The sequence below is a fragment of the Hemibagrus wyckioides genome, linkage group LG16 (assembly GCF_019097595.1).
Source record: "Hemibagrus wyckioides isolate EC202008001 linkage group LG16, SWU_Hwy_1.0, whole genome shotgun sequence".
In the NCBI taxonomy this organism is placed as follows: domain Eukaryota; kingdom Metazoa; phylum Chordata; class Actinopteri; order Siluriformes; family Bagridae; genus Hemibagrus; species Hemibagrus wyckioides.
The window spans coordinates 13689509-13761597 of NC_080725.1; the positions used below are offsets into that span (position 1 = coordinate 13689509).

The window sequence follows — 72089 nt, forward strand, 5'->3', positions numbered from 1 at the left end:
TGTCGGTACGAGATACTTTTACACAAACACCATTTGCAAATCTTATGATCCCTGCAGCCCTTTGGACGAGAGCCACATAATGAATTTTAATGACCCACTTAAAGTTCTAACACGTGTGCTGAAAGATTGATGCACCTGCGGCACTGATATCCGTGTGGTCCGAGTGTAACAGGGCGCCGTTGAATAGGAGGAAGAAGAAGAGGAGGAGAGGTTGAAGTGTCTCGTTCTTCATCCCATTTAACATTTCCATGAAGCAGAGACCTGAGCGCTTTATTACATCGACACCACCGTCACCCAGTTGCTTGCTCAAGGTTAATTAGTGCAAAGCTTCTTCTTCTAAGTGGAAATAATCCACGCTGTTCGCTTGTTGAGGTGGATTTATCTCTTACAGTCAGCACACTAATCCCCGTGGTTGTTATTAAGCTCGGGAGGTTCGTCTAATGTTTTATTTCATGATCAAACCTAATCAGATTGAAATGAAGAAAATGAAGACAGGCGTAGATTCCAAACGTTTTTTGAGACTTCATTTGCTAGTTTGAAGCTCATCATGCTAGTTTGTAAGTTAGCATCTTTACTATGATACTAATATGTGAGTTAAACTCTATAGCAATGCTAGTTTGTGAATTAGCTTCTTTAAAGTGATGCTAGTTTTATAAGTTCAGCTCTTTAATATAATACTAGTTTGTAGATTAGCCTCTTTGCTCTAATGCTAGTTTGTAAGTTTACATCTTTATTACAAAGCTAGTATGTAGATAAACCTCTACTATCATGCGAGTTTAAGAGTTTAAGATTTTCCTCTTAATGCTAGTTTGTAGATCCTCTTTACTATAATGACAGTTTTTTTTTTATTCACCTCTTTAATAAGATGCCAGTTTGTGAGGTAACATCTTTAGAATAATGGGAATTTGTGTACTAACCTCTTTACCATCAAGCGAGCTTGAAGATGAACTTTGTTTTGCGAATGTGGATAATGTGTGCGTTAACATCTTTATTATAATGCTAGTTTGTAGATGAACCTCTTTACTATCATGCCAGCTTGTGGATTTACCACGTAATGTTAGTTTGTGGATTAAAGTCCTTACTGTCATGCTAGCTTGTAAGTTAATCTTTTTTCTATGATGCTAGTTTGTACATTAACATCTTTACTGCTGTGGTGTAAGAAGAATAACAGTAGTTTCATTTCATCCCATCAAAATAATTGTGGATTATTTTCCTGGAAATGCAGCACACACACTGTTTTATTTCTTCTTAATTAAATCCATTCTTCTGCCACTGAAAGTCCTTTAGCATGAACCTTTACATTATATATCATGTCTCGACATTTTTTTTTTTTTGGAAAAAAAGCACAAATATTTTGTGCGTGTGTGTGTGTGCGTGCGTGCGTGTGTGTGTGTGTTTCTTTACTGTATGGTTTTTATGCTGTATACAAAAAAAAAAAAAACAGAAAATCTGCTCAGCACTTCAGAGCTCAGTAACTGCACACACCCTTCAGTCCAATCAGCTCCAATCAATTCTTTTGTCTTGAACGTAATCTCTTCCACATGCTCTCAGACCTAGGAGAAACCAGAGTCTGATTACACTGTTTATACACTGCTGATTGGATGTACAACACAAATGGAGCTTTAATTCTCTTTCACGTCTCGACACAATCAGTTTGCAAATGATAAAAATGTCCTTTTTATTCATTTATAGTTGCACTTGACACTAGAGACTCCTTCTGTACACACATTTTATCAGCGTCGAGCATGTCGCTATAGAAACAATTGCGTGCAATGCTTAAACTTATGTATAAACCTGCGATTTGAAGCTGTATGACAGTCAGAGCTGCCGTTAGAGAAGATGAAGCTTTTGACCAATCAGAAACGAGAGAAGAGCTTGCACTGTTGTCATAGCAACATGAACATGAAATGTAATTTATATGACGTCTATAAAGGTTTGGGGAAGTGGAAAGGTGTCTTCAGGAGATTGTTTATGGTGTTGGATGGATGGATGGATGGATGGATGATCATCACGTATTTTTTCCTGAATCCACCTCTCTATCTGTCGACACTTGATAATATTAATGGATTGATTTATCTAGAATGATTTACATTCCATCATTTGGTGATGTGTAAATCATCAGAATGTTTACTATCCAGTTATCTCCCAATCTTCTGGAACTTTCTCCTTCTTGTCCTTCTCTCTGTGTTTCCTGCAGGAGCTCTTGAAGCTCAGTGTGCTCTAAACCAAATGACTGATTGAAATCTTTAACGTCAGCTCCCGTGTCGAGAGCTTTTCAAGCTTTCCAGCACACTTTGACTGATTGGCTTCAGGAAGCCGTTCTAATTTAATGCACCTCCATTCATTCCAACTTTTCTTTTTTGTTCACCAAGAGCAATCTCACTAATTGAAACAGCAGCTCGAGAAAACAAACTTTAAACAGGTGATGCGTTTGGATTGGAATTCCATGGAGCGAATAAACCACCTTCGTGTTGTGTCTCCTAGACAGCCATCGTCTTGTTCTTGGTCGCTGACGATGATGCATCGCCGTGTTAGAAGCATCACTCATCTGAGCTTCATGTGCAAACTCATTTCTCTTCCACGGGCCCTTGTCAAACAAATTATCTGCTGCTGCACGTCTCTCTGACAGCCAAGCCTCAAACGTGGCCTTTGTGGACAAAGCAAACAGTCGATGTCTCTGATTTCGGCGCAGATTTTCCCGTCAGCCTTTTCAGTTCTTTTTTTTTCTGATTCATTTGTTTTGTGAGTCAGAAACCTACTGGGGCCCTGTCATCCTCCAGCGCTCTTTTAGGACTTCCTTTTCTCAGACTGCTTCCTGATTGGCTTTTCAGAAAGCATTAGAGGAATGTTCTAGAAACTAAAGGGAGAAGATGAAGTATAGTTTATGCTTAGGAATCCTAACATGAAAAAAAAATTAGATGGAGGCCAGAGAAGAGAATGGAGCTGAATGTAATAGCAGGACAAATTATTTTTAAAAGAAAAAGAAATATATCGGATTCAACTTCAGTTTGTCTTTTATCCCACCAGGATCCAGGAGCAAGGCGAAGCGAGTCAGACAATTTATCGGTAAATCTTCGCTCCAGGACGATTATTAATTGAGCCGATTGATTGATGAACACTTGCCGGAGAGTTGTAGGTCCCGCTCGGCAGCTTTGAGCTGAGCAGCGGCAGATTTACGATGACATGGCCCTCACATCTTTCATTCCTCACACAGCTCGCTGTAAACAAGGATGGCGGCCGTGTGTGTGTTCAAACCGGGATGAAGTGGGCTTTGGTTTAAGCCTTTCATTCCTTTGCAATCCCACCAACAGTTATATCGGTCTAAGGCTTTAAAATCAATCTATTTACATAGATCTAAAACCTCAAGCTTAGTTCCTAATTCGTTTCGGGCGTATAGTTTGCATGTTGTTTAATCTTTAAAGCCTCTGAATGATACGATATCAATATGGCATAAAAACCTGTCCGAGCTGGAGCCATGCAGCCGCTCGAGTCAGCCGCGAGCATCTCACTTTGCTGTCTGACCCAAATTGGGATGCTATACTTAAATGGCTGTTTTCTGAAGGCACGCTGAATTAATCACATCACGCAGAGAGAACGCTGTCCCGTATAACTGCTGCCCAGAATAGGCAACTAATTGGAGTGCAAGTTAGGGAAATTGCACTTGAAGCACTTCCTTAGATCTGGAAAGAGTGTGAACCCCGGAGCAAAGATTCTTTCTCCACACAGCAGAATAGATAATGCATGATTATACCATCCCGGTGCCTCACTGTTTTGTTTTTGTTTGTTTGTTTTTGTTTTTTTTTAACAAAACCACAACCTAGTTTTTTTAAACTGTTATGATGTATTCCTATTGAATTTCTGCTACTTGTCATATCCGGCTTATTCTAATTATATGCCACATCCTCCCTTCATGCATTTCTTCTGGAGACCTTCATGAATAATTGGAAGAGGGGAAGAAATAAAAAACAGGGCAGCGTAAGCTTTTGAAGTTTCTCGTGCTGCAACCCCGAAATGAATCACACTGGGCAAAAAGGGAGAATAATATAATGAGTTAGTGCTCACATCACTGCGGCTTTACATCGCATAAACATAACGAGGATAAATGTGTTGCTAGTTAAAACAGAAAAAGTATTTTGGATCTCTATTACGGAGTTTTCTTATTTGTTTGAGGAAAGCGGTCGATTTTCAGGAAATGGAAATGTGTAGTTATTTATTCATTCGTTCATCTGCAGTAAGCTTTTTATCCTGGTTACAGTATGCACTACATTATACACTTCCACTACGATTGAATATTTATATCTATATATTTTTAAAAACATGTTGATGGAGGCTTATGAGTGGAAACCTTCACATAGAATTCCTTCAAGTTCTCTGGTTTCTTTTCACATAGAAAACATGGCAGTAGATGGACTGCTTAAGACAGTGTAAACTGGCCCAAGGTGTAAATGAGTGTGTGTGTGTGTGTGTGTGTGTGTGTGTGAACTGCCAACCCACCCACCGTGTAACCCACCCACTTGGATTCTTGATTCACAAGACCATTTAGGGGAGGGGCTCTTACACCATCAGATCCTTCCAAACCTTGTTTGCTCAATTCCATTTATCACTTTTCTACATATAAACACACAGTTTACAGGCACTACACGTCATCATCATCATCAGTTTGATGTTTTTCATTCTTTTCTTTTGCTATCAATAAAGAGTACCTGCATACAAAGAACCTTTCTCAGAAAAGGTTATTTTTAGCCAGTCAGCAAGGCATGAAACGTGCAGGGTTTTTTTCCTTTTACGATCAGTCCAGGCACTCACACTCTCCAGATGCATTAGCTGACCTGATGACATTATGTGACCTATTTACAGTCCTGCAGTCCTATAAAAGTCTGGTTTTATGTATCAGTAAATCTTTCCATCTTTCCTGCTGATCATAATCGTTTCCCGGCTGTCATGAAACTTGAAACAGGAAGCAACACGGCAAGTTGATGCAATCGCATTACTACTCGGTTCGGTAAGAGGTAAAAAACTGAAGAATGACTGTTATTAAGTATTTCAAATATCATTTTTAAAATAGTTGTACAGTCTTCATTATTTGTTATGCTTTCTCCATTCCCACGTTCAGTTGTTTGGGTTTGGGTTTTGGTCCTGACTCCACCTCGTCTTGTCATTTGGCATTTCTGCTGCCTAGTGTGTTCACTTGCTTTGTATTAGCCCTTGATTAATCTGCATATTTTTACCCTTTGTTCCATGTGAGGTCTTTAAGATGCTCACAGCTTTAAATCAAAGCTGTAGTTTTCTATGTTCATTGCTTCTGGTTTTGACCAGTATCTAATCATCTTCTTTCATGATCATGGATTATCTCTGTCAGGTGTGTTTACCACAGCAATGAACTCTGGTTACAAATCTTAAATTGTCCATGAAAAATTTTCTATGCACTTAAATAGTAGAAAATAGCTCAAATAAGCAGGGAGTGTACAAACTTTTGGTGACTTTTGATGTATTTCACATAGAACTCATGTTACTGTTTGTATTTTAATGATTCAGTGTGTGATACTTGCTGGAAATATGTGTTCACCACGTTTCTTTTCTCTGATTACATTGTTTGCTTTAATAAAGACACTCTGTACTGAGATCATTTCAGTTCCCTTTCACTACAGTTCACTGTTTATTCTTCATTTTCTGTGCTGATATTTTCTGGTAGCATTGTTTATTCTCACAATCCTACATCCCCCGGTTCTGTGCTCGGGCTGCTTGGGGATTCCGGCCACGTACTAAGAGCATATAAATATTAGAAATTTTAATAGTCTGTTGAGAGCTGGACACAAGTGCATAAATTCATCAGGCGTGTTATTGGAGCAAATCCAGAAATCACAACCATTATCCACAGCAAGGGTCAATACACTGGGAGACAGTTTTAAATACAAATAATCCTGACAAAAAATATGATCTAAACCAGGAACCAATTAATGGGTCAAAACCAGGAATTAAGGAATAGGTCAACACCAGGAATCAAGGAATGGGTCAACAACAGGAACCAAGGAATGGGTGAAAAACAGGAATCTAGGAATGGGTGAACACCAGGAAACAAGGAATGGGTCAATCCAGGGATCAAGAAGCAGGTGATTACAATTTTAAAGAAATTTTAATATCATTGCCATAGGAACTGCAGTGTGATCAGGGAAAGAAAACCATAACAGAACCCCAATTAACTCTTTCACATCAAGCACAGACTATGTCTCCCAGGCCTCTGGTAAGTTACCAAGAGGACTGAAGGTTGGTATTCAGGGTGAGGTGCAGTGCTGGCCACTAGTGATGGTGTGAGAGGCTCGGCAGCTGATCAACCTTTCATTATGCTGACTCAGTGAATTTACCTGGAATGTTGTGAAAACCACACACTGATTGTGTTCTTTGTCTTAATGAAGACCATCTGGACTGAGGTCACCAAAGGTGAAAGGATGATCAGAAAACCTGGATGTCAAAAGGTCAGTGAAGCCAGCTTGATGGGCAAGGTTGGATAAAGCATAGAGCAACTTGTCAATAAAACCCTAAAAAGGTTCAGGAAGTCTGCAGAACAAACAAGAAGTACCCTATTGCCTAAAGGTGAGAGAGAAGTTCTTTGTGTTGGAAGAGGTGGAGTGATGGTGTTCTTGGTGCATTAAAGTGCAGAATGATGACATTCTTAGTGCAGGAGGAGGCAGAGCAACATCATCTGTGGTGCAGGACGAGGTGGAGGGATGGCATATTGAAAATGTAAGGTACACTTCAGGTTGGCACATTGTGTACAGTTCATCTGTCACCAACCATCTGTAGCTTGTTTGCTTACTGCAAAGTCATCACCATAAGTTTATTTTGGAATTCTTTTAAAAGCATGTAATAACTATAGTCAGTTGTGTGTTATCAGAATCTGCTGAGCACATGAAAAGAGTGTAATTTGATTAATCAGTACCAAAAGTCTCTTAATGCACATTACACTAAAGACTGGTTGAAAGGAGCAGATGGTTAAAAAAAATGTTGTTGTGCTTATGTCTTTCCAGCTAGCGAAAGGTGACACTGCTGAAATGAGCGTATTGTTTACAACATACATTATTTATTTTCTAATAAATAAGTGATAATGATTTAAAATGAGTAAAGCTGCAAATTTCTTGACGAATTTGTATGTTGCTATGCAACAACATCGTTACGCTTGATAGTCATCTGCATACTTTATGTATTAATGTGATTAACTGTCCACTAGGGGGCAGCGGAGAGGCAGAACCTTCGTAGCTGGCTCTGGAACCTCTTTTTTTTGGCTACTACTTTTCCTTTTGCATGTCAGCGATAAACATGGAACCAGTGGAGGAAGTTATTGTTATTGTTTGTCTTGCAAATACAGTGGAAATGCTGGTCATTGAAGGCCATTACATCGACATTGTCTTGTTAACGAACAGTCTGTCCATCATCCTACAGCGCCCCCAATGTTTATGATGGTATTGCACCATAGCTTTAATTGATAAAGAGATGCTCCAATCGGCCAATGTGGCAGCCATCTTGGATAGTCGCATGGATAGACTTAAGACTCAAAAATATGTATTATTCTTTTAGAAATCAAATAGAGATGTACAGTAGTAAACAGTAATAAATCTGGACACATATGCAGGTGCCTTACAGAGAGTGTATGCGGTTTCAGACTGTAGAGGTCCCCACTTCTCCTCACACACTCACACACCTCCACAGCTCTCGCACTGCGCGCGCTTGCGTGTGTATGTATGCGTATGCGTGTGTGTGTGTGTGTGTGGGTTTTAACAGGAGCGCACGCGAGGCAGGACGGAGCGGTACGTCCTCTTCGGGGAGCAGAGAGTGAGAGAGAGAGAGAAGCGCAGCGGAACTTTCACGCCTTTACATCGTTTTGGTTGTTTTTAACAGAGAGGATGCTCAGAAGACGCTGCGGCGTTTCCCGAAGTCGCGAGCTTGCACAAACTGAGCTCTGATACGGTTTTTAATGAACCGGGCTCATCCTGAGCGCGCGATCACATCAGGTCTTCTACGGGACTCTCGCGATGTCCGCTACCTTTGGGTCCCTGCTGCTTCTTCTGGGTAAGTTTCAGCTTTCTTTGCATGAGCAGCTCACAGCACGAATTAACTGATTTTATGTATTTTTTAAATCTGTTTATTAACCATTCACTTCCCTTGTTGCTTTTTTTAAATAAATACTTTACATACTTATTTATGCATTCGGTTTGCAGTGTTTTACATACTGTTTAATACTTATTTATCATGTAATGTAACCATTTCATAGATTTATTTAATCTCCTTCGTTTCCATATTACAACAAAAATGTATTTACTTAGTAATTAATTATTTATTTATTAATCATATAATTTGTATTCATCATGCTTTTTTATTTACTTACTTGATGTATGTATTTTAATATGAATGTTTTTTTTCCAATTTATTTATTTATTTATTTATTTATTTAGTTACTTACTTACTTAATTTTATTTTGTAACTGCAGTGTCTCAGATGTTTTCCACATTGCTGACTCCCTACAAAATCCTCTTTAAAAAAAAGAATCAATTTATTTCCCCCGCTGATTCAAATGCATACTTTCAAACTATTTCCATAATTGATTTGATTTACTTTATTACTTTTATTAGCGTGTTATTATGACTCATTTTGTAAGTGCTTGACTGTGTGTCTTTTTGCCCCAGTGAGTCTGTGTGTAGGTGTTATGATTTACTTTTGATTGGTTTTGAGCTGTTGTTTTATTAATCAGCAGTGTGAGTCACCATAAAAGTTGAAGATGGATGGTTTGTGTGGTTGCGTGATTTAGTGCTCTGCCTCATAGTGCAGACATGCCGACATCACGAGACTCCGTTGTTAAATCATGACCTGACTCAGGAGCCTGGCTTCATGCCGCCGGGAATTTCAGCGGGGGGGACACGACTGTCTGTTTTGGGCAGAACTGAAGAACTGCCTCAGCCGCCTTAACAAATCGGACTCACAGTCTCCTGTGACAGTGCTGAAAACCAACACTTCAGATTCTGCAGTAGCAGTTCTGCAGAGATCCTTCAGCTGTGGTCCTGTAGGTCTGTGATTGAGCAACATTTGGGAATTTCAGTGTTTACGCTCGTACGTCTGATCCGAGCTGTCAGTTTACTCTGTATACAGTCACACTCAGGTGCATAAAGAGTGTCCAGTGTTTCAGTGTATTCCAGCTAGCAATAACACTACCCCCACACTGCCCCAAACCACCTCACACTACCCTTCACACTGGCTCAAACCACCTTACACTGCCCCAGACCACATCATACCACCTCACACTGCCCCAAATCCACTTCAGATTGCCCCAAACCACCTCATACCACCTCACACTGCCCCAAACCACCTCACACCACATCACACTGCCCCAAACCACCTCATACCACTTCACACTTCCCTTTACACTGCCCCCACAACATCTCACACTGCCCGGAACCATATTGTTACACCTCACATTGCCCCAAACCACTTCACACTGCCCCAAACCACCTTATACCACACCTCCTCACACTGCCCCACGCCACATCACACTACCCCCACACCAAGTCAAACTGCCCACACACTGCCCCAAACCACTTCACACTGCCCAACATTGTCCCAAACTGCCCTACACTGCCCCACCCAACCCCCATACCACCTCACTCTGCCCTCATAGTGTCACAAACTGCCCCACACCACCCTACACTGCCCCCACACTTCCTACCCCATGTATTTTTAATTTACAACAACTCTCACTTTTAATGCATTGCTCATTTTTAATTAAATAGCCTACTTTCTCTCATTGTTTGATGAAAAAAATCTTTCCTGCTCAAACTGAACTTAGTTTCACGTCCTAGCAGGCAATCTGAGAAGATAAATCTTAAAATAAGGTTTAAAAAAGCGTGTAACATTGGAGATGAAGACGTTTTCTGTAAGAAGACATTTATTTAACAATTTAGGAAGGAGTCTCCCGCATCAGAGGTAAAGCTGTATTTTTTTTCAGAAAGGCTAGTGAGGGAAGAACTGTTTATAGCTGCTATAACGTAAGTGATGCTGTGCTGTAAGAAAAATAAATCACTTCAGGATGTGCTGTTATATGAAAATAATCACCTCGGGGTGGGGGGGGGTTAATGGGAACTCCTCTATGTCGTATCTCACAGCATGTCAGGCTCGTGGTTCTCTCAGTGTGTTCATCTTGCACACATATTGATTTATTTTGTTACTGCAGTCCTGCACATTAAACAGTGAATCAATTGAAAGAACAAGTTAAAGACAAGTTAGGGTCTATATTTAGAGCCGGATCTCCGGGGGCAGCTGATGTGTCTGTCAGATGCAGCGAGGACACAACTAGGGGTTAGGAAGTGACATGGTGCTGCACACTAGCCCTGTTTTCTCCTCTCTACACTCTTCTTTCTGTCTTCCTCATTCAAACATCAGCAGGAAACGCTCAGCTAGTTAAGTGTATATATATCGGCTTGGCTTGTTTGACCCTGTATGTTCGTGCCACGACCCCTCGAGGTGATTAGCATTAGCGGCAGGTTCCATGTGGAACTTGGAATGCCAAGCAGCTTGGCATTTGACCCTTCATTACTTAGTCATACAGTTTTTTTTTCTGAGCCAATTAGCTTAGTTTAGCTTCTTGGACTGGATTTATGCTAATCCTTACTTCTATGTAGCTAGCATGCTGCTCACGCTTAACCTGTGTCTAAACATAACCATTAACAAATGTGATTTTTTATGAAATTGCAATAATTTTATAAATAAGCTTCAGACCAGGATGTTATTTAGAGGCGTGGTTTATGTGCCTGTCACTTCCAGTGAAGGAGGCATGCACTTTGTACCTGTCAGTCCAAGGAAAGGAGGCGTGGTCTCTGTATATCAGTGCTAAAAAGGAGACAGAGTCACTCAGTCTGTTTGTCTCAGTGAAGGAGGCGTGGCCTTGGTGCTTGGCAGTCCCAGGAGAGGAAGCGTGGCAATAAAATTATATTATGTGTTATCAAAACAGCCATAAAACAATCATAGCATGTCATGCAGGTGGAACAGTGTGTAGGATAGTGACATGTAGTGTGTGTGTGTGTGTGTGTGCTAATGAAGTGCAATCTGTCATAAACCTCAGAGGATTTGTGTGGTTGTGTGTGGTGATGTTGTGTTTCAGAGTCTCTGGCATGAGGGAGTGTGTGTGTGTGTGTGTCTGGTGGGAGGATGTGGATGCCACTCTGATTTGGCCGAGAGCTGTGACACAGCTCTCGGTGAGCGACGTCCTCCTGCTGAGATGTGCTCTGCTAATTAAAGACAGCAGTACGTCCCTCTGGGGACTCTCTCACACACACACACACTTACACATGAACTATGCGAAGCTGGACTTAACACAGAAAGTTCAGAAATAGCCGTTAGCGACCGCTTTTATTAGAAAGCACACTCCACAGGAGGGACGTGCTACTAGAACTACTACGACTCCCAAGAGTGAAGTTCGGAGAACTTTCATAAAAGTAGCCCAGATACACACACACACAGAAACATCTTGTCTATGGGGAACATTCTGGAGAACACACTTGTGTAAAGCATCTTGGAAGCAGACTGCGGCTTTGCTCAGCGTGTGATGTTAGATTTTGTAAACTTTAATAAACATTGACACGCTTCAATGATGCAAACAAATCATTTGATTAAAGAGAAGAACGACTCTGAGATTCTAGGGGTCTGTCATCCTTCAGAGTAAATGAGAGACACTGAAGCCACACCTCCTTCAGTGTGACTGACAGACACTGAAGCCACACCTCCTTCAGTGTTACTGACAGACATGGGCGATTCTAGGATTTTCATTTAAGGGGGCTCAGCCCCCAATGAGGGTATAACAGTAAAAATAAAAATAAATAAAATAAAATAAAATAAAGGTTTGACTAACAGGGTAGGATGGTAAACATATTGCAGCATTCCACTGTATTGCATAGATGTGTATAACATTTGAGTACTGAACAAGCCAAATATGAGTCTTCCTGATCACAAACACACACACACACTTGTCCTCTGACCCTCGCTCTGCGACGCCGCAGTCTGCGGATTGAAGAGCACGCTGAAAGGGCCGCCGTTTTCATATGAAATTTAAAGGGGACTGAGGCGATCATAAATTTGTGTACAGTTTATTGAGAATTTTTAGGGTAGAAGATGTTCGCTAAAGCCCCCTAAAAATGGCCTAGCAACACCCATGCTGACAGACACAGTGGACACGCCTCCTTCAGTGTGACTGAAAGACACAGACGCCACGCCTTCTTCAGTGTGACTGAAAGACACAAAGGCCACATATATTTCATTAGGAACTGACAGGCAAAGCAACCACTCCTTCTTCACTGTGACTAACAGGCACAGACACACCTCTGGCACCAGGTACTAAAGAGCACAGAAGCCTAGCCCCCTTTTTGAGACTGACATACATTGGCCACACCTCCTTTATGTAGAGCGGCCCCACTTTTGATACCCTCTTTTGAGACAGACATTGGTCACGCTTCTTCTTCTGCCTGAATTATGAAGAGGTCACACCTTCTTCACCAGGTATTCAACAGGCATGGTAGACACGCCCCCTTTTACACAGAAGCCATGCCTCTAACCGACTAACTGAGAGATCATCACTCCTACTGCCAGGCATTGCGGCCCAATCCCCTTTTTGGGATTGACACAGTGCACAGTGCACAGCTCCTTTACTATGAGTTATTCACTGGTTTAACAGATATATATATATAATTGTGTTTTTTTAGCTGACCAAAGGGAAAAAGAAACACAAGTACAATATAGTTGATAGGCTCAATTTCATTAAAGAATTCTGTTTAACGACCCAGAAACAAACCGAAATAGTGGCACCATCTGTTCAAAGAGAGAGAGAGAGAGAGAGAGAGAGAGAGAGATTGGAGGGAGGAAAAGTGCTAACATTAACTCTCTGCAGTTTAGGCTCAGGTAAACATGAAACGTAATAAACAACAACAGCTTACACACTAATCAATCACTGTTTTGTGGCATAAAAGCTTTCAGCGATTTATCTCCCAGATAAATGAGCGTAATGCTAATCGTCTACGTGGACGATCATTCTTCATCTCATGGCCACACACTCTGCTCTTATCCGTTTCTCCACAAACACAGTGTTCGTGTTCAGGGTGGACGAAAAGTAGCACATGCTTTTAATAAAGCTGTGTTTTCTCTGTAAACGTTCTCCTCAGGTAGCCTGGAGCTAACGCTCTCGCTCTACTTCCCCTCCCCCAACCCTGACTCCTGCCGTGAAGCAGACCTGCCAAGTTAACTCGTAAATCGGAGGGAAAATATTTTCATAAACCTTTGCAAATAAAGCAATTCAATAGAACCTCAGTCATGTTGTTAGCTACAATTTACAATCATGCTAACAAAATATGATTCTTAAATTTAATTTCAGTATTTTACAGACTGAAAGGATTACCCATAATGCACTGTGAGCAACATGAATAAAACTGTAAAATAGCGCAAGAGACTATAGCAAGGTTTACTATATCTAACTTTAGCATGATCTCTACAAAAGCTAACTATCTGCTAAACAGTAACTGCTAAATTTTCACTGAATACTAAGAAAACTGGTCCTTGAAATCCAACACTGTAGCCATGACAACAAGCATAAATAGTGTTTTAATATTAACTTGTTGCTAATTGACTAGAATAAATGAATAAATGACTGGAGAAACAAATCGTGTGTTCAGTTTCTTTAATAGCAATATGTTAGCAAGAATGTTTTTGTGGTAGCAAGAGTTTTGCTAACATAATGCTAATGTTAACTTTATGAAAGGTCTAAACCAACTCAACATCTGTTCTTTTCTTGTTTAACGTTATACATAGCCTGCAAGTTAGCTAGTGAAATATTAACTAGCACCACACATTTATAACAGTGAAGCAGGTTTTCTTAACTTATTTACTTTATTTGCTATAACATTTTCATAAGCTATTATAAACATTGCTGTAATGTCTCTGTAGGCTAGATTTTAGCTTGCAACAATTATGCTAACGTAATGCTAACATTAAGTTATTATGAATCATATAATTTAGTATAACTTTTTTTTACTGTTTCACCTCCTGATGTTCGTCTCTTATTTTCTTCTTTCACCTCATACATCATGTAGCATGCTAGCTTGGCAAAATATCATCTTGACATGAACTAATCTGTGATAGTTCAAAGCTATGACCTCGAAACAACATCCTGTTATGTTTTCTTAACTTTTGCTCTAGAAATGTTACTCTTACTGTGTCAGAATTTAGCTTAGCACCTTGATGCGTGTAAAATGCTAGCTTGTGTGCTTACTTGGATTTATACCATGACCTCCAGAAATTATAAAACAACTTGTGTCAGGATTTCTCAGTGTTGGATTTTAGCAAAATGTAGCGATAGCTAATAAATAAAAGATAGCTTGGGTGATGGTGGACTGCTTCAATACCTCAGCGTTTTAGGTTAGCATGGTTTTTTCATGTTTCGTGAATGTTTTTCATTTTAATGATGGCTTTTTGGAAGAACCTTTCCTTTCGTTTCTACAGCTAGTCCACGTACACAGGTGGTTTGAATTATGTAAAAAAAAAAAAAAAGAAACCATTTGAGGAGAGTGAAGCAAATCAGCACTTCCTGTTTTCTCTTTTTCAGTCTGGCAGTAATTTAGGTGCTCATCTCGCACACAATTTCTGGGTTTTGTGGGCAGTGAGAGATGGTCAAGGACCAACTACACTGTTCAACTTACCCCTATTCCTTATATTCAAGTTGTCATACCAACAAATAATAGAAAAAGATATATATGTATTGTAAAGATAAAATCCTGTTACCTGAACAGATCCACATCTACAGAATAAATAAAACCTTCAAGTCACATGTTCAGCAGGAAATGATATCATCCAAATTTCCTGACAATCACGAGAAGTACTTTCTTTTTTTTTTCTTCTTCTTTTTTTTCTTTTTTAAGTAAATAAGTATGGTTTGGGGTACAATTGTCTTGTTAAATTGGAAATAAATTCTTAGATTAAAAACAAAATAGCCCTGAATGCTAGATGCTAAAAAAAACTAAAGCTCAAATGTAGCCTGTTTTGTATGTAATAAAAAAATTATTAAATGTAAAAAAAAATAAAAAATTAAGAAACATTTTGAGATGGGGAAAAGCACATGTTCTTAGATTCACTGTTAAAAAGTTATTTAATAAAAAATCAAATACACGTCTTTTTAAGAGGTGGAATTGTTAAACGATCATTGACTTACGCTGATAAAACACGCATTTGTTTTTTTTCTGGTTGTGATTTAAAGTTGTTTTTTTCCATTAGTTCCTTTTGTAATTTATTATTTAAAAAAAAATCCCTCAGCTCTTAGCATTCCGTAGCCGCCACACGCTACGTGCACATCCTCCACATAGCGCCTGCTTGGAATAGCATGCTTGGCTCTGAAAGCCTTTATTTGAGCAGACAGTCTGGTATTATGTCAAAGACGGCAGTTAATGCAGGTGCCGTCGTGTTTCCACCACCTCTGCACGCTGAAGCCGTCGAATCTCCGTGTTTATTCCAAGCTCCTTTACCTTCCCCTCTCATGCCGCTTGACAGCGTAACTGCAGTGCAGCGAATGGCAAAAGCCGGAGGTCTCTGCATGTTCCAGCGCTCCGGCTCGGCATGCGTCCACATGTGACATTTAGAAAACAATGTGCCATTTAGAGTACAGGACACCGTAGTGACATTTGTGTTGGGCTGAAGGAGACAGCTGAAATAAACGATTTTTATTTTCAGGCTGCAAGGCAAAAGCACAGGTTTATGTGCTTGTTCAAATACTTAATTGGCAAATGGGCAAATGGGGTAAAGTTAATCTGACTGCATTTCATTGGCTCTGTACATGTACTCTGCACAATGACAATAAAGTTGAATCTAATCTAATCTAATCTAATCTAATCTAATCTACTAGTAGCTACTCATTTGCTTGTACAGTGAATAATAATTATATTAACACTACTACTACTACTACTAATAATAATAATAATACGTTTGTTGGATAAATGTATGTATCTGTTCAGGATATTGAATATTTTTTTGGAAAGAGTCTCCAGTCTTCCGTTGTTGTTTTATTTTAACATAAAATAAATCATTATTTTTTTAATTAATTTCAAACAATAATGAGAAAAAATGATATGGAGAACCTTATTTATAACATGAACCTTCAAAATTCTGCAGATGTAACTCTAAACGGATAATAAGTATGACATCCTGTTTGTTTATACAAACTGGTTAATATAAGCATTTAATGTTCATGACATGCTGTTAATGGAAAATAATCAGCTGTGCTTTTTGGTGCTTCATTAAACCACTGTGTTTGTTATTTTCCCACATCACCATGTTCCACTAGATTACAGAGTCCAGTACATTATAAGTGTTATGCTTTTTTTCTACCTGAAGTGATCTGTAACTAAGTCAGAACTGGATTAAACCAGTTCCAGCTGGTTTAGCAACTTGTTCTCACAAAACTTAAAGAGTTCATATTGTGCGAGTGGCCATCAGAATCATCAGAACCACTAAGCGGACACGCCGCTAGGTCCAAGCGCAGGGCGTGTCTCTGTTCCATAAGCTGCTTGTTAACAAGCCAATTAAAATCCAGGAGGGGCAAATGGGGTAAAGTTAATCTGACTCAACTAAACAGCTGCTGATTCTCTCTCTCTCTCTCTCTCTCTCTCTCTCTCTCTCTCTCTCTCTTTCTCTCTCATACACACACACACACACAGAGCTTCTTTAACACTTAAGCCGCTTACTCGTTTTTTGTTTTTTTTATCAGCTTGGGTGTGATCTGAGAGAGGAATCGTATTAAGTGCTTTTTTTGCCGTAACACAGCTTGAGTGATCGCTTTCTGCCAGGACGATAATTGCCTGTGTTTGTGTTTTAGCCGCTTAATAACACGAGCAGCAGCTTTGTGGAGCGGCTTTGTAGGATCGCTGAGCCTCTCGCCGGCTAATGTGGATTTGGACGCAACACAAGAAGTCCTTCATCCTTCCGGCTCGCTGTTAGCATTAGCTGTTCTACTGTTCTATATTATAGAGCTTGTTCTAAAACAGAGACGAGGTCTGATCTTCCGGTTCTCCGCCTCTGTGTAACTGATGCTAATGTTAATGTTATTGCATAACATTTAGAAGTGCACACTTTCGAATGTTAGCTGACTACTGCAGCTAGCAATCACTATGGCTAGTCTTTAGGTGAAACATAATTCATTTCAGAGCTTTGCTAGCATTTATAGCAGATATTTCTAGCAAGGAATTGTCTGTGTGTGAGTTGATAGTATGCCTAGAACAGAAAAAAAACACACAGTGTTATGTCTTAGCGAACGTAGCTGACAAGACAACCCATTTTCCAAAGACATGACAGCGACTCCGGATGGTGTAACCGGGTTTACGTGGGCGCTAACAAGAGGAAAGCCGGCGCAGCGTCGCCGGTGTGTTGCTCTGTCACTTCACTCCCTCTGTGCTGTTATCCAGGTCATCATTACAGGCTGCCTTCTGTCCACCCCCCTGCTGAGGAAACAAGACACCTACCTGAGTGCATGCACACACACACACAGAGTGAGGTATTTCATTTTCGGTGTTTGTGTGTGTGTGCGAGATGTAGTTACTCATCCATCTTTTTAGGGCTGAAAGGTTCTGTATTTTGTGCAGGCGGGATTTAGAACTTTCACTCTTACACAGCGCCGACACTGGAGACTCCTTTCTTAAAGTTTAAATCCATAAATGTAAGCTACACGAGTTCCTGAGGACCAGTCGTTGCTATGGAAACACTAAAGCATTACCTGGGAGGCCAGAGTCGGGAAGTCGTAATTACATAACTATGTGACGTAATAAGTGAGATGAGGAAACGACAAATTTACCATTGAGTCCACAAGGTTTTCAGAGAAATCTAGGATCTCAGTGAAATCTCCCACTAATCCGAGGGCATTAATACACATCAAATCCGTGTGCCACTGTCAGAGCCGCTGATATAGCAAACGAATGGACACATAACGACCAATCAGATTGGAGCTTTCTGCAGCACTGTGCAAAAAAGCTTTCAGCAGCTTTTAATGGCAATTCTGTGATCCACACTAAGAAAATTCTCTATGTTTTTTCTTTTCAGGGTGTTAAGACAATCCCTTACTTGATCTATATCTCCATCTCTCTCTCTCTCTCTCTCTCGCCCTGCTGTATGATCTCGGGTGTATTGGATTCTCCGGTATCGAGCGCTGCCTGTACTGCTCACTGCCAGTAATATAACCTTCCCTTCACCTTACTGTACACACTGCTCTGCTGTTTGTGTGTGTGTGTGTGTGTGTGTGTGTGTGATTTTTGATGAACACGGCAGCTCTGTGTGCTAATGAGAGGCATGACTCAGCTTACATGCTGCGATCAAGCTTCTCACGTCCCGCAGAATGCTGACGTGGCAGAGAGAGAGAGAGGGAAAGAGAGACAGAGGGAGAGGGGTGAGAGAATCCATATGAAGCTCTGAGAGAAAAATGAAATGATGCATAGGTGTCCTTTTCTGTCAGACCCTTTCTTTCCCACCATCTGCACATCCCCCTCTCCTCCTTTTTTTCCTCATCTCTGCTCTTCCTTATCTCTTCCTTAACTCTTCCTTATCTTTTTCTCTTTCCATCTTTTCTCACCTTCTTTTCACTCATCTCCACCCAATTTGCCTTCTTCACCTTCATTTTCTCTAAATCCATCCATCCAATTTTTCGCAGTTTTCTTTTTTCCCCCTCCACCACCCTCTCTTCTTGTTTACCTCCAACCCTGCCTCTTGGTCTTCTCTTTCACCCCATCTCTGACTCTCTTCCTTCTCCCTTTCCTCTTTCCTTCTTTAAATCCATCTCCATTGCTTTAACTCCTCTCTCTTCTGCTGCTTTACCTCCATCACAGCTTCTATCTCACCTTCTTTACCTCCGCCTCTTCCTCCCTCTGTCTTTCTCTCCCTCCATCTCTGCAGTGTTGGCACATCTTGCTCATAGTTCAACCTGTTCTAGCATTGCTGCTGCACTGTCGACAAACCCCCCCATACCTCTACCCCTCTTTCTCTCTCTCTCTCTCTCTCTCTCTCTCTGATACTTCCTTTCTGTTCAAAGACCCCATCATTGCTGTATAATCCTGTTCTCCATCTCTGACATTTTTATGAGAGGATACTCTCTCTTATAATAAGCCACACACACACACACACACACACATGTGCATGCCACAGCATCCGTTGCATCGTGTGGCTACTGTAAAATCCCCCTGAGTGAAATGACACCAAGGCTACTCTGCCTCCGGGAATGCCATCCATCTCTCCTTCTTAAGTCAGCAGCTTTTTTAATCACTCTCTCTCTTCCTCCTCCTTCTCCTCTGTTGATTGTTTAAGCGGCCTTACTGCACCGATGCCAGACTGCCGGGTTGCTTCCTCACTTATTTCCTCACAATCGCACTGCAGCTACTGAGATGCTGGGTTGCCAAATACGTCCTGATGGAATCATTTCATTAAATACTTCAAGTTATTTCCAGGACAATTCTGTTTTTATTTCTAACCCTGCACACTTTCACTTTCTAAAAGGGTGAATTGATCCACAGCAACTTCCTGATTGTGTGTTCTGTACTTCCCATCATCTGTCCTGTTGACCTTTTTTTTTTTTTTACATGTTGTACCTGGATCAAATTCCAGGTAAATTCTGCAATACAATTTTGACCCAACATTTCACTAATTTGCAAACATGTCATGTAGATTTTATGCTTTAACATTAATGTCATTAAGACATTTCATGTGTAAATAATAATAAATTAAATCAATAGCTAATTTGATGGTTGATGAAATTCAATACATTTACAAGCTTAGAAGAAAACACAAATTGTAGTTTAAAGAAGACACATGAAGCAACTTATATATCATTTACATTTACATTTCTGGCATTTGGCAGATGCTCTTAACATCTGTAACGTACAAAAGTTCTTTGAAGTCTCTATCAGCGAATACATTAAGATAATATAACATGATTATAATGAAATAAAATAGTGTTTTAATATATTTTTGTTAAAAATATGCAACGTGCTTTCTGTTTATTACATTTCATAAGTCTATGGAAATCCATGCAAATCTATGAGGGGGGCACTTACTTTTGGAAAGCATCTGGATTGCACACTGATCTAGGAGCAGTGTTTGAGTGATTTCATTTGTAGTTGTTATACAATTTTACAAGAAGAAAATACATATATATGACTGTTATAATGTATAAATTAACAGCAACAAAAAAAAGCTAATCTCCGAAGTGATTCCTGCCCGTTTCCTGTCTCTTTATCATTCCTAGCGTAATTCCTGGCCGTGATGACGCTGTTTTAAACCCTGGACGTATTTAGCGCTGGTGTGATATTGCAGTAGGTGGCAGCGTTGGTTCTTCTTATTAAAACGCAGCACAACATGTCCTCCTAGTCCCAGGTGTCCATTGGTGTTTCTTTGAAATACCATCAAGTGACTAGCATGATTTATTTTGCTTCTCTTTTTTTTCCAAAAAAAGGCGTGAGGGCCAATTAGTTTTGGGAGCTCGTTAAGAAGAAGAAGGAAGACGTGTGTACCGTGGTGTGTGGATTTGTTTTCAGAGATTTTTTTTTTTTAAAAAAGCTAGGTATTTGAAAAACAGGAACATGTGTAAAAGACATCTCCTGACCAATCAGAATCGAGAATTTGAGAGTGACATAACAAACAGGCTATACAAATTGGCACCAGGTTTGAGGCGACACTTTCAATTTGGGACCTTGGAGATCATCAGTGTTTGGTGAAACTTCCATATGGGGCATTAGCATCCAGTTGGCTTTGCCATTACTCAGCACATGAGGCTGTAAGGCTGGGCGGATGGATTAGCGGCGGGTCGAGCTGTTATCAGCGGGTAGCAGGATGTCTCCAGCAAGTCCGTGACATGCTGCTGGTGCCATTGGCAGTCGAGACGACCTTCCTCTCAGTCTGTTCAGCCTCTCCATGGAGCATTGTCAGATGTAATGCTTGCAGCTTTCCATTGATCATGGAAATTGGAGCAGGAACTTTAAACCCATAGCACATTCTGGCATTCTTTGCCCTTCTCCAAAATCCCATTTGATGATCCATGGATTTGAAGAAGAGGCCTTTATTTGTCAAATATACAGCATATCCCAGGTTGTTAGGAAGAGTCAGTGCGCAGGGTCAGCCATGATACAGTACCCCATGGAGTGGACAGGTTCAAAGTCCTTGCTCTTGGTGGTGGGCCTTGAACCCCTGATCCTTAAACATTAAGCCTCCACAGATTTTCGAGTTTTGTTTGCTGTTCTTGCTTTTCCCAGATACAAGATTTCCCCTCTCCCCCTAAACAAATCCAATCATCCATCCATGTGAAGCAACATATGCCACCATGAGATCTCCGTCTGTCTATTTTAAAACGCTGACGCTTCATCTGGAGGCTCCACCAATGCTGAAGCATCATCTATGCTGAAGCAACGTTGATCTCCAACACATGGTGGATAATTATAAAGCACAAAGGTGCTAAAACTGCAGAAATCATCTGCTATTCTGGCTGAGATCAGCGAACCAGGTATAATATGGATGGACTGTTCATTTTTTCCATGAAGACTACAGTCTACGCTACTGCTGCTACTACAGCACTGCAGGTCGGCAAGCGAATTAGCGCGCTAAACTCCTAAACGTTATTCGGCTCACACTGCGAGGCACATGTGTGAGGCTAGTTTAGGTCTGAGTTAATTACTTCCCCCATAGACGAGCTCATCATATTGAATCACAGCTCCCGTAAGCATTTTTAAACAGCAATATCGTTTTACCGACTTGCTGCCACAAAGCTCAGAGGGATACTTTGGGATTAGACTTATGAATTGTTATTCATCAGTTAAAATTGCACCATTTTTCACGTGTCATAACACTTTAAAGAGCTCATGTAGTTAATCACCGTGTAATTGGGGCATGGAGACGACTCAGAATGAGACTAAACAGTTTATAAAACTCAGATATATACAAAGACCTTTAAGCTAAGAGAGACATCAAGAGAGTCACAAGACATTTAATAGATCCTTATTCTTCAAATAGGATCTGGCCAAGGACAACTTTGTTTAGCTTGCAATCATCCAATCAGCTTGAAGTACAGTTTCCTGAAACAGTTTGTATTTGTGTAATACTTTTTGACATGGACAAGCACAAGCACTGTGCAGTAATCCCTGGGGGAGTGTTTTCAGCATGAGGAGACGTGTGGTTTATTAAATAATCAGACGTGCTCATCTTAATGAAGGGGCCTCACTGAGTACCCTGCTGTTTAGGGAAGGAGGGAGAAAGGGAGTGTTTTTTGGCATGGAGCCCAAGCTGCTTCTTTTAGCCACATGGCAGTTCCTCCATCCGAAACAGTTGCAGAGAAGAGTGTGCCGAGAGTCCAGACATTGATTACATCAGCGAACTTTTCCATCGAAACAATCCTCCTCTTTTTTTCCTCCCTCGTCTCTGAGTGCTGATGCACTTTATCCGACTGTTTTCTGCACTGCAGTCCCTGTCTCTAACTCTAAGACTACAGACTGGAGTGCTCTATCTATCTATCTATCTATCTATCTATCTATCTATCTATCTATCTATCTATCTATCTATCTATCTATCTATCTATCTATCTATCTATCTATCTATCTATCTATCTATCTATCTATCTATCTATCTATCTATCTATCTATCTATCTATCTATCTATCTATCTATCTATCTATCTATCCCCCAGTCCAAAGATGTGTTGTAGGCTGATTGGCATCAAAGTGTGTATGTAGTGTGTTCTTTAACATTCATGTATATGTAATTGTGTCCCGTGATAGGTTGGTATTGTGTCCAGGGTGTCTCCTGCCTTGTGCCCTGACTCGCCTGGGATAGACTCAAGGTTCCCCTTGACCCTGTGTGGAATAAATGCTAGATGGATGGATAGATGGATTCTTAGCATGTGTAATCAGTGATGCACGTGGTACTGATGCTGCCTCACAGCTCAAGGATTCCTGCTTGGATCCTGATCTCAGGTGACTGTTTCTCAGTCTCTTCCTTGTGGGTTTCCTCATCTGTGACCCTCATCTCCGAAAAACATACCAGGAGATGAATTAGTTACAACAGGTACAAATGTGATGTACCACATCCAGGATGTATTCCTGATGACATATGTAGTGTTGCTGATGTCCTGACAAAGATTAAATGCTTACTAAAGAGAATAAACAAATGAAGATTTGATATTTTATCACATTGTACATGGGTCAATAGATGGATGGATAGGATTCAAATAATAGTCGTTTTTGGAAACACAATTTGGTTTCTGTTTTCTTTTGATGACTTCTTGGCCAAAAAGTCAGGGAACCACTTGGATGGAAATCTAAGACTCACACAGTGTACAAAAAATGTCTGGCAAAACATGCCTTTTCTATTCCACAGTCATGATCCAGCACATTTATTTATATGCAGAAGTGTGTTACTCTTGGATCTCCTACTGTACTCCACAGGTTCTCTCTCCAGGTCCTAGAGAACCCACGGCATATTTTAGTGTTTTTCTTGCTCTTACACACATTCGGAAGGTAGCGAAGGTCAGATAATTAGCTGATTTGTTCAAGCAAATAGTTCGAGAGTACAGAAAACACTCAAATCTGCAGCACAGTTTCTCCAGGAACAGGGTTGGAAACCTTGTGACCTACCGTTTGGATCTCTTAAAAACTCTGGAGTCGAACCTTCTAGGGCAACTATTTATACATTTTCAAGTACATTTGGAGACAGAAATGTACAGAACCCCCTTTCCTAACAGTCTCTCAAGAAGACTGGCACACACAGTGACTTTATTCAAAATAAAGGAAAATGCCTCAGGCTCTCGCGGATGATCGGCTTTAATGATGAGTCGTGACTCTCAGTATATCTAAGTAAATTTACCGCATGTATACGGAAAATGGACTCTTTATGGGAAGCCTTACAAAAACCTTTGGAAAGCTGCCAAATCAGGAAGCAAAGCAGTACTCCATGTCTTCTTGGTGTGAAGGACAATCAGTGCCATTAGAAATCTCAAGCTCTAAGAAAAACACAGTCATCTTTTTTTTTTTAATTTTTTTTTTTACTTTTTCCGCAAGTGCTCCGATCCAGCCTGATGTAAGCCTAGGTATTGAATTATTGAGAATAAATAAGCTGACCTTTGCTCATGGTATGAATCAAGCATCGGTGGTGATGTGGGGGTTGGACATGGTTGAACAGATTTACAGGGGCTATGTGTAATAAATGCAGGAAAGCTCAGTGGGCAGAAGTGCTGAGGCTTAGAAAGTCCATGATCCATTACCTAATAATTCAGCTAAATGGTGGACAGAAAGAGATACAGGAGAATCTGTCCATCCTAGTCTGTAGGAAGCCTGGATTTGTGCTTTAACAAACTTTTCAGTAGGCTTGTTATTATGCAAGTATCAATTTCTTCAAAATCATAGCTCATACGTCACATGATTCAGTCTCGTGACCAATATCTTCTTCACTACACTTTTTTTCTGCTGTAACTAAACATGCTGTCATCCAGAAACTGCCTGTTCTTCTGCCATTAAAGGAGGATTTCTCACTGATGCCTGTATAAGGGCCGGAGTGTGAAGATGTCTGCTCGAGATGTCTCATAAGGTCACGTCCCTCTTCAGTGAACACAAACAGTCCACAGGAATGCTTAGTGTTCTGCTGGGATGATGATTTAAGACGTCGCAGCTCGGATTTGTTCTCGTCTAGTAGTGGTGCAGATGGCTTCCGAGTACTCATTCCATAAGTTCCTCAGAGGTTCTCAGGATGAGGGTTAATGGTTTTAGATTTCTACAGGAAGCTTTCTTTACTTGGCAGCTTTACTAAAAAGAAATGATCCATTAGGGAGCTAGGAGAAGTAATACATAATAAATAAAACAGTTTCTGGATCTCATGAACTGCATGCATGTATTCTTCATATTTAATGGTCAATATGGGTTGGTTTTGCTAGTTTAGCTTCTTCATCAGTTCTTATCTTGTTTTCTGTGCTTCCTTATTTGTCAAACAAGCCACTAGTTCCCACTCAGCTGCTGTTTGCTGTCAGAAAACAAAACATCATCATTATGCCGGCCCTGCTGTTGAACCGTGAGAAGGAAAATCGTCCAAGTCCAGGGAGCAAAGTTGTCAAGAACCATCTAAGAAAATGTGAAAAATTTAAGATGAATGTTCCACCTTAGCAAGCAGTGCTGCTGTCAGTCCAAATTTACCCTGCTGTTTACTTACAGCTTAGTGACATTCAAGCTCAGAGATTAAAAATTCATTAACTGTAAAATATGTTGTCAAGCTGGTGGCTGGTGGAGTATGAAGCTGTTTTTCACAGCATGTAAGTTTTACCTATAGATAACTCGCAATAATTACAAAGGCGTTAGTCATTAAGAGTCTGTTTGATGTTGGAAAGCTTTACAAAGCACTGACACTGGAGACTCCTTCCATAAACCTTCACTATAGGTTCAGATAATGATTTTTTTTTACATGAGTTTCTCCTCCAGCAGATCTCCATCTCCATGAAATCCATAGATATTTTAGTACTTGGCTTTTGCTAGACTTGAGTTGTGGAAGGGAGAGAGGAGTATAAATCGCAACTGAGCTGCTGGAATGCAGGAGCCGGAGGCTGTAATTTACTCACGAACGTCAGTGCGAACCTCCTGCTGCTTTCCTTTCTGATCAGCGTGCATGCTCGTGGATGATTTGGCCATTTGTGGTAATTGATTCGACTGCATAAACGCAGTCACGGCGCTGGAATTAGGCCGACCTCGCGAGAAGGAACTCTTACATCATCCAAGTGAGCTTAGGGTTCCTGTGACCGAGCTCAGTGCTAACGAATGCGTCATCACGTGCACTCGTTTCTGGTTCTGAGGTTGTTATTTCAGCAAAGCTATTAGAGGAAGAGTGTTAATGCTTTGGCTAAATAACATTAAGAAATCTGTATTTGGTGGAATAACCCAGATTTGCATGCGTTTTGGCTCCATGCTCTCCACCAGTTTCTCACATTGCTCTTGGGGAACTTTATACCACTCTTTTTGCAAAAAAAGCAAACAGCTCAGCTTTGCTTGATGGTTTGTGACCATCCATCTTCCTCTTGATGACATTCCAGAGGTTTTCAATAGGGTTCAGATCTGGAGATTGGGCAGTGGTCTTTTATTTTTTTCCAGAGCTGTATATACATATATATATATATATATATATATATATATATATATATATATATATATATATATATATATATATAGATATATATATATATATAGATAGATAGATATATATATATATATATATATATAGATAGATAGATATATATATATATAGATATATAGATATATATATATATATATATATATATATATATATATATATATATATATGTATAGGGAGCCATATGCACAGTGTCGGCCATCACACACCTTAGATTTTTCGCCACTGCAGTGTTTCCTCTCACACACTGTTTAGTTCAGCAAAATTAATATTGTGTGTCTGAGTTCATTAGTAAACGAATCAGCACAGCACCATTAACTTCACGCTAAAGGTCAACCGAGCCCAATTTTCATTACGGCTGATTGCTCACTAAAATGATGTCGTCATTTACTGTATATCCTTGAGGCTTTAATACACAATAATGTAATAATCCTGGCTGTGTGTGTGTGTGTGTGTGTGTGGGTATGAATTCAAATTTTTATTCTTCAAATACTCAACAGCTAGCAGGTTTTAATGAAAGCTAAATATCACAATTCACTGTGCTGCATTTTCTTTTGCAAAGTATAAAAATAGAATATATATATTTTTTTCTGGAATCTGAAAGCCCTAGTGGCAGCCCACATGTGGAATTCCAAACAGCGAGTAATCGGAGCTGCTCGGGATCTAAGCCCCAGGCCCCGGAGCAGTGAGGCAGAGTTTACTTTAGTTCTACTAAATGCATTTTAAGCAGCGATTTTCGTTTCCTAAAATATAATTATGGGGAAAATAAAAGGCTCTGATTCCAGCAGCTCTGTTTATCTGGGTGTGTTGTGTTACGTCCCTGATCGTGTTTCACATCTTTAGGAACGTTTTCAATTCAGAAATCCTGCAGATATCCTTACTGAAATGAAACTTGATGAATAAATGTTTGGAAGTCACATTTCTGAAAGGCATAAATGCAAATAATGAGTCATATGTCATATCAATCAGTTTTATGTGCAATGAAATAGTTTAGACAACACATTTCTATAATGTTTTTTATTTTAATTGATTTATTTGTCTGATAAATATCTCCACCATATCTTATACCTATTTTTATTTTATTTTATTATTTTTTTTATTTGTAGATGTTTTATTTGTCATAAAGCATTTTTTAAATCAGCATATTTTTATTTGATTTTTTTAATGTTTTATTTTATTTTGCTTTTAATTGTTTCATTCGTAATGAACCATTTTTTATTTCATTGCTTTTCTATTCTTTTTAAACTGTTTTATTAGTCCTCAACATTTTTCAGATAAATCACATTTCTGCTCTATTTCTTACTTTATATTTTCTGTTTTATTTCATTTTATTTTTATTTGTATTATCTGCCATGTGAAATTCCCATCAAATTTCCACCATATCTTTTATTTATTTAATTCTTTTCCCTGTTTATTTTATTTCATTTTATTTTATTTTATTTGTCAGATTCCTTCAGATGCATCAACATGCAATATTTTAGATATGTTTAGATCATATTTTAATTTGAATTGCTATTTGTTTTATTTGTCATTCCAAAATCTTTATATACTGCAACATTATTTTCATTGCAAATATATTTTATATTTAAATATATATATATATATTTGTTTGTTTTCTCGAAATTTATTATATTTAACAAATTCTATCGTTTGGAATTGTGGATTTCCATCATATTTTTTAAATCTTGTTTTTTAACTGCCATGTTTTTATTATTTATTTGTTTGTTTGTTTGTTTTAGCCCCATCACATTTCGTTATTTTATTTATTTTTATTCCCTCTACACTTTACATTTTCAAGCCTAGCTCTACACATCACCATTGTCTTCAAACGCCTCGCTTTACCGTCGTCGTGTTCTGCATGCACTTTTCCTTTCAGTTAATAGAAATAGATTGTGGACAAAGCACTCAACAAGGCCAGGCAGAAATGAGATTTTACACCCCGACGCAAACAGAAAATCCATTTATTTCGGACTCAGGGACTCTGAGAGCTAAAAGGGGATGCACATTGATTACATTTGAAGCGCCATAATGCCTTGAGTGCTGGAGTGTGACTCCAAAGCCAAAGTAAGATGAAAGCTGAAAGTGAGACGTGAGAGTGCTAAGTAATGGTATTGAGGCTGTTATATTTTAATAATAATAATAATAATAATAATAATAATAATAATAATAATCATAATCACAATAATCATAATAATAATAATAATAATAATTACTCTCCTGTTGTACTGACTGACTCTAACCCTCATAACCCTCAATATAGTACATACAGAATGTATGCAGGACAGAAGCAGCAGCCCACAGATGTCTATTACTCTGTCTTTCCGAGTCTATGTTAGAAATCATGGTGCTGTTCTCGCCACGATTCCTCTGAGCTAGAGGTTGAAAAGCTACACCTTGGAGCACTCCTGCGTCTTTGTTGTGGGCTCTGCTGATGAAAGTCGAGTCCTTGGCCCAGATTCTCCACACATTGTGTTAATCTAACAGCAGGAGATGAGGCCCAGGCCATGCAGGGCTGGAAGTAAAGTCGGCTTTTATTCACTATTATTCTTTTTATATATGGTTTGTCTCCTTTAGGTTGGTATTAATGTGCTCATTCGAATGGAGATTTTTAATTTTTAGTCATTGTTAAGGTGAAAATTTTTAAATGAGAAATGTTATTTATTGACTCTTGCTTTATGGAAGGAGTCTCCAGTGTCAGAGGTTCTTCAGGGAACAAGAAGTGAGAGCAGGAAGTAACTTGTCATGCAGGCATGTAACTATAACAATAAACAGACAAAAATTGTGTTGTCTTGTTTTTAAATAATAAATGAAGACTATAACAGCACATGGATGGATAACATTCATCTGTTCTGTTTCATTTTCTGTCATTTATTTACGCCCAAAGATCCCAGAATGGTGGTTGAGGTACTGGTTTTAAAGAGCGATCTCAAACTTAAGGGTTAATGATCAGGTTTTGTTGATATGCTAAAAATTTAGACAAAATTAATGCAGAGTTATGACCGTTGTAAGCAAAAATGTTGATACTTTGGAAGCTGATCTGTATGAGGAGACAGAGTGTACAGATGAAGAAGCAAGAGAGACACGGACCACTACGAGACTAAAGCGAGGGTTCAGTAGCACTTCACTGGTCAGAATTTCATCACCAACTCAATTAGGGATTCTGTTGAAGATGTTAATCAGAAAAACTGATGAGTGCTTGTTTGAGCTTCATTTCAACAACAGGTTTTTACATCTGTAGCAGCTTACTTAAAAATGTTTTCCAGTTCCAACATTATACGATTCATTATACGATTCCTCACCCTGTAACTCCCCTAGTTTTTCCAAAAAGCAGAGTTTTTTCCTTCAGGTTTTTCCTCCAAGTCTGTTTTTAATTAACCTGTGGAATGTTCAAACAGTGCTAGACTTTTTTCCGGACTACACAAACACACACACACACACACAAACCCCAAGCCTCTGGTGCTAGACTCTGTTTGCTAGTGAAAAGCACACAACAAATTGTTTGTGTCCTTGAAGTGGTGAGCTTGGCTACAGCTGCTCCACAGTCCCATCATCTTTCGCATTGCGGGTTTTGCGCTCTGCTCCTGCTGCAGCATCCAAACCGCCGTTTTAACAGCATGTACCATTAGAGTTTATGGCTAACACTAGTGTAGACGTTAAGGCTTCTCTTGCTTCGCTTGCAATTAGTCACGTTTTATGCGCCAGCATGTTTTGGCATTTAGTCTCTTTTAGTCTTTTTTTTTCTCTCCAAAGCATCTTGTCTAACCTTCTGGCTGTTTTTTTTTTTTAATGAAAGGAAAATGAACAAAGTAAAAAAAAAAATTTTTTGCTGCATCGTAGATTAAGTCAGCATCTGATTCCGGAAGACAAAAGATGCATTTCGCTCTGTAACCTCGTCAGCTACATTTTCTACCTAACGGGCATAAAAGTTGCAAATTGCAGCAGAATGGACCTGAGCAGACGAGGAGTGTGTATCGATTTGCGTGGGTCAATGCCGGACCTCAGGCCCAAAGGCTGGAGTCGTGAAACTGAAAGAGCGCCGACAGAGACGCGGAGCAGAGCTGCATGGATCTGCTTGGCACTTAGGTCCTGTGTTAATGTGGGTAGAAATATTTTTCCACTGACTCCTGCAGAGGGAAAAGAGCATTTCTATTGATTCCAGAGTGCAACTGAAACAATTCTATTGATTGTCTGGCTTATTATAGAATTCTTCACTTTTAGATGGCTTGAGTGTAGGATATTACATATAACCGTATACTGTTTTCAACAAGAACACATCAATTGTTTGCCTGTGATCTGGAACCTTAAAGGAAATGCCAATAAAACACACCCTGTGTGATAATTCTTTCACTTTTACTCCTTGCTAAAAATGATGAAAAAGCTACAGATGATTTAGAGGATAAGCAGAAAGAGTGTAAAAATTCACTGACTCGATACACCAGTGTCAGTTTTTACCATCTGACTGCACCAGCTATACCGAAAAAGGCGTGACTTATGTGACTCAGTCTCAGTGAAAGAGGTGTGGCCACTGTGACTCGGTCTCAATGAAGGAGGTGTGGTTTATGTGACTCGAACTCACTGAATGAGGCATGGCCTATGAGACTGTCTCACATAAGGAGGCATAGCCTATGTGACTCAGACACACTGAAGGAGGTGTGGCCTATGTGACCCAGTCTCACTGAAGGAGGCGTGGCCTATGTGACTCAGTCTCATTGAAGGAGGCCTGGCCTATGTCACTCAGTCTCACTGAAGGAGGCGTGGCCTCTCGACTCAATCTCAATCTCAATGAAGTAGACTTGTGATTTGTAATTGTCTCACAGAAAGAGGCATGACCTATGTTACATACCTCAGTGAAGGAGGCATTTGTGCCTCATTGTCACTGAAGAGTGAAGGCTGGCCTGTGTAGTGTAAGTGGTCTGCATAAGTGATTCAATCTCAGTAAAAGTGGCATGGCCTCTGTGTTTGTCCGTTCCTGTTAAAGGGGGCGTGGCCCTTCCATCCTGTATACTACTGAAACAGTTCTAAAAACCCTGATAGTATCAACATGTATCAAAATACGCACTTAATCCGTCAAGCAGGAATGAGACAAAATACCGTACACTTTGTGACAATGTTGCACCACTCAGCTCAGAGGCCGCCGTATTGGCACTGAGCCCAGTGTGTGTGTGTGACTGTGTGTTTGTGAGAGAGAGAAAGAGAGAGAGAGAGAGAGAGAGAGAGAGAGACTGGAGTTCTGTTGGGTTTTCCTCAGAGACTGCAGCAATTCCCTTAATAAGGGGAGTGTGTAGAATGTGTGTGTGTGTGTGTGTGTGCCGCAGGCTGTGTGCTCACTCCTGGGTGAAAGCTGGGACCAAAACCAACAGGCCAGTGGGAAAGACACTTGGCATGTGGCCTGGCACACACATGGCCAAGACGCTCAGCTGGCATTGTTCAAACAAAGCTCACGACTGAGCCATCTGTTCTTTTTGGGTCAGAATGACCCACTTTATTTTATTTAATTATTATTTTAAGTTATGTGTAATATCTCTGATATGAGGCTTTGTAACATCTTTTTTTTCTTTTCTTTTTTTTTTTAAACAAAGGATTTCAGAGGATGACATCATTCAATGCTCCATTCCATGGATACAGATTTTAATCCTAATAATTACAGTGAAAATGATTTACTGTAAAATCTAAAGGCATGCTCGATACGAAACACTGCTAATGTCTAAAAGGCCAGAAATTAGGAGGCAAAACTTTTTCTCCTTGCTTCCAATTAACCGAGTCTACAGTCATCTCTGTCAATATTCAAATCACAGGTGTTCTCCATCAGCAATATGGTTCTAATTGTTCTTAGCAATCACCCCAAGCGTTCTATTGATACTGTTACATTTTTATTGAAGATAAATCATTCAGGTGGGATTCACATGGATTTGAGATCATGAACACACACACACACACACACACACACAGGACTGGATTCAAAGTCAAAAGGGAAACTAGAATCACAGTCAGTACATACTGGGGCAGCTGTAATCAAGGTGTATGCACTGGGGCAACTGGAATCAAGGTACACACAGGAGGAATTGAAATCAAGGTACACACTGGGGCAATTGGAATCAAGGTACGCACTGGGGCAACTGTAATGTAAGTGGGACAACTTGCCATTTAGAGTCTTAAACACATCCCTAGAGAATGTTAGGTGTATACAGTCAGGTTAAGCACCTTTTTAAGGTATGTAGACTTTCTGAGTTTCCTGTTAATCGAATCAACACATAGTTTGTAACTTTCAGGAGAAAACACTAAGGATCTGAATAGGTCAGGTCATTTTTGACCTGTTGTTCTTAAAGTTAAGTGTATGCTGTGATCATAAGGGGGGAAATAGTTTTACCTTTGAAAGACCTCTCTGGCTGGAATCCATGATATCGATGACCCTGTAAAGGCAGTAGAAAGAAGACAAGAAAGAAAGGAGGAATGTTTTGCATTTCAGATGTAAACTGTACTTTTGTCTATGCACATGATGTACATCTTTCTGATAAGATTTCCTATCAGATTCAAGACATGTACTTAACAACCCCTTCTGACCCCCAAACTCCTACGTTTTAAATCTGTCGTTCCCCAGTTCCATCTACCCCAGCCCAGATGCTTTCCAATACTTCCTGTGCAGCCAGTAAACATTGTTCTGCACTGCGTATTTGCATGCCCGCATAAGTAAATATAACTTTCAGAGGTGTGTACTCAATTCCTCTGCGAGTTCCTCTACCCCATAATCCCCTTCTCTGTGTCTCGTTGCAGACTTGTGTACCTTTATGTAAGCTTGTTGGTCCTCCTTCCTCTCTGAGCAGTGTATATATCATAAATAATGAGCAAAATGCAGGCCACAGCTAGCACAGTTCAAAAGCGAGTGGCTTTTACATCGCCAAAGGGACTGCAGTTATAAAAATGAAAAGGAAAAAAAAAAGAAACAGAATAGTAAAGGAAATGGTTATTAAAGAAAGGAACAGTGGCTGAGTTTATGATTTGTTTGTAATACTAAATAAGCCCAGTGGCTGTTTAAGATCTTTATTATGCAAGCTTGATTTCCTCCCTTTTTTTTTGTTTCTTTAACACTGCTTTTATAAAATATCTACGGTGGAGAAAAGAGTCCTCAGTGAAGGAGGAGTGAAGTTCTACTCCTCAAAGCTCAAGTTATTTACACAGTGCACTATCCCACAGATCTACACAAAATTTCTCAAAATGTTTTCAATTAAAGATTCCAGTTGCCTCAGTGTTAACTATGATTCTGTTTTCCAAGTATTCACTGTGATCCTAGTGTTGACTACAGTTACCTGAGTTGACTTCATTTACCCCAGAGTTCACTGTGATCCCATTTGCCCCAGTGCTGACTGTGATCCCAGTTGACCCAGTTTGCACCTTGATTCCAGTTGCCCAAGGGTTAACTGGGATTCCATTTGCCCTAGTGCCGACTGTGATTCCAGTTCCCCCAGTGTTGACTGTTTTTCCAGTTGCCCCAGTGTGCACTATGCTTCCAGTATCTTCATCTGATAATGACTCAAGATCCGGATCATGTCCAGTGGTGCCATGATTCCAGATGACCCAGCATACACTTTGATCACTTTAATTCCTGTTACCCCAACCTACACATGATTCCAGTTCGCCCAGTGTGCACCTCGATTCCATTTACAGCAGTGGTGACTGTGATTCTTGTTGCCAAAATATCCAGTTTAATTCCAGTTCTCCAGATGTTAATTGTGATTCTGTTTACCCAGTGTACACTGTGATTCTGATGTTCATCAACTGACCTACATAAAATTTGTTTTTTAAATGGTTTTTAATTAAAGATTCCAGTTGCCTCATTGTTAACTGTGATGCTGTATTCTCAGTTTTCCCAGTGTTGACTGTGATCCCACTTATCACAGTGGGATTCCAGTTATCCCAGTGGTGACTGTGATTCCTGTTGCCAAAATGTGCAGCTCAATTCCAGTTCTCCCAGTATTAACTGTGATTCTGTTTACCCAGTGTGCACTATGATTCTGGTGTGCACTGTAATTCCAGTTGTCCCAGTGTGCACTCTGTAGACAAAACAAGGCCATGTTGCTCAATGTGTGTATGTGTGCACTGATAAACAATAGGAGGCCAGCATTTTTGGAGCCAGCCAGTTGAGCCGAAGGCTGGTGTAGGAGCGGATTTTGCGATAGCCAAGCCCTGGAGCATGTCGTGCTCTATTAAATTCCTCCCCACTCACACACTTGCATCTTATTATAGCATAGTGAACGAGATCCATTAGGGCCAAAGCACACAAAGAGCGCATAAAGTAGGTCTGAGTCCACTAGCATGAACTGCTTCTGTCTCATCAGCTGCCAGATATATGGATATGAATATTCCATCATCAGGTTGATGAAGGAGGCATGACCTTTGTGACTCCTGGTGTAAATGATGTATTCATGTGAAGTATGCATGTGAATTTTTCGGTAATATTAAAAAGATTACTTTCAGAATGAAAAAGTTATAAGAAGATAATAAAAAGGGATGGAGGGAGAGAGATGAGAGGAAAACTCAGAAAAAAAGAATGATGGGAGTGAAAGAGAGATAAAAAGAGAACACTGACTTTCACATTTCTCTCTCTCTCTCTCTCTCTCTCTCTCTCTCTCTGTCACCTCTCCATAGTGCTTTTCTTTCATTACTCACCCTAAATCCTTTATTCTCAGTCTTTCCTTTTCCCTATTCTCAGTCTTTCTTTATTATCCTCTTGTTCTTTCATAATCTGCCCCCCTGCATTCCTATCACAGTATACCCCCCCATCTTCCCTTCTATACCTCTCTTTCATATCCATCTGATCTCTCCCATCAGGCAATGATAACGAGCCCAGATCTTATCTTTACGTTTTCGAAGAACGCCCATACGCACTAATTGCTCCTAAACATGTCCTAAATTATCTCTACCCCACACAGTCTCCACCTGGATGAGCCTGATCTCATTTCAGATTACCCAGCCTACATTTAACCCACTTAGAAACTTAATATGCATTTGATAGCTGGCAATGTGGGGCACGTCTGTATGAATCTGCTTCACTTTCTCAAATAGAAAGCATATTTTCAGGCTTAGTAATTATGATGCTGTGACACCATGTGATCACTGACTTTTGCATTGTCATCATTTATATTGTGACTCACTTATATTGTGATTTTCTCTGAATCTTGTTGAACTGTAATCCTGTCTAATTGAACCCTGGACACAAACAATTACAACTTGAACACAACGAAGCTATTATATGGTATAATAGTCTCAGTGATATAACACCTAACCATATTCTTAGTAACCAAAATGGGATCTTCACTCTTTTATCTTATAGTCATGTCAACTCCCAGAACACAGCCTAGAGACTAGGTTTCCCATAATCTTCAGACTTTTGATTGCATTCACCTAAAAATGTATCTCACTCTCGAACACAACGAAGTAAACGTTCATTCGGTGAACGTCATCAGGAAGCTGATGAAAATTTCCTGAAACATAGACATAACAGTCATAAAAGCAGTACATTACATAGACATAACAATTTGAGACCTAAACATTTTAGAGTTTTTACATGTTATGATCATTATTACAGGTGTACATCTAGACATAACATCACCACAACAGTTCTAGATGGAAGCATAAATATTCTAGAGCAATAAGACAAAACAAATAACACTCAAGAATGAAGAGATCCTTCATAATGCAACACTTTGATCTGGAGGGTTTTTTAAACTACACTCTCAGAGGAAATCTTAGTCAAAGAACCCTACAACAGTGTTTCTGTATCAGAAAAGGGTAAGAGTAGAACCATTTTAGGAAGAGAAGAATCATTAATTACCCATTTTAACCTTAAGAAACTCTTTGAGAACTCCGGAATACCTCAGAGGCCACCTACAACTACAGAGGTTCCATCTCAAAGACATTCCAAATAGAGGCTTTTTGGGAAACTAAGAATGCTCACCTGTCCACTAAACAATTTCATATAAATTCATTGTCTGTACCGCTTATTCGATCTATTCTCGGGTTACGGGGAGCCTGTGCCTATTTCAGGTGTCATCGGGCATCAAGGCAGGATACACCCTGGACAGAGTGCCAACCCATCGCAGGGCACACACACACTCATTCACTCACGCAATCACACACTACGGGCAATTTAGAGACTCCAATCAGCCTAGTAGCATGTCTTTGGACTGTTGGAGGAAACCCACCAATGCAAACTCCAAACTCCACACACACAGTGTGAGACTCAAACCCAGGACACTGGAGGTGTGAGGCGAACGTGCTAACCAGTAAGCGTACCAAGAACAAAAAGAGTTTAATATTAATCATTTGACAGGTTATAGTTGTTAATAAGTAAATAGTGACCAATAATTTGGAATGTGTTCTTCAAGGATTCTTCAAGAGATCAGGGGTTAATTAAAGAGTTCCAAAACTGGTTCCTCTTGGAAAGAACTAGAAAAACATGTTGTTGTCGGATTCTATACAGAACATGTAATGGTTCCTTCAAAGAGAAAACTGAAAACTCCTTTAAGTTTTGTATATTTTAAATAGCTGTACATACTACTGCATACTGATGCTGGCACAATTTACTGTTCGCTAGCCTGAGATCCGAACCAATTGGAAGAAAAAGAAGTTTCCTGTGGGTTAGCGTTGGCATATGGCAGGGGAAATGATAGATAGTCGTGTCCCTCAATCCAATAATCATCTGCTTCCAGTTTTAGATGATCAGAGCATTAATCTGATGCTGTGATCCAGAATCAGATCTCTGTCGAGACTAAAGCTACAGCCAAAACCTCAGAATCCCCAGATCCATCCCTCAAATACAGGCAGTTGTGTAAAAATGCCTGGCATTTGAATTACAAGCAGCCAAAGAGCGTTTCTGTCCCTCATACACTTTCTCTCATTCGCCTGTCTGTCTCTATCTGTTCTTCAGTTGAAAGCTTGTTAAAATGCAATGTTTTTGAAGAATTCTACTAATAAAACAGTAAAGACATACAATACAATTTAAACAAGAATAATCGAAGCTGTATATTATTTATAAAAAACTCTAGAACATTCTGCTTTGATATATTTACCTTTTTTATGTCATTGTAGTATGACTTTCACCCAGGAAAGTGAATTTAAAATAAGTATATAAAATTCCTATCAGAATGAACGCCAATGTCTGAACTTCAGGAACTTGAGTGTTGTGTCGTTTGTTGCTGCATCTCATTTGTATTAATTGAAAAAGTGTAGATATGAAAGCTCCAACTGGTCTGTGTTTATCTTCTGGAAATTTGCTAGATTGCTCTGAGCTTTTCCACAGCAGCTCTATCTCTTTCTCATCCATTTGTCGTTCTCTATTAGCACTAGTGTCAATGCAGAGAGTGATTTGTGCTCAAATAACTGCTTTATCGATATGTAGCTTGTACTGAAAGAACAACAGAAGCAATATAAGTCGATGAAGATAATTTTGCAGAAATGGTTCAAACCAAGGAGGCATGCTTACAGGAAGTTTGGTTTGCCAGTGGAGACTTGCATTATGTAGAGAAAATTTCCAGAATGATAGAAAGCTGAATCATTTTTCACAATAGAGGAGACACTGAGGTTCATCAGGTCTTTTTTTCTCTTACGGCAGCGTTGGGTGTATTGCCTGCGAGCGGGCAGACGGAGATGAAGCGAGTAGTTGGTGATAATGCTACGCTGCCATGTCACCACCAGCTTTGGCATGCTGATACCTCACTGCTGGACATCGAGTGGCTGGTGGTGAAACCCAATGCCAAGCAGAAAGCGGTGAGACAACACACACACACACACAGTGCCAGAACCTGCAAAGCAGCAATCACTTCATGGAAATTATGACTGTGTTCATCTCTCCGTTTAATGAAGGTCCACATCATGAGCTTCGGAACATTTAAGCCACCCTTCAATTAGAAGCCTTGCTCGTTTTCTCTGGCCCGAATGCTGGCTTTTCCTCTTCAATTACTTTTATGAAAGGATGATTCAGAATTGGCAGGCACTCACATTTTCCATTCCAGTTTGACCTTTGGTTATCTAATACACTCACTTTCAGCTTAAGTAGAGGAATCTCCTGCTCTTCAGGGCTGTGCATTTCAAATAGTCTGCTATTGATTATCCATTGTGGCATAGTAAAGCTGTAAAGAAAGCAAACAGACAGCATGGATTCTCAATTTAACACGAAACAAAAAGATCTGTGCAGGCATGTGTCCAGTTGTCAAAGTTTGAATGCAAAAAAAAAATGCGATCAAATGCATTTGAACTTGATGATAAGGCATCTTAGAAATGTCCCAGTGTGTGGCCTAATATTATAATGAGTATAAAATTTCATCATCATCCAAGTACCACCCATCCACCAAATTACAGCATTAGCACAGAAGGCTACGTGAGATAATCTTCACTCTCTTGGGTAATTTTCACTCGCTAGATTAACTTTTGCTTTCTCAGCTGCTCAGATGAATCGTTTTGATGAATAACATCAACCTTATGATTGATGAGGATAAAGCACAGGCTTTTCCCAACATATATTTATTATCCGAGATTAGCCACACCTATTTTTTCCCAAAGCGGTGGAATTCAGACTATTTACTGAAGACTGGAGAACAGTCAAAAGTTCCTGGGTCTTAATAGAGGCTGTATTCAGAATTGTGCGTGTGCAGTGAGAATGTAATAATGAAATGATTATATTTCAATTCTGGAGCATTTTTCTGGTATGATACAATAGATATGAAGTCCAGTGCCACCATCTAACAGTTTGATATAATGGCAAAATGTTACACTGATATTTGTTTGGGCTGTAAATGCAGTCAGTTTTGTCATTTGTGTGTATGGTTACTTCAAATACACACAACTTTCCTCAGAGGATATATAAGCATCACTTCAAGACTCTGCAGGAAATGTGTATATTTAACTAGCAAGAACTGAACTGAATTTCATTTCATTCACACACAAGTGAGACACGATGAAGGTTTATTTAACAATCACTATATTGGCTCCATTAGCATTCGCCTCTTTCCATTATGTTATATAGATTATTTTGGTAAGAAATTATGTGATCTTCTGGAGAACCATCATTCTATTAGGATTTTGAAGCTATGCAGACGAATTTGTTTGCACTCCTGATATCTCTGCAGGTGATCACCTACTTTGCAGGACGGATCTACGACCCAAGTGAGGGCGAGGCAGGGAGGTTGACCCTGGCTGGCGATTATCTGAAGGGCGATGCCTCGCTGATGATTAGCGACCTTTCTCTCACGGACTCCGGGGAGTACAGCTGCAAGGTGAAGAACGGAGGGAAGTACTACTGGAATACGGTCAACCTCATTGTCCTGGGTGAGTCCCTACAGAGTCCCTACAGATTAACCTTCAACTCTCCCATGGCCCCCGGTCATACATTTAGAGCTGAGATCTTTTTCCATTATTGGGTGTAGAGGGGGCCACAAAAAAATCTCTGTTATATCCAGTATTTTTATATATAAATATAAATGGTCCGCTTTGACCCCCAGCAGAAGACATGAAGTCCTGTCCCAGGAAGTGACAGTCTTGTATCAGTCATTTGGCAAGCTGAAAATAGCACTCTTGCCCCATGGCACCATGACACAGTTGCACTTGCCATCGCAGTGGAATGTCACTTTGATTACGAAAAGATATTTGAATTATTACTTGTCATGATGGTGACACAACAGGGTACAGATTGTATTTTACATACTAATTAAAAAAACAAAGTAGTGACTTTTATTCAGTTAATACTAACTTTTCACAAGTAATCTAACTATAAATGGACAAAAAGTACATGTTTTTCTGGAATGAATATAAATGCCTATAAAAATTTGTTCCCTGGATAAAATCTAAAGCTACATCCCAACCCACGTATTACCCACTATGCATTTGAGCTAGGCACTATGTAATAATTCACACAACATAGCCTAATTTAAATATGTTTGTAAGACTTCTTGTCCACAGGTTAACTTGTCGTCAGCCATCTTGAATGTTTTGTGCGAATTGAAGCTCCACCCTTCTTCTTCTACTTAAGCAAAACTGCAAGTTTTGAGTGCATGAAGTGTCCAACATTCCACACTTACCAGGTACCGGGTACCTGAAGTGCACTTCTTTTTCTTCTTGGTGAAGGCGGGTCACACAACAGGTCACACTTGTACTACATGGTATTGATGAGTTGATTGACCCTTTAAACACTCAGCCTCCTGTAAGTTTCCTGCTTATCCTCTTGTAGAAACACGTCCCCACCTCATCTGGTCATATTACCCTACAACAGTGGGAAGCTGTCTTAACGTGTGCCTGCTTCAGGTTGCTGACTCTCTCTCTGTAAAGATGTTCTAAAGAGAGCTCTGGAAAATTTACACATGCGTTTCTACAAATTACCGGCGGCTTTGCGACGACACTTTCGATTCGGCGGGACGGGGCATTAGCGTTTGTCTTGTTCAACACAAGGATAATGGCTTTGGCGCAGACCCGAGTGCTTCCTCCTCCTCCTCTTCCTCTGTGTAAGTGATCCTGACAGTGGAGAAGATGGAAGGGCCACCGATGCCCAGCTCCACTCTGTTAATTGCATCCTGCAGCGAGATCCTGAGAGCATGCATTTCTGTTCTCCAGACTCAGCACAAACCAGCCCGAGCCTCAGAGCAGGGACTTGTGGGGTTTATGGTGTAGGGGTTGGGTGAGTGATTCGGTCATTGGTGATGCAGTGCAAATAATGGTGAGTTGGGGCTCCTTTGCACTTACATATTAAATGTCCTCTGCGGAACCCTGCAGCCTCTAAATGGTACTTATGGGAGAATATGGCTAGATCTGTGCAGGGGTTCAGAAATCCTATAATTGCTTAATGTTTTACTGCATTTTATGGCATTATCACAGTATTTTACTATCAAATTCCTACAGGTTTAGTTGGTCTCCCTGGGCCTTATTGAAAAGGAACCTCAGCAGAATTTCATTCAGGATTAATACCATCCTAGAGTACTACAGCCTACTAAGACTTTTGTCCTCCAGAGGCGTCTATGTACTAACAACAAACATCTCAGCAGGTTGAGGTGGGAAAAAACCACTGTTTAGCACAAAAACTTGCCTGAATGCTGCAGGACTTCCTTTAATCTTAGAACATAAATATAAACCATAGACTGTAGGTTTGAACACCTGGTTCTCTTTAAAAAAAAATGTCAAAGAAGAATCTGCTAAACATACACTAGCTTGCTAACAATTTCTTGCTAGCAATGGTCATTCTGCCTGTCAGTCCTTTTTAGTTAGTTAGAAAAAGCTAAAATTTAAACATCAATACAGAAATATGTGACAGAAATTTTACACATAAGATTCCAAGTGAGGTTTCTCCCAAAACTGAAGCATTTTGAATCCACTGAACATCATCCTGGTGTCTTTTTGTGCAGTTAAGCCGTCCAAACCTCGCTGCTGGATGGAGGGACGGCTGTTGGAGGGCAGTGATGTAAAGATGAGCTGTAAATCCGCCGACGGATCCGACCCCATCCGGTACAAATGGGAGAGAGTCCTGGACAAGGGCAGATATGTGGGGAAACTACCACCTCTCGCTCTCCTGGGTACGAGCTTCCACACAACTCACTTCAACTTCATCTCTGTCCTGAGAACCAGAACTGTGACATCAACAGGGCTTAGTCCACCACATATATGATCTCTTACAGACACATTTATTAAGTTCCTCCAGGGTTTGGAGATTTTGTGATAGTAGAAATTAATGCAAAATCACGATCAATATTAACCACAACATTTAAGAAATTTGGAGCAATTTTTTAAAAGTAACCCAGATTTTTTCACCGATTTGTTCCACGATGCTTCATGTGACATCATCAAACATTCTATTTCATTCTCATGTCTAGAACATGAGTACGGAAAGTCTGAGTTTCTTCTGCAATTCCACCAATTTAAGAAGTTTTTGGCACAAAAAAAAAACCCTGAAATCACAAAAATTTGAAAAAGCCGGAAAATTCAACAGGAAAAAACAACAAGAAGTCCTGGAGGAACTGATTGTGGAGCTTGAATATGAGATTCAATGATGAGCATTAATAAATGATCCACTACTCTGGATAATCTCTATGAAGGTTCTTAGATTTTTTTTCTCAGTTCTCATCAATTTAAGCCTCATTTTTGCATTTTTCCATTTTTCTGATATCCAGCCATCTGTAATTTCACAAAACATTTAGATCCAATGAGCTGCTTATAGTCTTTCAAACATTTTCTGTATTAACATTTTAACATTTATATAACACAAAAAGTCATACAATTACACGTAATCCCAAATGGAACAAAAATAGCAGCCAAGATAGAATTAATTCTAAAGAAACAACGAGAGAGATTAGAGATGATTTTTTTCTGAGAATGTTGCTGTTGTGATCTCTTAAAGCAACTTATACAACAAAAACTTCTAAAAATACTGTGTGTTTAGACCTGAAGAACCCGGAGTTCGTGACTCTGAGAAACCTGAGCCGAGAGAGTGCAGGCATCTACAAGTGTACAGCCAGCAACGACGTGGGAGAGGAGAGCTGCACCGTGGAGGTCAAAATTCACTGTAAGTAACTGTGTGTGTGTGTGTGTGTGTGTGTTTGTTTGTCATTAAGACACTGCAGTTCCCCAAACACACTCAAGTGTATTCTGTAGATCACAAATGCCTAAAGATTTTATTCAAAGATCCAAATGTTTTCTTAAAAAAGTATATAAAAATATATAAATAAAATAACATGCCTGCTTGCTGTAACACACCTCCTCATTATGGTGCTGCAGCAAAAAACAAGCATGTTCATGATATCGTCAACTTTTAGTGTGTGTGTGTGTGTGTGTTTGCACATGAGAGTTTCATCAGCATATTTATCAGAAATCCGAATTAAAGAATCTGTATAAAAGCATTTGGAAAGTTAGTAAGGAAACATTAATTGGTGTGTTAGAAACTTGTGTAGGAAATAACACGCCTTTAACGAAGCAGAATGGTGGCCTCGGCTGCTTGATTAATGGCTTGTTGTGTTTGCGGTGTATTCTCTTGGCACTGTGTGACGGATGGCTTTAGATACTCGATCTGCAGCGAGCCGGACGTGGGTCTGTTTGGAGGTTTAGCCAAAATTGCTAAATCTCTCCCAGGACTGGTTTAAACTCACATTTGTGAGCGAGTGTGTGTCAGTCAGGCGTGTCCGTGTGATATCACTGTGCATCTAAATGCTAAGTGTCCGGACATCGTGAAGCTCAGGGGCTTATGATGGAGCACTCGTGATTTGTATAGAAATATTTTAGAGATTTATTCCTCAGAAAGGCTAGTAAAAACGTTTGAAGCCTGCTCGGATGTTACAACACGTGTCGTTTTTGTCCTCTGCAGATGTTCGAGGTATGGGAGTGATGGCGGGCGCTGTGGTGGGTGTGTCCTTGGGTGTGCTGCTCCTCATCCTCATTGTGTGGCTGGTCTTCCGCAAGAAGGAGAAGAAGAAGTACGAAGAGGAAGAGACGCCCAACGAGATCAGGTAGGCCAGAGGAAGCCGTGAAAGGCTTTGGGGTGTGTGGTGAAAAGAAAATAATCAAGGTGTGATTAGAAGATTCTATAAGAGAGGAGAGGAGAGAATGAGAGAAGAGGAGTGGAGAAACAAGGAGAGGATAGGAGAGGAAGAAAATAGAGGAGAGGAGGGGAGGGGAGAGGAGAGTAGAGGAGAAATGAGGAGACAGGAAAGAATAGGAGAGGAGTATAAGAAAAGACACAAGAAGATGAGAGATGAGAGGACAAGAAGATGAGATGAGAAGGAGAGGAGAAGAAGAGAGGATGGAAGAAGGAGAAGAGAGGACAGCCATCAGTGAAGTGGTTCTTTACCTTGCCGTGTTTATGTGCTTGACTTTATGGTACTGCTGATGATGGAGCAAAGCGGAGGCTGTAGCTCTGGAGTAGGAACAGTGTGTTATAAGTCCTTTTGGCTCCTTGTCCTCAGGGCTTTAAAGATATTGGATGATTTATAGTGATATATAATGAAATGCTGACGCTGCGGTGTCGAGGACGCCTGTCTTCTGCTGAGTGTGAAAGTGGACTGGCAGGACTCCCTGCTCCCTCACTCTCTCTCCCTCTCTCTCTCTCAAAATGAAACGCTTACATATGCTTGGATTTGAGATGTGATACTTTCACAAAAAGAATCATTCTGTCAGAAATGGAAGGCATGATGATTTTTTCTCAACCTCCTCTCTCTCTCATTCTTTCTCTCTCTTGTTTTTCCACTCTGTCTTATTCTCTTCTTCTTTTCCTCTCCTAATCCTCTTTTTTCTTCTTTTAGGATTCATCCTCTTTCTCTTGCTCTCTCATTTCACATTTTCATTTCTCTCTCTCTCTCATAAGTTTATTAGGGCTGTAAAAATGATAATAGAAATGATAGAAGAGTCCTAACAGCTGTACTAACTATTTAATCCCCCCGTCTTTCATCGTTGAAGATCAGTAATGTTTTCCAATTCTGCTCCTAATCAGGACACGTCGTCTGCCCTGATTGATCACTGACAGAAAAACTTTTTAATAATCTGTAATTATTACCTGTAATAATCTGCTTAGATCTATAATTAGATCGGTTCAAAGTTCAAAGACACTCAACACATCTTATGCTGTTGTTCTGTCTCAAAACATTATGTTGCTTAGCAACCGTGAAGAATTGTGTTTAACTCTGAATAACATTAATGATAAATTCAGTTATTTCTCAAATAACCCGATTTTATCATTCTTTTCTCTCATCAGGGAGGACGCTGAGGCTCCCAAGGCCAAGCTGATGAAACCCAACTCTCTCTCCTCCTCACGCTCAGGAAGCTCTCGCTCAGGCACCTCTTCCACCCAGTCTATGGTTCCCAGTGGCGTCCCACGTGTCCACAAACCTCACCCGCCCCCTCCCACAGCGGGGCCCCTGAAAGACAGCGTTCAGCCTTCTACGTTGCCGGCCATGCCCCCGGCGTACACACAGGTTGCCCCGAAGCTCCCGGAGCCTCACAGCAGCCCCAAACTGAGCCCGGCGAACCTGACACGGATGGGCGCCATGCCGGTGATGATCCCGGCACAGTCCAAAGCGTTCCAGACTGTCTAGAGATACATGAACATCAACATCATCACACGCACACACCTGTATACTGATTTACTCCAAGGACACGCATGAGCACGATGCCAGCAACGAAAGTCAAACCACACACACACACACACACACAAACTGTGAGCCAAATCAGACTCACTCCATCAAGAGAAATAAAGCAAGCAAAGACAAATAAAAAGGGAAATAAAGCCTGAAGTTGCTTGAAGCGTCTCTAATCGCTGTGTCAATAAAATACCACACATGGGAAATAAGAAGCGATTGCCCCCTTGATGTGGACAATAAAGGAAAACGGCATTTTCTCTTAACACACACCATTTGTTTTCCTCTTTGATGGCAGCGGCGGGGATTCTGCATGGCCGGACAGAATGGTTGATTTATTTCTAACAAGGAAGTAGCCGTAGTGAAAGGCAAGGAACACAACACAACGAGGAGTTTCTCTCCCTCGACTCGAACTGACGAGCAGCTGAGCCGCTCTGTTTGCACGCTGGAGGTGTTAGCATGAAGCGGACAGCGTTTAGAGACAAGCGAGAGGAAAGGACTTGTTCCAAACACCTGCTCTCTTTTCCTTCCCAGTCACCATAATCCGATTGGCTCCGAACCAGGAAGTGAAATGTCATTGAATCATCCACATGGCTGATTTGTAAATCTTTTTTTTTTTATTTCATTACAAAACATGTACATGTACAGTCTTTTTTTTACATATGACAGTGGAAACAACGTCGTTATTGATATTGGAGCAACACTCTCACGCTCTTAAATTTGCCCAAAACCTTTGTAAAATCACAATATTACAGTACATTGAATGATAAGCCAGTTATCAATGAATATGCAAATAAATATGGAAACACCCGAAATCTAACATTCCCCACCTCGTCCTCTAGTAGCCAATCAGTATTGTGAGAAGTTGCGGTTAAAATGAGGGTGTAGTTAACATCTATGCTCTTTCTTACAAACTTCGTTTATATGAAATCGAAGAATTTGTATGAATTTTTTCATGTCAAAAAAAAAAAAACGGTATTGCATGTCATTCATTTACATATTGGAACCTGATTGGCTTTTATAGTTGTTATGCGTTGGCATATTGCAACCTGATTGGCTGATTCACTCACCTATTGTTTTTTTTTTTTGTAACACATTACACTGCATTTTTATTATTATTTTTATTAATGTTTTTTTTTCTTTTTACAAATATACTACGTTCTTGAAGCCTACAGTTAGATTTTGATGCTTTGCTTCTGATCGCTTTCATTTTTTCTCTCTCACACTTCTTTACATCCTGAATAATAAATGCAGCTTTCTACATCGATTTCACTTCCTGGATTCGTTTTTCTGAAGCGTTTCTACACAGATTTGAGTCCTAGGTGATTTCACTAAACGTTCATTATCTGCCAGAACCGATAAGGTATATGATATGAAGCAGTTATGAATGTTTTGATGGTACGTGATACATTTTTATATTTACATTCAGTTCCTTTTGATATATTTGGAATAACTGATTCAAATGTTTAAGTTCTGCTTTGTTCTAAGAGCTAATTATGACCTTGGTTGACGTGTTGAATTATTTACAAGGCTTTTTTTAAAAAAGTAATACATATATAGTATATAAAAGCAAGATTGCTTCTCCTAAAGGTTAGATTTCAGGCATCGTTTCATGGTCACGTTCTTCAGGTAGAAAAAAAAAAAAACAGAGCACTTTTCAGGTTGTGAATTCAAATCTTAGTGTCAGAAAGAAAAACACGCCAGATCCCTGTGAGAAAGTTCAACCATAACTGCTTATTACTGAGTCTCTGCTTCAAATAAATACGTTTCATTGCATTCAGATTTGACCTAAATGGGTTGTAATTTTATCCCAGACCAGGACGTCATCAAAACTATGTCACGCATTCTGCTCAGGGTGCTGTATTTTCGGATGTTCTACATTTTTGCCAACATTTACAGCTTTTTTTATTTTTTTATTTCCTTGTACGATAAACCCGGTTAAATCCGACCTGCTCCCAGATGCCACACTTTAATAAAACTCTGTGTATAATACACTCCCTTCCCCCAAGACGCTTTTGTTATTTCTAGCTCATGCCTTTGTTGGATGAAATAAGGGCTGGGATGAGGATGAGGATGAGGATGAGTGTGAGCGACGGAGTCTCTCAGTGCTAGCATCGTGTCCTCAAACAGTCTGCTGAGGGATTTTGAATATCTGGGTCATGCTGATTGATTGATTATGATCCGCACTATTAATTAGAATGGGATAAATACTTTTGGGAAAATACGGAATAATAATTTGCAGTATAACACAGATGTGATGTGAAGATACTCTGAAGTTCATTATTTTCCCATAATTGTATGCATCCTAACAGCTTTATTCCATTTAACCAATGATGCAATTTTATATTAGTTATAAAATGTTGTAGTTTTTATCTGGTAATGTCTGTATCTCAATCACAGATGATTTGAGTTTTTATCCATTTAGTGTTATATCTCGCTGAATCAACATCTTCCGTCCAATCAGAATCCAGAATTCAATAGCACTGTGGTGTAAAATGTATAAATAAACAATGAATTCATTTCACTAGCACTGATTGTACTGGGTTCTACACCAACATCAAGCCTGGAGTCAAGGAGTCAGTGTCAGAGCCTTGATCTAGGCCTGATCTTTTAAACCACAAGCTTTATTAAAATGTGAATACACTGCTCTGCTGAAGCGCAAAGATTTCTCGACACTGTCGCACTTTGTCACATGATCCGAGAACACGGAGAACATCCTCACATCCTCGCCGCAGTGAACGAGTAAAGAGTCTACTGAACTGGAATTTCAGATTATTCATACTAAACAATTGCCCCAAAGCTGATTTACGGAAATCTAGGTCTGGATTCCAAAACGTTATCTATCCGAGTCTAAGTCTTTTTGAAAAAGCTTTGAAAGGAAGCGAGAGAAAAAAAAGAACTCACTCTAGCTCCAAGGAAAGGAAACGCTTTCATATCTCAGCTTCAGACGTTACGCAATATACGCAGCCACAGCTCATGTCAGAAATTTGTGCTTTCAATCAAATCAGGAAATCTGGAGCTGGACTTCTTTCTCTTTTATTTTTTCTTAGATGTTTTCAGATATGTCGATATGAGATGAAGCTGTCATCTGGCGTGATGTTTGTTTAAAACCAGAAACAGGAATTCCAGTTTTCAGTGGATTCCAAAAGATTCCTGAAAAAAAAGATAATATGATCCGATCATCCGAGGAATTCCAAGGTATTCCTTGGATAGTGTGTCTTAACATCACCACCCAAGTCATCTTTATACTCCGGAATATCTTTCTTTTTCTTACATTACTAAATCTTCATACTTGAAATGACTTCATTTTATAAAATAGCAGCTTTCCCAAAATCCAGTTTATTATCAACCAGCTTTATCGCAAACCTTTAACAGGGATCCAGGTAGTATTTAGTGATCACCAGTTTGTCCCTGGTCCAGAGTGTATACCGGATCCACTAGTAGTCAGTCTCACTGACCACTGACAATGAAATGAATGATAATTGACTTGGCATGAAATCTTTGCCTGAAACGCTAGTTTATTTGACCCAATCTCTTGAACATTTCCACATTCACATTTATAGAATTACCTTTCACATTTCTACCTTTGCAGAATTTGCTCAATGGAAAGATTTGAATTCACACATTTCCTTATTTTAATGTTTCAGCTAATCTTTTCAAAGCCTGAGACACTTTTTTTTTTATTTCTGCATGTTTGATCTTGTGTGTGTGTGTGAGAGAAAGAGGGAGAGAATTGACGATAAACCTGAAAAAGAACTCTTCATATGAAATAAAACGATCCCAGTCCAAGCCAAATGGGTTGTAATTTTATCCTTAATGCAGCATAAAGACGTTTTATATCGCTCATAAGCCAAGACGGAACGTTAATTATCACGCATTTGCATCCAGAGCGTGCGCTAATGCATCGAAAAGCAACAGGAATGCATGTTCAGATCTTGCAAAGGGTTTGTTTTATGCCTCAGTGCTAATAGAAGTATGTCGTATATCAAGAAATGATGTTAAATGCATTTTTTTTTTTAATGACTCTATTATTGCTATTACTGTGAATAAGAGTTTTATATTTGACTTTTTTCTGTTTTGAATGACGGAGAATGAACTTTGAGAAAGGTGGCAGTTAAAACTCATGAGGTATATATATATATATATATATATATATATATAATCTGTATATTTGTACAATATCTGAATTACTCTTGGGTTTGTAATAAAGCATTCAAAGGCAAAGGGATTGAAGACGTTTCACGTTTTTTTTGTTGAAATCGATTCGTTTCAAATGATTTATTCATCAACAATTTCATTCATTTAGACATTTGTAAAAGGATCTCAGGTCTCTTTATATCCTGAGAAATTTCCACTTCCAGACAGATGAACTCATCTTACTTTGGAAAACATGACCTACTTACTGTTGCGTGTTTTTCTGAATGAAAATTTCAATTTCAGTTTTTTTGCTCCTGTTTTGTTGTGCTCATGTTGATGATTGAATGTGTTTGTCATGTTCCGCTCCACAGTGGTGGCTAATACGAAGCTCATATGAAAGTAGACAATCGGGACTAGTATTTCTGTTTTTCTGACTACTAAGGGGTGATATATTTCTAGAAAAGTTCCAAATAAACAAAAACTGGATCTTTTTTTTCACACAAATGTTTCTATCTTCAAAGTAAATGATGATATCAAACCCATTTCTGCTCTCTTAGATGATCCAAGTGCTTGTTCATCTTGATCTTTAACCACTAAAATTCTGTGTAAGGTTATCCAACAGAGTGGAAAACACACATCTATAACACACTGAAAGCCAACAGAGTCCTGACTCATTTTATAACAGACTCACAACCAGAAAATCATTCATATATTTATACTGATTGTAAAAATCTCATAGAAAAAGTCTTTTTCTCAGAATGCATTGATATGTTGGAATGGTATTTGCTAGCTAAGGCAGTGATTAGATCTTCAACCCTCGTAATACGAGGCAGTGGTTGTTACATCTTCAGATTACTGTATAAAAAACCTGGAGACTTTAAATATGCTTTATTATTGTTATTAGGATTTTACATTTAAAACCAACTTAGCTTCTTGTATCCAGCAGAAAAGTAGGATAGAAGGATTGGTATGTGTGTGTGTGTGTGTGTGTGTGTGTGGATGGGCGTGGGTGTGGGTGTGATTTGATTTCTTTTCTTCTCTAGAATAAAAGTATAAGGATCATGGATTTATTTAGCATAAAGAAGGAAAAAATCCAATTTTTCAAAATCAACCAAAAAAAAAAAAAAATCCAGATCCAGACTTTTAAGCTGAGATTAGTGAGAGTAAAAGTTCCTTTTGTTCATTAAACGGTTCCTTCTAGCAAATCCAACATGGATTTATAGCTTCACAAAAAAACCCACCCTCTCAGTGGGTGCAGAAAGTTCATCCATCCGGAGAGTTTCCTGCTGAAAGGAGTGTGATGATCTCCCGCCTGCCGAGATGAAGAAACTCTCTTCATTACACATTCCTTAATCCTGCAAAGGCGAGGTCATTGTTCTGTCTTTTAGCCAGTGCTGCTGTCATTAATGTCTCCTCTGCACATGCTCTGATCAATATCACAGAGCCAGAGGCTGCACTTCACCTTTCACTAACACACCTGATAAATGGAGGAAGTGAGAAGTTTAGAGCGCTGAGAAAAGACGAGAAAAGTTCTTAACATTTTAATCTAACAAATACTGAGAGTCTGCACCTCAGGGCTGATAGCATTATTCTGAAAAACGATACAGGAACGTCTCTCTCTCTCTCTCTCTCACTCTCTCTGTCACTTTTTTTTTTCAATCTCCCTCTCCTCGTCACTCTGGGACATTAAAATCTTGAGTCATCACGCCCTCTACTGGAGAAAGATGCTTAAGAACACTAAAGGGCTTTTAAAGAGAACAATTCTGGTAGATTGTCAGGAACTGGTGGACAGTTCCCTGCCAGGCCTGGAGGGGGTGCTGGCAGGTGATTCTGTATAGCCTGCTTTATCGTGTGTATTTTGTGCCATGCCTTTCCTATTCTCGTTCCTGCCATGTCAACTGGTGCCCATTAGTACTAATGTTGTGCCCTATAAATAGGGATCCTTTTGTACCTGTCTTTGTTCTATGTTTGTAGGTCAGGTTTCTGTTCATGTTTACCATGGTATAAGTTTCTGTTAGCGTTTTGATTTCAATTTTGTGTAGCGTCATGTGTTTGTCATTAGGTTAGTCTACCCCATGTCCTGTGTTTACGTCAATAAAGCAGTGCTTATCTGAATCCTGCGTATGGGTCTACTCCATGGTGTGTGGATGCACACACCACCACAGAGGTCTGGGTTCGTGCCCCCTGCGGGGCGGAGGCGTCATATATCTACACATACATCCATCCTTTCATAATCCCAAGTAACCATCAATCCATCTGGCCATCTATCAAAGTATCTATCCATTCTTCTATCATCCTTCTGTCCATCCATCCATCAATCCTTCCATCCACCCAGCCATTCATAATTCCAGATAACTATCAATCCATCTGACCACCCATCCATCCATCCATCCATCAATCTTTCCACATAACAATCTATTGATCCATCCATCCATCCATACAAACATACATACATACATTCAAACCTCCATGTAAACATCCATCCATCTGTCCAACTCATTTTTCCAACCATCCATCCATCCTTTTATTCTTCCATTGATCAAATCACCCATCTGTTTATTTATATACTGCTTCTATCCATTTACTAATTAACTCATTAGCACTTCTTTATGATCAGCAGGGAAGAAACCAACTGAGCCTGAGATCTCATTTATCCCTCATCTGATATCCCACCATTTAAAATGATACTCGACAACATTTACAGCATTATTTAATGATCAAACGAATACAGTACACAGACCATAAAAAGTGTAAAATTGATTAAAAGGGCAAAAAAAAGATCTATTTAATGACTTGTTTCATAACATATCATGAAGCTTTGACAGATCTGTCCAAATGACCAGGAATAATTAATCTAATAAATAAGGAATATTTTCTTATTGCTATGGTAACTGATGTTTGGTGTAATTTCATTTTAACACATTCTTACAGCTTCCTGTTCAACAAACATCCTCAGACAGTTCAGAGTCTCATTTAAGAGGCTCTCCATTTCCTATTTAATTATAACTCAGAAAAAAGCAAACACCAGATTCCAGATCAATCAGCTCTCGTTGCAAAAGCATCCGAATCTGAAAAAGCTGAAGAGATAATGCACGCTACTGATGGCACGGCATGCCAAGATACGATTTATGCAAAAAATAAATAAATAAATAAATAAATAAATCACTGCTGGCAGACGAATCATTTGGGATGCATTTTAATTGGATCAGCTAAGAGCCCATTCCTGTAATTGAGCAGATCCATTAGGCAAATGAAACACGATGCTGAAATGAAATCAGGGTTGAGATGAAAACATACACTGAAGGAGGCTTTTATATCTAACAGGAACTTGAACCGTAAAGAACCTTGCGGCTTTTGGTGGCGTGATAGGTTTCCAGAATCCTCTCAGTCTGTCTCATTACGGCCCTTATTCAAAAGCTTTTTTATTTATTTATTTTTGCTCCGATCCACAATTAGAGACACTGGATACTTGTTTCATCCTAATTCTATTGTCTGTCAGATACTAAAATCACTATGTGGCATGCGATTGGAAAATCAACAACAAGGTGAAGAAGTTATTCCAGAAATATTTTTCTATAACAGAGCATCAGGATATATTTTATTCCTCTTAAACCACTGCAGTTTTTTTTTTTGTTTATTACACAATGCCTTAATATACATCCCATTAAGTTACATTTAATTTTCTATAAGTTATTTCCTCCATTTCTCACCAAACTCTCTTTTTATTTTCCTTGTGACTTCAAGAAAAAACACAACTTGACATGTTAGTGAGTGACCGCAAAACATAAACTGGTCTCTTACAAAAGCCCTGACACTGGAGACTCCTTCTTTAACAGCTCTATGGTTTACAATTATTTTATCTTAATATAATGTCATGTGAATGTGTGTAAAAATTTTAAAAAAATCTCACAACATCCACACGGGAAAGTCTGGAAATCATGTTAAACTTTGATCGTTTACTCTTTAAACTCGATTCATCATGTTTATGGGCATGTTGGTGTCACATAATGAAACTTCTTTGCGTTTTTCTCCCCTTTTGACCCTTTTGGTCTTCCACTGTTGCTTTTTTTTTTTTCTTGCGCGCTCCGGCACACGCTCGAGGTCGCTGCTCACTTCCCGCAAGTGTCTTACCGAATGAGCGCGCGCTGTCCCGAGCTCAACTTTCCACTGTGATTTCAGGCGCGAGCTCCACGCTCGTGATTTCGTTCGCAAAACATCACTAACACCATGTCCTGCACCGGACACGGCCGGATTATCCCCCTGCTGCACGTGCAGGAGGAAGCGGAGGATGGAAACGCGCCGAAGACGGGCTCATCTTCATCCTCATTATCCTCATCATCCTCATTCTCCCGGAACAGGAGCTGCACAGCGGGCGCGAGCGCTCCCAGGAGACATCACAGGTAGGATTCCGTCCAGTTCATCCATCCATCCATCCATCCATCCACGTATAGCTAACTAACTTCAATAAGTGAGTTAAATAAATAAATAAAGTTCATGGGAAAAGTCTGCAAATATTTTATTTTTATTTTTGTTTTAATAAACTTATATTTAATGCACTTTTGTGAAATTGCATTAAGTGAAACAATGAATATTGAATTGGTTTCTTTAGATATTTATTTAATTTATTATTTTTAATGAAAAAATAGGCACAAAATATTTTTTTTTATTTATGTATGAAAATTTAGATGAAAAAAAAATACACACACACACACACACACACACACATATATATATATATATATATATATATATATATATATATATATACACTATATTGCCAAAAGTATTCGCTCATCCATCCAAATAATCAGAATCAGGTGTTCCAATCACTTCCATGGCCACAGGTGTATAAAATCAAGCACCTAGGCATGCAGACTGTTTTTACAAACATTTGTGAAAGAATGGGTCGCTCTCAGGAGCTCAGTGAATTCCAGCGTGGAACTGTGATAGGATGCCACCTGTGCAACAAATCCAGTCGTGAAATTTCCTCGCTCCTAAATATTCCACAGTCAACTGTCAGCTGTATTATAAGAACATGGAAGTGTTTGGGAACGACAGCAACTCAGCCACGAAGTGGTAGGCCACGTAAACTGACGGAGCGGGGTCAGCGGATGCTGAGGCGCATAGTGCGAAGAGGTCGCCAACTTTCTGCAGAGTCAATCGCTACAGACCTCCAAACTTCATGTGGCCTTCAGATTAGCTCAAGAACAGTGCGCAGAGAGCTTCATGGAATGGGTTTCCATGGCCGAGCAGCTGCATCCAAGCCATACATCACCAAGTGCAATGCAAAGCGTTGGATGCAGTGGTGTAAAGCACGCCGCCACTGGACTCTAGAGCAGTGGAGATGCGTTCTCTGGAGTGACGAATCGCGCTTCTCCATCTGGCAATCTGATGGACGAGTCTGGGTTTGGCGGTTGCCAGGAGAACGGTACTTGTCTGACTGCATTGTGCCAAGTGTAAAGTTTGGTGGAGGGGGGATTATGGTGTGGGGTTGTTTTTCAGGAGCTGGGCTTGGCCCCTTAGTTCCAGTGAAAGGAACTCTGAATGCTTCAGCATACCGAGACATTTTGGGCAATTCCATGCTCCCAACTTTGTGGGAACAGTTTGGAGCTGGCCCCTTCCTCTTCCAACATGACTGTGCACCAGTGCACAAAGCAAGGTCCATAAAGACATGGATGACAGAGTCTGGTGTGGATGAACTTGACTGGCCTGCACAGAGTCCTGACCTCAACCCGATAGAACACCATTGGGATGAATTAGAGCGGAGACTGAGAGCCAGGCCTTCTCGTCCAACATCAGTGTGTGACCTCACAAATGCGCTTCTGGAAGAATGGTCAAAAATTCCCATAAACACACTCCTAAACCTTGTGGACAGCCTTCCCAGAAGAGTTGAAGCTGTTACAGCTGCAAAGGGTGGACCGACGTCATATTGAACCCTATGGATTAGGAATGAGATGTCACTTAAGTTCATATGCGAGTCAAGGCAGGTGAGCGAATACTTTTGGCAATATAGTGTATATATAGTTTGTATAGAGGTTTGTGTTTTAGTGTGCATGTAACAATAAGACACCACAAAAATTTTTCCAAAAAAAGTTCAGTGAATGATCCCAAAGGCTTCTTTATATATCCTGGATATTCAGGAGCCATTTCATTTCGAATGGCTTATATACTGTATGACAACAAATTACAGCTAACAGATAAGTTATTTTCACTTTTTTACTGTATGGAAACAAATGAGGAAATAATATCCTAAACTTTTATAAAAAGAGGTTTCTACTTCAACAGCTTCTTTTTTTTATTGTTTATGCTTACACACGGTATAAAGTGTCAGTACATCACATGTGTGTGTGTGTGTGTGTGCTAGTGCTACCATTTTAAGCTGCTTTGTAAGTTTAAAGAAGTTTCCTTGTTTCCTTCTCTCACCCTGATGGCCATCAATCAGCTCATGAACCTCCTCCTCACCACATCACACCACATCACACACTCTTTGTTGACACATTGTAGGCAGTTTGTGATTAAATGACTTCGTTAGTGGTAATTACATCAAATCACACTCAGCTGAACAGGAGACACACCATGATGGCATGAAGGCTGTAATTACACTACAGAAGGATTTAATAAAGGATGAATTTAAGAAAGAAAGAAAGAAAGAAAGAAAGAAAGTATGATTCTTAAAAGTAAAGGCACCCCTCTACGGTGTCCAGGCAGCTATCAAAAGCTACTATCTGGTGTGTGGAGCCAATAAAAAGTACATTAATGTTACAATATATTCAGTATGAAACAAAGAGGAAGTCCATATATGTTCAAGGAAGGTCAGTTCTGCTTATTAATTATAGATGGATTCTTCCTAAAAAGATTTCAATGTTATTATTTGCAAACATGTTTGTGCCATGTGAGTGAGTGTGTTGAAATGAGAGGAGGACGAATGATAAATTGCTGTTCCTTTGTTCCTTTTATTAACGTGAATTTATATTTTTAATCTGAGAGAAGTAACATGGACGTCTCTACATCTAAACCTCATTTTCAAAGCAGACGACCTTCAAAGTGTCTCAACGTGCTCTTTAGGTGGAATATGATATTCCCTTGGGAACCTGTGTGTGTGTGTGTGTGTGTGTGTGTGTCCTATGGGTCATGTCAAGGTTTTTAGTCACCTACTCCGTCATTAACGATTTAGCGTCACTGTGATTGACCTTCTTGTCCTAAATGAAGTGAACACGTTTACTTTTAGCTTATCGCTTATCAGGTTCCTTTGACCCTGACGTGGAACGCTGATTCTGAAGGACGTCCAAAATCTCGCTAACGCCCCAGCAGGACTCTCAGGATTAGATTTCCTCCAGGAGTTTTTCTTGAAAGTGAAAAAAAAGCTAAGAACAATAAACAGCTTTGTCGTCTGTTTGTTTTGTTACTGAAGTCTGTTTTCGATTGTAAATATCAGTGATGTATTAAACATGGCTTCCAGCACACTACTGCTGAATCCTCCGTTCTGATTGGTCAGAAGCTGTTGATTCTTTTTTTTTCACCATCATTAATGTCCTTGTTCCACATCATTAGGTAACTCTAAATGCATAAAAATCTTGTTCTGCTGTGAGATAAATAATGGAAGATAAATGAAAAGAATATTTTATTCCTTACACAGTGTTTAAGAGGCATCAGCCAAGCACTAGAGAAGATGGATGGATGGAAGGATGGATGGATGGATGGATGGTTGGATGGATGGATGGATGGATGGATGGATGGTTGGTTGGATGGTTGGATGGATGGTTGGTTGGATGGATGGATGATTGGATGGATGGATGATTGGATGGATGGATGGATGGATGGATGGATGGATGATTGGATGGATGGATGGATGGATGGTTGGTTGGATGGATGGATGGATGATTGGATGGATGGTTGGTTGGATGGATGGTTGGTTGGATGGATGGGGATGGATGGATGGGGATGGATGGATGTTGAAGTCCCACAGTGCATTGCAGTAGGGCAGTGTTCTAGTCAGTGAAAAGGTTAAGAAGATATATTTTTCTTTTCTTTTCTTTTCCTTCCTTTTTCTTTTCTTTTCTTTTCTTTTCTTTTTGCCCATAGAGTTTGGTTGAGTTGACCACTGCATCCTGCTGTAGTTTATTTATTATAATGCTGAAATATTTCTGTAAAGATTGAATTACGCTGCAGCACTACATATCAGGATTTTACCATGTTTTCCTGCAGAAAGCAGTCAAACTCAGATAAATACGGAGCATTAGCCGTGTAATAGCATCCACTCCTGATATTTCGTTAGTCGCAGTTCAGTGAAGTTCATTTTCGGAGCTCAGGCAGAGAGACGGATCCGCTGAGCTCCAGTAATAAACGCTGTGCTCGCGCAGTGTAGTGAGGAAGTCTGTAAAATTGTCTACAAATCTTTTTAATAGAATCACACTGAAGCCACGAAACACAGAATCATTCCTCTGATTTACTCTTAAACTGGTAAACCCACCAAAATCCCTCTATCTTTCGGTTTAGATAAAACTTTTTTATTAAAAATACTGTGGAGATCGTGTGTGAGGGAAGAAACGCAGAGCACTGTGTTTTATTACAAAACACACACAAGTGAGAAACACACACACACACACACACCCTGCAGCACGTTACAATCTCAGACATTATTCTGTGTGTGTGTGTGTCTTGTTTTGACCTCCAGAAGTTCGGTGTAGCAAAAATTAGATTCACATCATGCTCTGTAAAGTTTTTCTTCATTTCTGCCTTTTACAAAAACCTTCATATTTCCTCAAATATTTCCTTCATATTTCCTCAAATATTATATGCACAAAATATTTCCTGTTTCAAAGACAAGACATTTATTTATCTTTCTCTTTCCATGAGTCCATGAATTCCTAATTTATCCTAAGTTTTAATTTCTACAAACACTGTGAAACTTCTTTATAACTTAGATTTCCTACTCCACCACACTTCCTGTTTCCTCTTTCACAAGGAACTGCTACATGAAAAACCAGTTAACTTTCTCCTTCCTGTTACATTTCCTGCTCTATTTCCTGTTTGAGAAAACTTCCAGTTTGTTCTCTGTAAAGCATTCTATTACTTCCACTAGGAAGTAATATATAAAAGACTGGTTATATTTCCCTGTAAACCTTTCTCTTGCACTTCCTTTTCCACAAGTTATATTTCCTGCCTCACCATGAAGCATGACAGACTTCCTGTGACCTTTTGCTTTGCGCTGAAATATTATTCACTGTTAAAGAAAATGTCAGTTCCTGTTTTTCTCATTCTCTTTTCACTGTATTATTTTAAGTCAGAACTAAGTCAGTTTCTTTCACTAGGATGAAAATTTCTGCTGGGTTTCCTTTTATAATCCTGCTTAGATTAGTGGTGACTAATCACCCACATCTTCAAATCTGATTCCAAGAACATCACTCTGTTTATCACTCTGGATGATGGATGACGTTTGACTGTAAAAGATGTGGCGCACACGTGTTTGGTGCTTTTGGATATTTTTATTGGCGCAGATTCCAAACTCTGTTAGAAACTTGTTTGTAGCTGCATTCAGCTAAAACAATTTCCTGTTCTACAGAACTTCCTGTCATATGTCACATGATGTTGCTTGTTTCTCTCGATCTGTCTCTGAGCGATTGAATATAAGGGATTGTGAGCACAAGCGGTGTCTGTATTTGCCCTTTAATAGTCAATTCAGAGAGATGACAGCATTCAGCACCTTGGACAGCAGCTTCCTAAACAGTATCCAGATGTGTGCAGCTGTGGAGTTTCTGCACTCCAATCAGATGTCAGGCTTTTAGCCAAAAGGTAAAACTGTGCTCAGCTACTGTAATGGTACATTTCTAAAAAATATCTACTACATCGCCTATAATCTTTTTTTAAATTCTTTGATTAAAAAAGTTTTAATTTTCTTTTAAAAAATTATAAAAAAATAATAACTTTTTTGCTCCTCATTACACACTACATCGGAAATTCTTGTATTAATTTTTAAAGGATTTTCTTTCTGTAGCTCTGCCACATGAGGGCAGACTTGACACACGCATGTACACACACACACAAACACACACACACACACACACACATACACACACACACACACAGTAAAACACACACTGCAGAGACACTTTGAGGTAGAGACACAATAGTTCATCAATCAATCAATAAGTAAGTATTCATTGTTTTTTGTAAAAAAAATTTATTAATTTTTTTTATTACTTTTAAATGAAATAAATTAAAATAAAACAGAAATTACATTTCCCATTTTTAATGTTTACACTATATTTCCAAAAGTTTTGCGATGTCTGCCTTGACATGCACGTGAACTTTACTGACATCCCATTCTGAATCCGTAGGGTTTAATATGGAGTCGGCTCACTCTTTGCAGCTATAACAGCTTCAACTCTTCTGGGAAGGCTTTCTACAAGGTTTAGAAGTGTGTTTATGCTGTAATTCATCCCAAAGCTGTTCTGTCAGGTTGAGATCAGGCCAGTCAAGTTCCTCCACGTCAAACTCACTCATCCATGTCTTTATGGACCTTGCTTTGAGCACTGGTGTGCAGTCATGTTGGAACAGGAAGGAGTCATCCCCAAACTGTTCCCACAAAGTTAGGAGCATGAAATTATCCAAAATGTCTCGGTATGCTGAAGCATTAAGAATTCCTTTCACTGGACCTAAGGGGCCGAGCCCAACCCCTGAAAAACAACCCCACATCATAATCCCCCCTTCACCAAACTTTACACTTTTCACAATGCAGTCAGGCAAGTAATGTTCTTCTGGCAACCACCAAACCCAGACATGTTCATTGGATTGCCAGACAGAAAAGCCTGATTGGTCACTCCAAAGAACACATCTCCGCTGCTCTAGATTCCAGTGGCAGCGTGCTTTACACCACTGCATCTGACACTTTGCATTGCACTTCCAAGTTCATGTAAAACTTGGATGCAGCTGCTCGGCTATAAAAACCTATTCCATGAAGCTCTCTATGCATTGTTCATGAGCTAATCTGAAGGCCACACGAAGTTTGGAGGTCTGTAGATTCTGACTCTGCAGAAAGTTGGCGATTTCTGCGCACTGTGCGCCTCAGCATGTGCTGACCACGCTCTGTGATTTTACGTGGCCTACCACTTCAAGGCTGAGTTGCTGTTGTTCCCACTTGCTTCCACTTTGTTATAATACCACTAACAGTTGACTGTGGAATATTTAGTAGTGAACATATTTTATGAATGGACTTATTGCACCGTTGGCAACCTATCATGCTTGAATTCACTGAGCTCCTGAGAGCTACTCATTCTTCCACAAATGTTTGTAGAAGCAGTCTGCATGCCAAGGTGCTGGATTTTGTCTTTAAAATAGTCTCCAGAAGAAACATTTAAGAATTAAACCTGATCAGCTTCATTTCCAGTTGATACTATAATTCCGGCCGGTTTATTTTTAGCCAGTTATTGTTAGAGGGTTGTATGGAATAGCAGAATTGGATGATGTTACGAATATCAGTTTCCTGTTCATGTATTTCCTTCAACTCTCAACAAAGAAATGCATTTCAGGTCCTTTGTTTAAAAGTTTTTTATTGTTTACAATGTTATTCCGATATCATTAAAAACATGGAAGTTTTTCCTCAGTTCTTCTTCCCTAGAAGAACATCGTTATAGACAGTGAGTCTTTTTCCCTCGTAGATTCTGTCAAAATATCTCTTTCATCTTTACTGACTCACATAGTAGGAGGATAGAAAGAGAAAAGATTTGATCATAAGATGAGTAATAAACATGATTCCAGAGTGTGTGTGTGTGTGTGTGTGTGTGTGTGTGTGTGTGACTGTCACTTTGCCTGAAGGCATTTCTTTGTACTTCAGCGGCATGACTCAGAGACAGGAAGTGACCGTCCTCAGACAATAAGCTCACACAAACATAAAACATTTTGAGTTTTGATAATAATCATTATTATTATTATTATTAGACAGATATTAGGCTGTTTTTGCGCAGGGTTGTGTAACACTCCCACACTGTGCCCTGGACTCACTCTGAGGTTCTCTGACGGTTCTCTGTGGAATTTTTGCCTGAAGGACTTAAGAGGGTTAGAAGATTTCTTTTTTTATTTTATTTATTTATTTATTTATTTTTAAATATTTTGGAAATCAGTGGCAGGAGCAGTATCCATTTTTCTCGCTGTTATATTGTATTTGTTGGGATTTTATTATTATTTTTAAATATCATGCAGGTTTATCCTCCAACAGGTCAAGACAAGAATAGATTTTTATTGTGAGACCAGATTTTAAAAAAATGTTACAGAAACGCAAAGAATGTGTGAAGAGGTGCTGCAGGGGGAGAATATAATTGAATATATATTAATATAACTGAGTGAATGTTTAAGTTTATTTACTGATTAATTGCCTCTTGTTGAGACTCTTAGTGTGTGTGTGTGTGTGTGTGTGTGTATTTGTTGTTGGGATGTATTAGCTGACTTTGATCCACCTGAATAAAGCACTTATTGAAGAATTATTTATTTGTTTGTTTTATTATTTATGTATCTATGACTATTATTTGTTTATTCATTTGTTTGTTTTAATTTTTTTCCATTGTTTGTTTTCCTGTTTGGTTCTTCCTCTAAGGGACCAGGAGCCAGCTCCAAAAGGGTGTCGCCAGATCTGAAAGGGTGTGGCTATATTCCAATGGGTGTGGCCAGATCCAAATTGGTGTGTATAGCTCTAAACTCTAAATGGATATGTATAGCCATAAATGGGCATGGCTAGCTCTTAATGGATAAGGCTGTCAAATGGGTGTGGCTGACTCTAAATGGATAGGGATAGCTCCAAATAGGCTTGGCTAGCTTTAAATGGGTTACATATGGGAGTGGTTAGGATTAGGATTAGGGTTAGGGACGGCAGCCCATAGAATCATCCACTACTGAGACGTGCTAACTCATTCACATTTTAGCCCATTTGTAGCTAACATGTGAATGTTAGCTCCAAACATTCATTTAAACTAGCCCCACCCATTTGTAGCTGGATCCGGGCTGCAGAGGAACCATACAACAGAGAGTTTGTCGTTCAAAGTGGAACCATTTTATGAAGCTAAGAACCTTTAAATGTACAAAGAACCTCTTGAAGAACCATAACCATCACCCTAGTAGTTATAGTGTTGATGTAGTTTCATAAACCTCTTGTGATTTCTTGAATCTTGAATTTAATTCCGTTCTTACTTTACAGTGGGTTTTTTTTTTTTTTTTTACACTTTCCAGGTTTGTGGCTGGAATTGTTGTGATTTAGGACATTACCTCAGAAGAGAAGGATGAGGAAAATCATGAGCTGGATCATGGAGGCAGAAAGACACCATGTCATGTGACATGATATTTTTTTCCTCAGGATGCAGGATGCTGTCGTATCACATCAGCTAGCAGAAGCCTGGATGTCTCTGAGTGTTTGAGGACAGCAGTAGAAAACACTGCACAGGATGATTTACTGGGAGCAGAAAAGCAGGAGACAAGCTGAACAATCTCGCTCTGGAATTCAGTCAGAACAAGACAGCTAGCCTAAACTCTGACCCTGGAGACTCCTTCCAAATTAAAATCAAATTCAAATTTTATTGGTCACATACGAAATCATACATTAAAAATTTAAAGTGTGGACATGAAAAATAGGGGATTAATTAAGTAGGGAAAATTAAATGGTAGAAATCACAAATGAAAATAACTTGAAAGTCAAGTGTCAGATAGGCAAATATATGTCTATGTATGTATATATATATATATATATATATGTATATAATATATATATATATATATATATATATATATGTAGTGTCAATATAGCAGTAAATATTATAAATAATGAAAAATAAAATAAAAATAATAATAATAAAAAACTAAATATAAAAAAAACAAATATAAAAACAAAAATATAATACAGTACAGTATAGTATGTTTATAGTATATGTGAAAAATAGAACAATATGAATAAATATATGTGTAGACTATAATATATAGAAGGTGCAGTATATGCATACATGTAGATAAAAAGGTCAACTTTGAAATGGTGTGGCAAATGAATACAGTATGTACAGTGTGCATATGTAAGATAATATATAAATATATTTGTAGATTTATATATATAAGGCAAATATAAATGTCCAGGGAGTAAAGTGTCAGTGCAGTGTGCACACAAAGATGTACAGAAAAGATGTACAGTGAGAGACTTCCATAAATATTAAATAAACTTAATTTATTTAAGTTTATTTAATATTTATGGAATTTATTATTAAATAATCTTCCTACAGAAAACCTACTACAATAATTACACATAGTTTATCTAATCCCTAGTCCACCGTGCACATCGCTGCAGACAAGCTGTTACTATAGTAACAAAATTAAATTAAGAAAGATGAAGAAATATGACAGATTGTAATAAAAAATGTCACTCATATTTACTGTTAGGAAGGAACACGTCAGAGCGGAGGTACAGCGGATCAAGGGGGATTGCGCTGCAGTAGCCCACTCATTACAAGCCGGGAAAAGTGTGTGTGTGTAATGTATGCTGCACTCTCAGTTTATTTTAAATGTAAGTTGGCAAATGTATGAAAAGAGCAACGCAGGCAATAGAAGAATTTCACAATTAAAACACAGAAGGAGAAAAAAATGCAAAAAGAGCGAGAGGAAATTAACGCTATAGGAAAACCAGCATGGAAAAACATGGCAGAGAAAAAACAAGAACAAGAACAGTGCAGGGGAAAAAAAGCAGGAGGGGAAAGAGGAAGTAGGAAAATGAAGCTGGAATAACAAAAATGAAATAAAATGAAATGAAATAAAATAAAATAGCAGGAGGGGAAAGAGGGAGCAGGAAATAACAGCCAGATTAACAAAAATAAAATAAAATATTATTGTATTTTATTATTTGTAAAATTAATAATAAGATTATATTTAAAATAAGTATTTAAGATAAAATCGTAACAATAAATTGCATAGAACAATGCATTGTAGCTGAGGGTAAAATAAAAAAATAATAAAAATAAAATGGAATAAAATAAGTGAAAATTAAACAAAATTAAAAAAAAAAAGCAAGCAGAGCAGTAAAAAAAACAAACAAAAAACATAGCAAGGAACAGAGTGTTATGGGGGAGATTAAGAGAGAAACACACCAGGAAGTTATTGAGGATGTATATATATTTCAATATGCTGGAATAATGTCTAATATATTTCTGTATGTCTGTTTCTGAGTTTCTGTGTTTATAAATAATGCGGAGTACATTTTTTAATTTTAGTGAGAGCAGTGATCTTCACGGCCTCTCACCGAGGATTATCTGAGTGATGTGCACAGAATGGATGAGTGTAGGGTGTAAAAATATTACATTTGTTGACGTAAATGAACCCGGGGTTTAATCGATATCAGATTTGACAATGTGATGAAGTTTATCTTGTGAATGAACCTCCACGAACATCCGCTGCTGTCATATTCGCGCTAATGGAAGTAGCTGATGTTTTTTACTTGTCCAAGCTGTCGTCCTTCCCCAGTGGAGAATAGACGGCCAATTAGAGAAATTTTCCCACTAATCAGTGAAGCAGCCATTGTGTGAACTGATGTCAAATCCCTGTTGAAGAATGTGGCAGGAGTCTCGCTTGGGAAGCTTTAAAGTGTCGCTTCTCTTCTGGTATTTCAGTATCTGTGTGTGTGTGTGTGTGTGTGTGTGTGTGTGTATGTGTGTGTGTGTTAACAGCAGTTATGGTGCTAAATTTAGCTCACTTTGCCTCTTGGGGCCTGACGGTGAAAACTGGGTGAACCGAATCACAAACACGTTTAGCTGCTGCAGGGAGGAAATGGATTACGTTGCTGCTCTTGCACATCGTTTCAATTCCCCAAAAAAATGGAAAAATGGGAAAAAAAATGCCTCATGGGCATGTCAATGCTCCATAATTTCATTTCAGAATTGATCTTTGGCATTGAGTCTAACAGATTTAAGCTAGAGTGTAAAGTTTGATCATCAGCAAAGACAAACACAAATGATATATCTAGCTACTTGACAAATAAGTACAATAAATGTCCAAATATATGCACTATTTAAAGACTGAAATGCTTGTTTCTGGAACTGAGAGTGTGTAGCATGGAAGCTTGTGTCTGTCAACCGAGCCATCAGAGCATACACCTATCCTTATTTAATGGAAATACACTTAATATAATTTGTGGAAATCTGTCAAAAAAAGACAAAAAAAACCCCCCTCAAAATATGTATCTAAGGTTTGAGGCATGGCAGATTTTTTAAAAGCAAAATGACATTTATTTCAGTGAAACCTGTCATACCCAGCAATTTAAGTTTTGTTTCCTGAGTGAAACTGGCTCTCTGATTCACATGGGAATTTACATCGTTAACCAGCGCCTTGTGGTTCCCAAACTTTTTGAAAGCACGGCACCCCTTTGTAGTGTCTTTTTTTCCACGGCACCCCAACTCAATTAAACTAAATGTTCATGTGTACACACCAGTGGTTCATGCGTACACACCAGTGGTTCATGCGTACACACCAGTGGTTCATGCGTACACACCAGTGGTTCATGCGTACACACCAGTGGTTCATGCGTACACACCAGTGGTTCATGCGTACACACCAGTGGTGGGCGGTCAGGGCCAGCAAGGCCTTCTCTGCTGGCCTAAACAGCAGTGATCTGAATCACTGACTTGCATTTTAATATATTTAATATATTTTTCCATGAATGTGTATCAGATTATTCCCAATAGTCTATTCTCTACATTTCATAGCTTTTCTCTCGGTTGCGCTGCTTTCAGTAGTGTATATTTATGATAAGAGTATTTATCCAATCATATTTTAGCCAGTGTCTGACATCATGTGTTCCCAGAGTGAAAATCTGCCTTAAGGCCTTTAGAATCAATAATGCAGGCGCCTGTAGCTTAAAATAAGTGGCAATGAAATTGTTACATTAACCAATCAGATTTCGAGCTGGTGTCACTGGGGCCATCTAGCAGGCATACGATTACATCAGCAATTTCCCGTCCTTTGATTGGATAATTTGAGTAGTCAGAGGCAGCAACCCGCCCATATACATTGTTTCTATATGCTCTGCGTCTCTTTTCGGATGCTGCGTCCTCCGGCGATTGCAGTTTGCTGCATACGCCATCAAGAATGTCTTTTTTGAGAAAAGTAACTGTAATAAAATGGACTATTCCTTGTGAGGTGTGAAATACTGTAGACTAATTTACTTTTTTACTTTACAATTTAACGGTTGATTAGTATCTATTGCCGTGGCGTCCAGGGGCGATTCTAGAATTTTCATTTAAGGTGGGCTCAGCCCCCAATGAGGGTATAATAGTAAAAAATAAATAAATGAATAAATAAAATAAAATAAAATAAAATAAAATAAAATAAAATAAAATAAAATAAAATAAAATAAAATAAAATAAAACTTATTGCAGCATTCCACTGTATTGCATAGATGTGTATAACATTTGAATACTAAACAAGCCAAATATGATTCTTCCTGATCACACACACACACACATTTGTCCTCTGATGCTCGCTCTGCGACGCTGCGGTCTGCGTATTGATAAACACACTGAAAGACGGAGAGGAGCCGAAAGTCTGCCGCCGTTTTCATATGAAATTTAAAGGGGACTGAGGCGATTACGAATTTGTGTAGAGTCTATGGAGAATCGCAGAATTTTAGGAGGGCTGAGAAGAAAATGGCCTAGCGACGCCCATGGTGGTGTCATAATGATGGTATAGAGGTGGATTAATTCAGGAAGGGCACCAGTGAAGGCCTAGGTGTGAAATGCATGGCCCGCCACTGATAAATACATATATAAAATTAAATCCAGATGAACAAAGAACAAATGAAGCATAAACAGTGGCATGAATTTATTATGAATGCATCAAAACAGACATAATATAAGGTGAAACAGCCCATTTAAATGAACTATCTGGCTTTTACAACTGGATGACGCATGTCAACAGGCTGATTTGAACCATTTACTGTATGTGGGAATCAATGGAACAAAACGCATTTAAAGATTTACTTAACTCTTTAAATAATAATAAACAACTCAAATTTATTTTTTCTTTGGTTTCTCATTAAAACCCAATGCTTTCTTCAAACCTGACCTTATAACTTAAATGAAACTAAAATATCTGTACATGGAACTGCGGGCATTTTAATGGGATACATGTGCTTGCTTTTGCGAGCACAGTCTCTTGACATGGGGGAAGATTGAGGATAGTGCAACTCATAGATCGTGCTTCACTGACAGGTGCTGACTTTTTTGTTTTTCACGTATGCCAGGGATGAGAACGCTAGCTCACACAAGTAAGAAGTTGAAAACAGCAACAGCACATTGACAGCGCATTCTGAGATAGATGGGTATTCGTGTCCCACATGCAGCCAAAATTCATCTGAAGATATGACTCCAAATTTTCATTTTAAACTGCGATCCATACGGTGTTCCACCAGTTCTTATTGCGCTTTGATTGGCAACATCACGGATCCAGTCAAAGTTTTCATTAACAGCTGGGAAGTAATATTCAAACCTTTTCTGGACTTACAAGCGGGTCCTCTGCTGTTTCGGGAAACATGTCAAAGTTCCTCTATAGGAAGCTCATCCATGTCTTTATGGACCTTGCCTTGTGCACTGATGTGCAGTCATGTTGGTAAGCCAAAATGTCTTGGTATGCTGAAGCATTAAGAGTTCCTTTCACTGGAACTAAGGGGCGAAGTCCAACATCTGAATTCAATGATTTGGAGAGGTGTCCCAAAACTTTTGGCAATATAGTGTATAGTAGAGTTCATGTATCTGTTCTTATGTAAACAGGTTAATGTGCCCACACAGTGAGGTGTCAGCTCGTGATTGCTAGATTTTTCTCAAATTATACATTTTTAAGCTGAGCACACTTTGCTCTTTTACACACACAGGCTGTGAACACGTCCAGCATGCAAATGAAGATTATTTTGCCCTTGTCATGATGGCAGGGGTGACATCTGTTCTAACATGGTGGATGTGGGAATGATCATGTGATTCTCCAAAGAGCACCTTGAGCACACTGTCATAGAATTATAACTAATTATGTATCATTAAGGCTAATTCGGTGTACATTTCTCTTAATTCTCATATAATCTGTCAAAGAAATATGTACCTCAAGTTTGAGGTTGAGGTTGCAGCAAAATACGATAAGCAGCATGACATTTATTTTGAATGAACCTGTTTTTCATTTGAGATTTCTGCAGGAACGTTTTGCATAATTATTCGATTTCATCTAGTTATAAATGAATAAAATCACGAGCTAGATTTTATTTTTCATGTATTCTTCCACACAATCTTCTTAGTAAAAAAATTAATTAGCCAGACAGAATTTTTGCAGCTTTTTTGTTGTTATAGTAATGTTAATTAACATAGTGAGAGTAATAATGTAATTGTAAAGCAAATCTTTATTAGTTTTATTAGTAGATGTTTTTAAAAATAAAAAAAGATTGTTTGTGGAATGTTATGCCTTTTTAGAATGCCAAGCAATACACTTTTGTGTCTCAGTCCCACGTCTTGTCTCATACATTTTTCAAGCTCGAGGGATAAGATACTGGAATATAAAACTAAAACAGAGAGAGACAGTTTGATCCCTCAGGCTGTGACTGTGCTTTAATAACACGCTGCGCAAATCACTTTAGAGCTAACGCTAACCTTATACTGCTGCACTCCAGCACCACACTTTTAATAACTATTATTATTCACACTCCAGTGTGATTATTCTCAGCAGTTCAGTATGCTAATGGCTCTGCCTCATGTACATTCAATGGAACTGCATGAGTCACTGATGTACCGTATACAGTTCTCTGAAAAAGTTTTCACCCCCCCCACTGCTTTGCAGGTGAAAAAAAAGGAAATTGTGCCACAAAGCCTACAGAAAGGTATATAAAATGCTTGGATGTGGTTAAAAGTCTTGGCCCCCTTCAGCTTTGGGGGGCAGTACAGTAGACTGGGAACATCCGAAAACAGCTAAGATGATACGAAAGAGTTTTTTGTATGAACTCATTTTACAGTATTTGATTAGATTATTTAACTTTTAGACACTTTATAGGAGTAAAATTACTGATCATACAGGCAACCCTTTACCACATCTGTCTATGGAAAAGGATCACCATTTTACAAATATTAATTTGGTATTGGACCATACTTTTTTTGTATGTGTGTGAATTTTTATTCTGCTCAACAATCCAAAAAAGCTCAAGGCTCCGTACACTGTGCAGTATTACTCTCCATCCATGCCAAATTGATCCCGTTGCAACCCAAAGATCCACAATGTCCCAAACAGCCTGACAGCTTGAATCCTGTCCAGCTGAACACTAGTGTATGTCTGAGGTAAACTGAAGCATATGTCCGATCTAAAGCACACAGCTTTGGAGGCACTCGTCAGCCGGTTTCGAGCGAACATGGCACGGGGATATATTTGGCTCCACATTTGTTTAGTCGTATAAGAAAACAAGTTTGAGCTTCCTCTTTTTAGAGCGCAGCCAGTCACTGTGCTCAGAGACAGATACAGCAATGAAAACAAGAAAGCAGAAAGAGAAGAAGAGAAAGCGGAAGAGAGGTAGAGGGATGGAGAGAGACAGAATGGGAGTATGATGGAGGGAGAGAAATAGAGGTTGAGAAATGACATGAGGGGGAATTGTAAGTATGGATTAGAGCAACAGAGAGAGATAGAGAAACTGGGAAGGATGAGGAAGGGTAAATTGCAAGAGACAGCAAAAAAGAGAGACAGAGAGAAAGAGAGAGAGTGAGAGAGAGGAGGGTAAGTAGACTTGAAGAAAATTGTGAGTGTGGGCAAGAGAGAGAGAGAGAGAGAGAGAGAGAGAGAGAGAGAGAGAAAGTGAGAGAGAGAGCGGGACTAAAGGAGGGAGGGGTATATGGTAAGGGACAACAAAAGAGGCTGGGATGGAGAGAGAGAGAGAGAGAGAGAGAGAGAGAGAGAGGGATGTATAATGTGAGTGTGAGCAAGAGAAAAGGCAACAGAGGAAGAAAGAGAGACTGAACAGGACCATGTAGGAGAGGAGATGGTGCAAATGCGATGCTATAGGTGTCCTCTGATCATAAGCGAGCACAGATCTCATCGTTACTGATTAATGTGAAGGCAGCGGGACTGACAGAGAAACAAAAAGAGAGAGAGAGGGGGAGAGAGAGAGAGAGAGAGAGAGAGAGAGAAAGCGTCCACATGACTGTACAGACGGAGCAATTCTCAGCACAGAGGTAACGCACGAGACGAAGGTGAATGTTGGAATTAGAGCAGGAACAACGACGTTGGTGCAGATGCTGATTTACACATCAAGGACAATGTTGGTAAAGTTCATGCTTTGTGTTTGTGTGTGTATGTGTCTGTGCATGAGTGTGTGTGTGTGTGTGTGCATGTATGTGTTCTATGACTTTTAAATCAGTGTTAAAGGAATTATTCAACCAGAAATGAAATGTAAACCAGTTATATCAAATACACTTTGGTTTGTTTAGATTTGTGCTGGAGCTTCAAAGCTAATGTTGCTAACAAGTACTGACTCTGATGCTGGTGCCCAGTGATGCCAAACAAAGTGAACAATTTTACATCCTTTTGTCCTTGTTTATGGACCAACACATCACCGAGTCTGTTTTAGACATTGAAGAACTCTACAAAGCTGATCTGTGGAAACGTAACACCTTTTGAGTACACCATGCTAAATTGGAGACTATACAGTTCTACTTGTTGGCTACAATAGCGTTAGATTCTAGACAACAAACGAAAATGTTTTGGCTACATCTGGGGTAACGGAGTAAATATTATTTTCGGACAAGATTTTAAACTGGATGCAACAGCTCATCCATTGCTTTGGAGTACAAACATTTAATGATTGACATATAAAGTGTACAATGTTATTTTTAACAAAGACATGGACTTTAGATTAATTTTAGATGTAGATGGTGTGTATTGCAAGCATGTTATGGTGGAGGTCGTAAGGAAGTAAGTGCTTGAAGGAGGGGCTACACCTTGACTGGGATGTTAGTCAATCACAAGGCACCACACAGGCACTCACATGCTCAACCACGCCTAGAGTATCCAATCCACCTATTGACTGTTTTATCGGAAACCAGAGGAAGCCAGAATAGATGCTGGGAGAACATACGAAAGTCTGCACTGGCAGTAACCTGAGCTCAGGATTGAACCTGGGGCTGTGAGGCTGCACTACCATGATGCCCTTGAGACTTTAATGATCAACAAAACTACAGTTAATCTAGCACACACAAGAGGTCTTTAAACCATATAACAGTTTCTAATATCTTAAATATTTCTAATCAGGGTGGTGTGGTGGCACAGTGGGTAGCCTTGCTGCATTATAGCTCCACACTCCTTAGTTTGATCCTGAGCTCAGGTTACTGATGTTTTACATGTTCTCCCAATTGGTTTGTGGACTTCCTCCAAGTTCTCCAGTTTCACCCACTTTTTTTAAAAAGATGCAGGATGGTGGATCGGCTACCCAAGGTGTGAATTAGCATGTGAATGTGAATATGTGATGGTCTAGCATCTCATCCAGGGAGTATTCTCCCACATTGTCCCTGGTGTTTGCTGGATTGGCTATAGATCCACCACAGTTCTGCCCCAGATAATGGCAATCAAAACAATCAGATCCCAAGGGTTAAGCATGGACATGGTCAAAGGTATAGTATATGCC

General features: G+C 39.3%; 2 protein-coding genes across 11 annotated transcripts in view; both read left to right on the plus strand.

Moving 5' to 3' along the window:
• The first annotated feature begins 7756 nt into the window (after window positions 1–7756).
• LOC131366507 (CXADR-like membrane protein) lies at window positions 7757–46565 on the plus strand. The gene is made up of 7 exons (XM_058411001.1): window positions 7757–8064; window positions 37810–37964; window positions 39323–39521; window positions 41585–41752; window positions 42616–42738; window positions 43534–43675; window positions 44917–46565. The coding sequence occupies exons 1-7, from the start codon at window positions 8028–8030 to the stop codon at window positions 45254–45256; spliced, it is 1164 nt and encodes a 387-aa protein (XP_058266984.1). The 5' UTR covers window positions 7757–8027; the 3' UTR covers window positions 45257–46565.
• A 7081-nt stretch (window positions 46566–53646) lies between these two features.
• Window positions 53647–72089, plus strand: part of gramd1ba (GRAM domain containing 1Ba) — a 75817-nt gene continuing 57374 nt past the window's right edge. For 4 of the 10 annotated variants that reach the window (XM_058411679.1, XM_058411678.1, XM_058411682.1 and 1 more), the window contains exon 1: window positions 70359–70727. Coding sequence is in view for 1 of the 10 variants with exons in the window: in XM_058411689.1 (XP_058267672.1) it covers window positions 53663–53835 (173 nt within the window). In the remaining 9 variants the exon portion in view is untranslated. Of the gene's footprint in view, window positions 53836–70358; window positions 70732–72089 lie in introns of those variants that run through there. The other 6 variants (XM_058411686.1, XM_058411687.1, XM_058411688.1 and 3 more) reach the window with 4 other exon arrangements.

What these genes read in the sequence shown, in the direction of transcription:
- LOC131366507 (XM_058411001.1), top strand. Translation starts at nt 8,028, where the DNA reads ATGTCCGCTACCTTTGGGTCCCTGCTGCTTCTTCTGG. An exon ending in GGTCAACCTCATTGTCCTGG is followed by an intron (nt 39,522 to 41,584) that starts GTGAGTCCCTAC and finishes CTTTTTGTGCAG; the next exon opens with TTAAGCCGTCCAAACCTCGC. An exon ending in GAGACGCCCAACGAGATCAG is followed by an intron (nt 43,676 to 44,916) that starts GTAGGCCAGAGG and finishes TTCTCTCATCAG; the next exon opens with GGAGGACGCTGAGGCTCCCA.